We start from the raw sequence: 72,089 nt of genomic DNA on the forward strand, positions 1-72,089 counted from the left end.
TTGGTTGGAAAAATGTTGGTCCCTAGTGGATTGCAAATAGAAAACTGTCAGTTTTATTGCTGAATCAGGCCAAAGGAAGGAACTCCAAGGAATTAAAACCAATACCAAGTTACGTCTTATCAGGCTATCACTACTAGTCAACTAGGAAAATGTATTAGGAAAGGATGTCAAATAAGATGACCTCTTTGGAAAACATTCTTTTCATTTAGGAATTTGTTGATGTATTTCCTAAATCCATTCCAGGATTACCACCAAAGCGTGATATTGATTTCACCATAGAACTAATTCTGGGTGCAGCCCCTATATCCAGGGCCCCTTATCGCATGACTGTACCTGATTTAACAAAACTCAAAATGCAGCTTCACGAGCTTCTAGACAAAAAGTATATCCGCCCCAGTGTGTCCCCTTGGGGAGCCATCGTAATTTTTGTAAGGAAAAAGGATAGGACCCTGAGATTATGCATCAATTATCACCAATTAAATAAAATGACCATCAAGAATAAATATCCTCTACCACGTATCGATGATCTATTTGATTAGGTGCAAGGAGCTAAAGTATTCTCAAAAATCGACTTAAGATCCGGCTACCATCAAATAAGGATAAAGGAGGAGGACATTTACAAGACTGCATTTTGTACTCGTTATGGTCATTACGAGTTTGTGGTGTTGCCATTTGGCCTCACAAATGCCCCAACCACCTTTATGAGTCTAATGCACGGTATTTTCCAGCCCTACCTTGATAAGTTTGTATTGATTTTCATTGATGACATTCTAATATACTCTAAGAATCAGGAGGAGCATAAAGAACATATGAGAATAATATTGCAAACTCTGTGGGAAAATCAGTTATATGCTAAATTCAGTAAGTGTGACTTTTTCAAAGATCAGATTCAATACTTGGGTCACGTTATATCAGCAGATGGAATAGTAGTAGACCCGGAAAAGATCAAAACCATTATGGAATGGAAAGCTCCAAAGAATGTCGTTGATATCATATCATTCCTGGGTTTGGCCAGGTACTACCGTCGGTTTATCGAAGGATTTTCAAAAATCGCCTTCCCAATGACCTCTTTACAAAAAAAGGGACGCACTTTCCAATGGACAGCCAAGTGTCAGCAAAGCTTTGAAAGACTAAAACACCTGCTTACCACTGCACCTATGTTAAAGGTAGCAGATCCAAAAAAGTCTTTCATAGTTTGCACGGATGTGAGTAAAGAAGGTGTTGGCAGAGTGCTGACACATGAAGGAAAGGTCATTGCTTCCAAATCACAGAGGCTGAAGGAATATGAACCACGATAATCTACTTATGACCTTGAATTGACAGCAGTAGTGCACACACTTAAAATGTGGCGACATTACTTGTTGGGGAAGAAATTTCTGTTGTTAACAGATCATAGCAACCTTACAAATTTATTCAACAAGTTTAGCTTAAATGCTCAACAGGCCAAATGGACATCATTTTTAAATGAGTTCAATTTTGAAATGAAGCATCTTAAAGGGAAGGGAAATTAAGTGGCCAACTCATTGAGCAGAAAAGTACATTGTATTTATGAGGTCCAAATGAGCCAAGTATGCTCAAATATTCCTGAAATCATAAAGGGAGCATCTATCAAAGATTCAGAGTACACTTTTCTTTGGCAACAGACAAAGGAAGCTCTGCTGAAAAAGGAAAAATCAGATTTTGAAATAAATTCCGATAACCTCCTTACTTTTAAGGACATAATTTATGTTCCTAACCAAAACTTGGTTAAACAATTGATATTGGATGAGTTTCATAGGAAACCATGTGTTGGTCACCTAGGTTACCAGAAACTGGTTTCAGCCATCAAGAAAGGGTATTTTTGACCTGGGTTAAGGAAGGATGTTACTGAGTACTTGTCAGCTAGTGAAGGCAGAACATTAACATCCCACAGGTTTGTTGCAACCATTGCCCATTTCGGAATGGAAATGGGAGACCATATCTCTAGACTTCATCACCTGCTTACCTTGCACCAGGAAGCAGCATGACTCAATTATGGTGGTAGTAGACAAATTGAGAAAAACTTCTCACTTCATACCTATGAAATCCACTTACAAAACTGTGGAAATCGCAGACATATTTATGAAAGAAATTTTTTGTCTGCACGGAATAACCAAGGTGGTGATTTCCGATAGGGATGTAAAATTTACATCCACATTCTGGAAAACTCTCTTTTCAGGATTGGGTACTGAGATCCAATTTAGTACTACCTACCATCCTCAAATAGACGAACAAACCGAATGGGTAAATCAAGTGTTGGAGGACATGCTACACATGTTTGTGATGCAACAACCACATAAGTGGGAAGACTATCTCCACCTAGTGGAATTTTCATATAATAATGGACATCATGAATCACTGGGCATGAGCCCCTTTGAAGTATTGTATGGAAGAAAGTGCAAGGTACCCATAGATTGGAATAATCCAGTTAATAAGCTAGCATTGGGTCCTGACATGCTAGCAGAAATGGAGGAGACTATTAAGAAAGTTCGACAAAATCTAAGGGCTGCCCAAGATAGGTAGAAAGTGTATGAAGATAAAAAGAGGACATACAGAGAATTTCAGCAAGGAGATCACATATATTTAAGAGTAAAGCCCCGGAAAAGTTCCTTACAATGGAGGGGTTGTGCTAAGTTAGCACCTCGATACTGTGGACCTTTTCAAGTCTTGGAACAGATTGGGCTGGTGGCCTATAAGCTTGCGTTACCAAGCCACATATGGGTCCACAATGTGTTCCATGTATCTTTGCTAAAAAATATGTGTACAATCCTCAGCATATCATTAACTAGGAAAATATTCAGGTAATTGGTGAAGTGAAAGATATGACTTTTGGATAGACTATTTTGAAGAGGATGTAACTATGATTTGTTTTTGTGCAAGTTGAACCAAAAGGAGAGTTTCTGGTAGAACCTCTTCATATTCTCGATCAGAGAGAAACCACCTTGCGGAAGCGAGCCATCACCCAGGTTAAAATGCAGCGGAAGCACTTTGGCCCAGACGAGGCCACCTAGGAAGAGGTGGAATTTATGCATAAATATTTTCCGACATTATTTTCTGAAAGCAAAAAGAAAATCAGGGATGGTGTTCCTCATGTGGGGGGAGATGTAACACCCCAAGATGCATAAAAATTACTGTGGTTACTAAGTTTGATCTTTACCATTTATTACTTTAGTTTTCTTACCTTATGATGTTAAATAATAAATGACTGAGGCTGGAAGGCCAAGAAACATATATTTGGTTACCTAAATTATTGGTAATTAGGAGTCCAAGTATTTTAACAAAAATAGAAATTGTTTACATTAATTAAAAGAAACAATTACCAAAAGACAGTTACCCATCTACCCTGAAGGGAGATTTAGATGGGGGAAAAGAATCCAGGAGATATCCTAGAGCTGGGTGGAATAAACCAGTGGGAGAATTCTCAAAAAACAGTCAGTAAAAAGGTACAAGACTTGAGGCAGGACAAGAGTTCGGAGGCCCAAGGTACTTGACTATGGCTAGAATTATTTTAACTGTGAACACAAGAAAGTGCTTGGGGGAGAGTCTGGACGTAATTGCTAGGCTCGCGGCTGGGAGGAGAGACTTTCCAGAAAAGATTGAATATTACAGTTTGCTAATATTGAACAAATAAGTATCATAGTAAGATCCATTACGAGTTAATGCTAGACTGTGGAAAATTATGTAAATGATAAAATAGAATTGTTCATTACAAATTGATGCTGGAAGAATTTCTTAAATGAAAGAACAACTAGGAAAAGAAATTCTTTGAAAAATGCATTATAACAGAGAATAGAAATTACCAGATTCACAATGCAAACAATAGATAGTATGTTATGGCAAAGCAAAGAAGGTAGCAGGTAATACTAGTAAAGTAAGGAGAAATAACTTCATACAGTAGTTAAATATGCATGCGTTCTTAAATCATTAAGAATATTTTCTTATTATGAGCAGTAGAACAATCTGTATGAAACATTATATGATTACTGAAGAATTTATCTATTTATTGTGCTATAGAGTCGAATATAAACTGAGCAATGTACCACAAACCATTATAGGGTAATTCTATCTTATTCATTGTAAAAATAATAATAAAAGGAAACGTTATGGAAATGTCGAACGGATACAAGAGTCACAATAGAAAATAAACCGCGTGAAATACTACAGGACTACTGTAGAGCTGAAAAGAAAGCCCTCATAGAAGTAATCTAGGTGACTTATTGTATAAACAATCCTTAAAAGAATCATTCTGAAAATGTCAAACGAACTAAGATAAACTCGCTAACTTCTAATACCCTGAGCAATGAATCAGAGGTAATCTCGGCCTACAATTAAATCAAAGATGAAACAACTACATTGTCATTCAAATGAGACACACTGAGTTTGACTAAATACATTCACTGTAATAATAACTTAAAGAAACAGTGCCACATTTCAGAACGGCTCAACAGCCTGAATATAACGACATGAATAAAAACCCCTAAAATGCCATCCAGTGTATAACTTAACTCAACAATGTTTAAATAGAGAAAATATCCACAAAAGCCTCTCAATCGAACAAGTGCTGAATATTAACAAAATTACATGTGCCGTGCACAGTAATTGGCTACTTTGTTATATAATTAATTAAATTAAAAAACAAAATCGTAAGCAACTCTCGGTGGAAAGCTCGACTCGATGTATACCCTCTATCTCAATGTAGTTAATCATTTCTAACTAAATATTCATGCACCTAAGGTAAGATGTTTCAACCTAGAAGTGACCATGGAAGCCGTAAGCTCCTAAACCTTTAAGGGATCATTCCAAGCTTGAGTGAACTGGACAGATATGGGAAAATACCTGCATACAGCCACAAGAAAACGTGGAATCAGTAAGAGTTTAACCCTGCGAGATTTATAACATGCACGATGCCAGAAAAAGGGTCATTCTTACTTGGAATTGGAGGGTTTCCGCATCGAGCAGCCTATCTGCAACATAATACACCTCGTCATTTAGCAACTGAACATAGAGACTATAAATACTCAAAAGAGAACCTGTTGGTTTGTGTGCTTACCTCCCAAAAAGGATTGTCGGAGCAGAGCCTCTTCCGCAGCATTAGCAGACCATCGAGCCACCCTGGACAGCGGTGGCAATCATTCAATTTCGACACGAGGCGGAGGTCCAATGCGGAAGACGAACACAGACAATGCAAATAATCAAAACCGCATAAAGTCAAGCTGTTGGGGTTACCTGCGTTTGCAGGGCTAACCATAACCTCCATGGAAAATAGCAGAAGGACCTTGCACTGGCCGAAAACCTCACCAGACAAATTGGTTGCAGAGCAGCAAGATACTAAGGGCCGAAGACAACAACTAATGCTACCCTCTGCTGGACGCGGAAAAGTGGTTAGGGGGTTAAACCCTAAACCCTCCCCACCGTCGATTTTCTCAGTCATGATCAGATGGCATAGAATGAGACAAGTGTTAACCAGGATCAATACCAACTAGCAGAGGCATGTAGCGAATTCATCTACCCACGTGCCATGGATTCAAAGTACATAGGCCAGATAACCAAGGTTAGGTCGCGAACGACCAGCGCACCATGGGCCATGTGAAATTTAAATGCCATCAACCATATACACAGCACTAACTACGAGGTCAGATGTACATGCATTAAAACATTATATAAGTGTTGTCCGATATATATGAGCTTAATTTAATTGCACTTTAATAATTCATAAATCCTCATTATATCGAGGCTTATATAAGGTTTTTATACACACTTTTGCAAAAGACTAATTATCTCTCATTTCTTTCAATGCTAAGACATTAACCCTGCACCCTGCAGAAATGACAATTTTTTAAAGCGTTCTATGAAAATCGAAGTCTTTAGTAAAAATATATCCATACAATTGTGCCCTCTCAATTATGCTAATGCAATGTAAAAAATTGTTCTAACTCTATGACATATATTCTTACCTAATGCATCTGTCAATATTACCAATGGTTTCAATTCACCAACCGAGCTAGGAATATAGTAGTGAAGTAAATTTTCATTTACACTAGTTAATTGACCAAGATAAGAAGAAAACACATTTCATAAATTTTAGAATTTTCAGAGAGTACTGACGTGTAATTTGGGAGGAAATGCCATGTTTTTTTCATAAAGATAAAGAAATAACCTTTCAAGCATGCTGATATTTCAAAGTGTATTGTTCGATAGTGTCAAATTATGGTAACCTACTTAAGGGATTTTTAAGCAGAATTAAATTTCCAAATTTGTTCCAAAGTATTTTCAATATTTTACATTCATTATAGTTAATATTTTGAAGTTCTGTCATATTTTCAATATTTACATTCATTGTAGTTAATATTTTGAAGTTCTGTCATATTTGTAACAAGGAGCCACTGCCCGTGGTGGTAGTCCCTGCCGGGGTCTGCAGGTACATTGCAAATTACCTAACAGCAAATGGATTGAGCAAGATTGAAAGGGCTATATGTATGCTTTTTTCGCATCATTTGCATCAGCAACAACAATTTCTATGTCTTCCTTCTTTAGCGCAGGCGCATCATTAACACTATCGCCGGTCATTCCACATATGTGCTTTCTAGCATGCAATCGTTTAACAATCTCGTACTTATGCTCTGCAATGACCAGTCAAAATCAGGAAGGATATGGAATCAAACACTAATTAAGGAAATGAAAAAATAAAAGTATCTGAGATAAACATTTCCACCTGCAAAATAATAGTTATAATATAAACCATGCAGTCGCTGGCGGGATTCTTGGATTCATTGTGGCCCATCCACACCTACTTGGATCGAGTAGCGGCAAAGACTCCTGTCATTGGCAACACAGGTGTTTGGCAATGAGGTGTGGTTCTACTGCGCCAGGCAACAAACAACAAGGCTAAGAAAATGGTGGGATTACGCTAGACTTAAAAGAGAATTTGCACAAAATATGGGTATTGGCTACCACAACAGTTTCTCAAAGCTCATGATCTGCTCTTTCCCAGCTGACCTGCATCCGAGGTAAGACAACAAACATTTCTCAGCGTACTCTGTAACACTTCTTCGATAACAAACACTTCTTCGATAACAAAGTAGTTTATCCCATGTGAATCTTTTGCAGGTATACAGGAAATAAAAACTATAAATATATTTTTTTGCTCTATTTTTATTCTAGATCATTAAATTGTTGAAAAGCTTGATTTATTTTTAGCATGACATGATAAAATAAAGATGTACTTTGAGAATATGTATAGGAAACTAAATATTGAGAGTCTGTACAGGAAATTAACAAAAATTCGATGTACACAAATTATTCTGTAAAAATATTGTTTAGTTGATTAAGATTGTTTATTCAATTTTATTGGGAAGGAGCAAAAGACTAGTAAACGAAATTTCTTGCAGTATAAGCAAATAATTATAGAAAGATTCATATTAGACTTGTATGGTATCAGAATTCGTGAAATAGTAAACTAATGTTCTTTCTTTTCAAAATATTACTTTATGAAGTTAAATGAATGTGTTAGAAGGTGTATATATATATATTATGTATATTATATCAAATATATGTACATTTACAAAAATGAAAGAAGGTACATACGTATAAAGAGTGTAGATTACATAGCGATTTTATAACAATTATTACTAAAGAAAACTCGTCAAAGTAATGACCATTACATGCAAATAACAAACATATGAGTTTATAAGAAGAATGCACTAAAAACCAATTATAATTGTAACATGAAAATAATTTCAGTAAAATTTGATCGAGAACTATGAAGTAATATAAATCTTTGAGAAAAAATTGGTTCTTTTCAAAATATTACTTTACGAAATCAAACGAATGTGTTAGAAGGTATATACATAGTATGAATGTTATATAAAATATATGTACATTTACAAAAAAAAACATAAAATAAATGTATATGCGCATAAAGAGTGTAGATTACATAGCGAGTTTAGAAGAATTATTACGAAAGAAAACTCGTTAGAGTAATAACCTTTACATTCAAATTAAAAATATATGAGTTTATAAGAATATTTCACATGAATAACCAACTATAACTATAACATGAAAATGATTTCAGCAAAATCATATCCAGAATTATGATGTAATAGAAATATTTGAAATATTTGAGATAAAACTTACTGTCTAGAGATCGAAATTGTCCAATGCAGGTATAAAAGCAAAGACAAACTATATTGTAACAAGGTAAACCGTAAGAAAGTAAAGACACAACTTTTAAACAAGTTAAAGACAAAGCTTTTAACTAGACACTTGTCACACATGCAAAAATAAGGTATAATACAAAAACATATTTCAAACACGTAGACTGTCGTGGAGCCCACAACTTTACCAGTTGCCTGCCTCTCGTCCTTCATGCATACCCAACGGCTTTACATCTTTACCTCTGTCTCTTTTGAATGTCCAACATTACAAGGCTTAACCCTGAACCCGGGTTAACCTTGAACTCAACTCGCTCTTAGACAGCTGCCTGTTGGAATGATAAATAATGCTGGATCACTACCACACTCAGGATATCCCTGGTACCTAAGAAAGGGTTCGAGTCTAGCTGCTAGAGAAGCAAAATCATTGACAAATAAAAAGTGTCATATCAGTAGTTTCGAAAAAATCCTTACAATTAGTCAATTTGCAGGCATTGAGGAGGGAAACATCTGGGAAATTTGAATACGCTCTCCGTATTATAATCAAATGCATTTGCTACCCAGCCAAATATTTCTCAAAGGTATTTATATTAGCCATTTCAAATAGTTCATATAGATTTATCTCCTTAAATCAAGTTTTTTGTTTTAGTAAAAGAGATCGAAAATTAAGGGGGGCGGGCCCTTCTAGCCTATGTACTCTGTAAACTCGTGTTACCATATCCATGAAAAAAATGAAACCAACACATTAAACAGAAAAGGGAATCCATGTTACTAGATGCAGGGTTCAATAAATTAGGTATTTAGTCTGATTATTATTTATGTATATTAAAATATAGGTCTATATTAACATAGGTCTATCTTAACTGGAGATGATAGTCTATTCTTAATTCTTAATTCTTAATGGAAAATTGGCATTTGAGATACTCAACAAAGGTAAGAAAACACGAAATTAATGAGAGTTTGATTACAAGAACTATCGAAAATAGAGATTCAACAAATTATAACATGACAGCAGGTAATTCAAATTACCAGGGAAATGATTAAAAACAACATGATCAACACATAAAACACATGCAGATAGAGGAAGGAGATACCTTTTGAAAACGAAGTATTTAAACAAATATGACCGAGACCGTAGATAATACAACATATCAAAATGGCTTTGGATTCTACCATCGTTTGAAAGGTAGGATGATTGGTTCTACCTAAAGGTTGTTCAATAACACTGCAAAAACATATATACACAATTACAAGCCCATACGAAACTATCAAAGTTGTTCTTAAAAGGATCTCATAATATTATGCAGTATCTCTTGAGTTCTATGACATCTGTTACTTCTAAAATCCAATTACATTACATTTATAGCGGATATCCAATGCTCTGAAACCCTAGATTCTATCTAGGAACGAACCTATTATTCAAGCAGGGTTTCAAGCGAAGACTCTGAAAGACAACATAGGCGAAAAAAATAATAATAATCGAAGCACCTGGAATAATAGCAGTCGAAAAACTGTTAACCAACACGGTCGTGACGACGGAATAGCTATCTTACCTGCAATTTAAGGAATTACCAAACTATTACCTAGGGTTTTTAAGAAACTGAAGCTATTAAATGAGATACGAGAGCAGAAAAAAATGGTACTTCTATACCTCAAAATTTGAGGAGCTACACAGAAACCCCGTGGAGTTCTGAACAGAAATAGGAAGCGAGGCATTTAGAAAAGGTTAACTCCTGCCAAACTCGGAATTTTTACAAGAAAATTCTGTCAGAGGCTATTATATTACCTGAGCCTTCGAAGTTATTTGGACCAACGCCGTGTGCTCTCAAAGGTAGCCATTCCGTGGAAACTACAAAGTAGACCAGCGCACCAATATAGAAATGATGAGGAAATAATACCGTGTAGAGCAAACCCACAATGGAACTTACAGTTTGTAATCACCCGTACCGAAGGTAAAATACCCCGCGCCAAATGTTCATGCTTCGAGTCTACATAGTGACAGATGGATAACATGCCCGAGCATACGTATAAACCAGAACATCCAGCCTACGTATAAACTAGAACATCCAGCTTAAGAGTCTAAGCACGGGCAAGAAAAAACATAGGATAAAATAACTTGCCCGCAATAAACTCACATCGGGGCAAGAGACGCTTGCAATAAGAGGGTGAAATCGAAAGTTTGGTTAAAACTTTTTGAAGCCAAATCGCCAACGATAAACGTTGGTTAAAATTGTTTAAACACTCGAAATTTATGGTCAACCGAAGAGCTAATACCCAGTCAACGCCTGATCGAATGCTAATAGTCCCAGACAGGGACTAATAAATGCAACACGACACTGTAAGGAAAACCTAAATTGAAAGTATTTTCGAACTTTTTACCTTCATTGTAGTTAATATTTTGAAGTTCTATCAAATTTGTCAGAAATGCAGCATGACACACTGTAAGAAAACCTAAATTGTTGTATAACACAACTGAGGAAAAGTTGTATAACACACGTGTAAAGATACTGAGAAAAGCATATCCTAAATAAAAGTTGTGGGAAGAGTTTCTAAGGTTTTCTAATTTCCCTGCTGGTAACTTCACCACATTTATTTGAAAGCATAAATAATATTCTTATTTTAGTAAATTAATTATTAAATTATAATCAGTTTTTTTTTTTTTAATTTAAATTTTTGTGATTTATACTATGAATATTGAAACAACATTCTATAAAAATCACATTAAAAAAATATTTCTAAATAAATTTTACTAATTAAAAACCATTAATTATATATATATATATATATATATAAACTAATTACGCCGTAAGGCGTTCCCTCTGAGAAAGACATCCCTAAAATGTGACGTGTGCGATTCTGAGCCATTGATTCTTGTGTTAGACGATTGGGGTGTTTTCTGCCGTTGATTTAATCTGTTTTTTTCATAGAATGATTTAATCTGTTTTTTTCCACCAGCTGGAAGACAAAGAAGGAGAATCTGACAATGGGCCATGAAACGCTAGGCCTCCTGGCGATGAGACTCTTCGCAGTGAGTGAACGGAAACTCTTCACAGTCACTGAAGCGAAACGTGTCTACTCATATCTACTCATTTAAAAGCATCTCTGTGGATCAACTTTCAAACGGACGGTTGAGATGGCGTAGACTTTGGCGATCCGTTTCCGAACTAATCAACCAATAAGAAAACAAATATTCCACCTATATAGCAACGCACGCTGGCTTGTTTTCAATACTAAATTATCTTAGTATTTCGTAATTCCGTTTGTTTAGAGCTCTTACAGTCCGTGCCATTTTTCAAAGTATTTTCTTGTGACAGCAGCAATGGCGCCCAAGGCAGCAGAGAAGAAGCCCGCTGAGAAGAAGCCTGTTGCAGAGAAAACTCCTGCAGAAAAGAAGCCTGCTCCCAAGGCTGAGAAGAAGCTCCCCAAGGAGAGCGGAGACAAGAAGGGGAAGAAGAGGCATAAGAAGAGTGTTGAGACCTACAAGATCTATATCTTCAAGGTTCTCAAACAGGTTCACCCTGACATTGGCATTTCCAGCAAGGCCATGGGGATCATGAACAGCTTCATCAATGATATCTTTGAAAAAATGGCGAGCGAGGCATCAAAGCTCGCCCGGTACAACAAGAAGCCCACCATTACTTCCCGGGAGATTCAGACCGCTGTAAGGCTTGCTCTTCCAGGGGAGCTCGCAAAGCACGCTGTATCAGAGGGAACCAAGGCCGTCACCAAGTTCACCAGCGCTTGAGCGGGGTGTTTTCTTTGAATCGATTTCAATGGTGTCTTTTGACGCCACCAGTGCTATGGAGCTTTGAATGTGGCCTTTGAGCTTTTCTCTGCCGTTTTTAGTTTCACTGCGGTGGTAAATCTTTCTATTTTGGAACTCATGATTGCTTCTTGTGTCTGCTTTTTAGATTCATGGAGTCTACCAGCATTTCAGGTTTTATTTTATTTCATTTTATTTTTCTTTGTTTGGTGGATAGCTCGTTATTTTGTAAGGCAGCGAATCGGTAGCTGCAATTGCTGATCTTCTCAACGGCAAGGGTCTGGATTCTGGTGCTCCTATTATACAACCAGCCTTAACCCTGCGTGGAGTTGGTGCTTTGGAGTGATTTAAGGTTTCTCACGATAGTGGAGTCGGCGTCTTCAACTGGTGAACACTCTGCTGGTTTCCTACTGGCCTCTTTTCATTGATTGCTGTGAGCTGCTTTTAAGGGCTGGTCTAACCATGAACGGCCATTTTCTTATGGACTGTGTTTTGCTGCGTTTGGATTGTTTTTTAATGCTGAAAATGGTTTTCAGCACTCTAGAAATTCCTGGAGCATTCAAACTCTGGAGCATTCATTACAGATTAAATGAATGATGGCTGTAACTTAAATGAAAAAAAATTAGATTTAAGGAAAAATAAAAGAAACAGGCAAATTCAAAACTGAAATTTTAATTTTTTTATTATAAAAAATAGCCTTCGTTATTTGTTTGTTTATTATCTTTTTGTTTATAATATGTGAAATTACACAAATAAATATTTTCTAAATATAATTATAGTTGCTTTTTGGTCTGTTTAATTTGGTAATATTGTGTGTCAAATTCTAAATTAGGGTAATTTTGGTTGAATTTTAAAATAGAATTGAATAGAGAAAAAATGTTTGAAATGGTAGAAGATTTTCTCATTTAAAAGAAAAATTGCATCTTACAAAATTTGATTAGTCACAATTTTAGGTAGATTTGAAATAGAGTTGTCTATAGTGTGACTTTTTTTGGTCTTTCTAGTGTTGGTATTTGGTAATTTTTTTGATGTAAAATCTTATTTGTTATTTAAACTAGTTTTTTGAATGTATATATGGTTTTAGAACCATGAAAAACCCTGATGGTACTTCTATTTTGCAGGGTTTATCTATCAATTTTTTGGTTTCAATGAATCCCTGTTGATTTTAGAATTAGATTGGAAAAATACTCCAAAAAAAACTTCCAAAAATCCTGCTGATTTTAGAAAAATCTACCAAAAAAACTTCCAAAAAATTGTAGTAAAGACAACTCCATTTAAAATTATAATGAATTTAAATTTGTTTAATTATTAATAGATTTGTAATTAAAATAAATTTAAATTTATTTAATTATTAATAAATTTGAAATTAAAATGAATTTAAATTTGTTTAATTATTAATTACGCCGTACGGTGTTCCCTCTGAGAAAGACATCCCTAAAATGTGACGTGTGCGATTCTGAGCCATTGATTCTTGTGTTAGACGATTGGGGTGTTTTCTGCCATTGATTTAATCTGTTTTTTTCCACCAGCTGGAAGACAGAGAGGGAGGATCTGGCAATGGGCCATGAAACGCCAGGCCTCCTGGCGATGAGACTCTTCGCAGTCACTGAACCGAAACGTGTCTTCGCAGTGATGAAACGTGTCTTTCTTCTTGGTTTCGTGTCTTTCTTCCTGCCTGAGGGCCGCGTAGCCAGTGCAACCTTGTGTTGTTAGATCACTATTTCTACTTTCTGCTTCACACATGGCATTTTTGCTCTTCTGGTTGCAAAATTCTTAGCGGTCAGTGTTTCTTGCCCTTCTTTCTTTATGCTTTCTGATTTATGTAAGCCATTCTTCCTCTTATGGTTTTTGATTTATTCTTTTAACGCTGTTATGGTTTGATTTGTTCTTTGCTCTGCTTTCAGTAAGCCCTGTACTATGTTTTCTATATGTGCAAATAGCTTGAATCATGAAGACAATATGTACGTTTAACCAGTGGTGTCAGCCTCGCTGCAAACAGTGCTTTAAATCTCAATCATGCAATCGGTGCATTGAATATAGGTCTCAGCACAGATCCATCTGCTGAGGTTGTTGAGCACCCTGTGCTCTACAATCCGGATGCACGTGGAGGATCAATCAACAATTCCTTTGGATATTAGTGCATTGGAATTAAATGACGAATTGGGTGGACGGAATAAAGACCTCAGCGCAGTCCCATCTAAACCCTGATTTGATATGAGATTATTGGGTGCGTTGATTATGGACCTTAACGCAAACCCATCTAAACCCCACTTGGATATAAGTTACTGGATAAATTTAATATAGACGTTGGCACACACCCATCTAAACACTGATCTGATCAGAGGTTGCGAAACTAAATGATGCATACCTCAATTTTCACATAAATGGCCGATGCAACTGTAGATGGGTCGTTGCTTTAGTCTAGAGATTATTGCTGCTACAATCACTCTTTTTACAAATGTAACACAATCACCAATCTGATACTACAATTGAGTGGCCAACAATTGGTTTATCGCCAGTCAATGAATACAACACAGAAGGTCTACTCTCTATGGCTTTCCCCGCCCTTTTCCCGACAGGCGCTGCAATGCCAAATCAGCCAAGAATGAAAGCAGTGCAGTTACATGAATATGCACTTCATCTCATACGTTACTACGATAACAGATTTGGAAGCCACCCACGCTTTCGTTATTACATATATAATCTCATGATGCGGCATCGCAGTCAAGCAACAGCGTCGATTTTTGTGAAAAAAAACATCACAGATAACTTTCCAATATCTATTCAAGATCTGAACATTCGATTAGAACAATTTCCAGATGAGCAATTGGCAGAGCAAGTCATGCGATTCGGTAGCTCTTTACGTGGAACAAGGTCATTTTGGCACAAAGCTAAAAATGAACTAATGGACATGATATCTCAACTCGGTTGCCTGACATTCTTCTTCACATTAAGTGCAGCTGATACAAAATGGCCTGATCTTCATGCAGTCATGCCCGGATGTCTTCCTACTGATATTGGAAAACAACAAAAGTGGAGAAATGATAACATTATCTCTAACCCACATTTAACATCACTATATATGCACCATAGATTCACAGCATTTTGTGAGATTACCTTAGAGAAACACTTGAATACAAAATATTACTGGTACAGGTACGCATTCTACCGCATTTTTTTTCCTCCAATAACTCTAAACAACATTCCTAACCTATTGCAAAATTATCTTACAAAAACGCATACTTGTTAGGTATGAATGGAAACATAGGGGATCTGCGCACATCCATGGTTTCCTTTGGATAGAAAATGCACCTGATATGGAGAATCTCAACTGGGAAGACACAGAAGCAGTTGATATTGCAAGGCAGTTCTTCGACAAATATATTTCCGCTTGGAACCCTCGTGCTCCTTCGACTTCAAACCAACCAAATGCTTGGAAAAATCCCGAAGACCCTTGCCTGTTGTCCACACCGCAAATCTTCAGAACCAATCCTTTCAGTGACTATGAACAGCTCGTCAATTGTGTTGAACGTCACACAAAATTCTCAGAAAGCACGTGCCTAAGAAAAAATGGATCCTCACTCCAATGTCGTTATAAAGCACCGTGCGAATTACATCCAAAATCAGCCTTATTCATTGATTCCAATGGCCAAAAAACATACACCCCTGCTCGAAACGACGATCAACTCAATAGCCATAACTCTACCATCCTATCTATTTGGTGTGCAAATGTTGACTGCCAACCAGTACTCTCCATACACGCTGTACAAAAATATATCGCCAAATATGCATCCAAAGCAGAAAAAAATCTGAAAGCTTCCATGACATGCTACGTAGAATTGTCCTGGCTTCACCCATTGCTGACCCAACAACATCCGCGTTTCGAAAATTTCTTGCAGAAACCCTTGTTGATCGTGACATTGGAGCACAAGAAACCTGCCATATGCTGCAAAAATTACCATTAACATTATGTAGTCGGCCATTCATTTCTTTAAATGTAAACCAAAGAATTCTTATGTGCCTTCCACAAACGGACACCACCTCCACTACATCCCCGCACTTCATAGATAAATATATCCAGCGCCCTTCTACCCTAGAGTCCACATCACTAATAGAGTTGGCAAGATCCTGGTCATATGATCCTCGTCGCAAAACAAACAAATGGAAACAAAGGCCTACAAAAGCAATTGTTCGGGTCATACCACGTTACTCCTCCATACCATCCACAACAAAACCTTGCTACGCTAACTTTTGCAAGGTTGAACTTATGCTATACAAACCTTTAGGAGATTCTGCTGCAGAATTCATCGCAAATTGGCAAACATTTCGCCCATTCTACAATCCTTGGCATCAACACCGCACACTATCTGATATTGAATCTGTCACAAATGATACCTCAACTATGAATGAAACCCAGGGAAAATTTTAAGAACCCCCCCTAAATTTATAAGTTTAATAAATTGGCGAATCTCCATGGTATATAGGAAAAATGGAAGGCGATTTTATCAATAATATAATATGTATATATGATTTTTTGGCGAATCTCTCACCAGGCATGGCGAATATTTTACTTAATTATAAAATCTTGTAAGATCTTGGTATTACCATGGGTTATCATAAACCTGGAGCTTAAAAATTACTATTAGTAATTTATAAAAATTAATATCCAGAGGGATCAAATATTTTTTCACTCTATGCTAGTTTCATATCACGATATTTGATACCTCGGGGGTTAGTAGATCTAGAGTAAAGATGGATCTATGCTAGTTTAATTCCCCCATTTAAATAGGCTACATTCTTTTTTCACTCTATGCTAGTTTTCATATCACGAATTTGATACCTCTGGGGGGTTAGTAGATCCAGAGTAAAGATGGATCTATGCTAGTTTAATTCCCCCATTTAAATAGGCTACATTCCAGGGGAATACCATGGGTCAATACCATGTGCCATTTTGGTGAATACCATGGGTCAATACCATGTGCCATTTTTATTTTTATTAATACTAATATTAGGGTTAATAATGTTTTTTTGCATGGTATTAATAACAATCTAGTCCATGGTATTTGTCCCATAGTATTTTGCCCATAGGTTTCACCTAAATATTTGAGTGTTCGTAAATATAAGGTGACTTATGGAGTAAATATAATTTTTTTTTTATTTGTTTATCATACCTCTCGTTTATTTATATTTTTATTAATTTACCATACCTCTTTTACAAATATAGTATTTGGCCCATGGGATTCACTTAAATAAAACCTCTTTCTTGAGCCTTCATAAATATAACGAGGGTTATGGACTAAATATAAAAAGAGGTTTTATTTATTTACCATACGTCTAGTTTATTTATATTTTTATTTATTTACCATACCTCCACTTTACTTATATTTTTATTTGTTTACACCCTTGCATGTATATAAGGTGACTTATGGAGTAAATATAAAAAATGTTTTATTTATTTACCATACTTCTCATTTATTTATATTTTTATTAATTTACCATACCTCTTTTATAAATATGGTATTTGGCACATAGGATTCACTTAAATAAAACCTATTCTTGAAAATGGGCGAATGGATTAACTTAAATAAAACCTATTCTTGAAAACGGGCGAATGGAAGGTTGTAACTCCTAATTTCAAGGGCTAAATTTACCTTTTTTACCCTCTCCCTTAAAATAAGGTGGACTATTTGAGGTGATTTGTAAAAATGTACTACGATACAAAATATTCGCCCACTAAAAATTTAAAACCCCTTAATTTCGCCAAAGGGCGAACATTCGTCCCTAAAATTTTCTATGATGAAGCCAATCCAACAGACACCATGGAAATAAATGAATGGGAATTATTTTCCCAATTACACCCTACAAATGAGCTTCTCATAAATGACCTTGACATGCTTGGTCTTCGTGGCTTTGATGACACCCATAACTGGAATCATACCACTATCCCATTGGATCTACAAAATAATGCAATACAATTCATTGAGAATAGCCGCTCCATCCACCGCATTCTTCAAACACATCAACATACCCTGCCGACCCTTACTACATTATCTCCAATGCAAAGAAAAGCTCTAAATATTATTTTTAATCATTTTGCTAGGAACGATTATTTACCCGCTCTCAGAATGATAATACAAGGCACTGCTGGTACGGGAAAATCCCTCCTTATTAATTGCATCAAAGATATGCGCATAGGCCTTGCAAGCCTGGAACCTTCACCAATCACGCTCCTCGCCCCTACAGGGGTTGCTGCCTTCAACATACAAGCATCGACAATCCATTCTTCTTTGCACCTTCCTATAAAGGATCTTATGCCGTTAGAAGGTAGTGCTCTTGCAAAATTCCAAGAAGAACTCAAGCATATAAGATACATACTAATCGATGAAATGAGCTTCATTGGGCCAAAGCTTCTCAGCCATATTGATGAACGTATTTGCGAGGCATTTCCCCACCAAAGAAACACTCCTTTCGGTGGTTGTTCCATAATATTGGTTGGTGATCTCGGTCAGCTACCACCTGTCAAAGACATACCTCTATATGCAGGGACGAGCCACGGAAGCGCACTGTGGAACACCTTCAACACAGTGATCACATTAGACACAATATTTCATCAACAAGGCAACGACATCGCACAGGTTACTTTCAGGAACATTCTCCAGAACATTAGAGATGCAAATCCAACAATCGACGACTACAACGTACTCATGTCGCGCACAGATTCCTTTTTATCAGAAGAAGAAATATGTTCATTCCATGATTCCATGCATCTATTTCCAACAAATGCTCAAACAATGGTCCATAATAAGCAAATGATGAAATCTCTAAACACTCCTATCGCACGATCCATTGCTGAATATGACAACACATATTCCAGTCTTTCCTCTGAAGATGAGCAACTTGAGCGAATTGTATTGCTATGCAATGGCGAAAAAGTTATGTTGACTTCTAACCTTTGGGTTTCAGTGGGTCTTGTTAATGGTTCCCTTGGAAAAATTGTAACCATATTTACAAAGAATCAACTGCACCACCACAAATTCCAATGTTTGTTGCCGTAGATTTCCCCAAGTACATTGGGCCTCCTTGGGATGAAAGAAACCCCACTCACTTGCATATTCCAGCAGTAAAAAGAAATGTTCGTGCACAAATTCCACTGAAGATGGCTTGGGCTTTAACCATACATAAATCTCAAGGTATGACACTTCCAAAAGCAACAATTGACATTGGAAAAACAGAACGTCAAGGTCTCACATTCACAACTATTTCAAGAGTGCCTTCTCTACAAGATCTTTGGATTAACCCTGCATTCAGTTTCGATCGTTACAGTAAAATGAAGGACAACAAAAACATTGCTCGCAGAAAACACGCAGAAGAGATTCTTCGTTCAATGCCGCCTCCAGATAATCTGCTCCAACCCGTACTTTGACATCACCAAAAGGTTTCCTCCATTTATTTACCTCATTCTATTTCATAACATACTTTTCATATCTTTCAAAAACAACAAACTTTAATCAATATTAGTAAATAAGCAAATATTAGAATGTCTTTATATTATCTGTACGTCTCATTCTAACCTTTTCTTTCTTTTGCAGCAGGCCACATGGGCTCAGAAATAACATACCTGCACAACTACATGTAGATTGGCAAGCAAAAAAACTGCATCTCCAGCTGTGCATTGACCTCCAATGGTGTTCAATATGTCGTTATTCACCATGCATCTTCCACTAACAATATATGGATCCCCATAGCAAAGGTAACTTCATTACCATTCATTCCAGATTCATTTTAACACAACTCACCTGCAGAGTATTACTAATAAATTTCTGCAACTGATTTACATATTACTAATTCTAACAAAATATAAATTTTGCAGGTCCATTGCTGCTTCTTCAGGCCTTCGCTACCTCCACCATGTTTTCGTACAACTTCAAATATGGAATGACAAGCACAATGTTCTTTAGACTATTATATTCCTTCTCGAACCTCTTTTGTTACAATTCACTATTTGTATTTTCCATTTCAAACTTGAAAAAGGATGTTTCAAGATCAAATACCGTTTTCATTGTTTGTTTCCTCACAACTATTTGTGTTTTCCATTTCAATCTTTAAAAAGGATGTTACAACACACTATTTGTATTTTCCATTTCAAACTTTAAAAAGGATGTTACAATACACTATTTGTATTTTCCATTTCACACTTAAAAAAGGATGTTTCAACATCAAATACCATTTTGATAGTTCATGTCCTCACAACTATTTGTGTTTCCCGTTTCAAACTTAAAAAGGGATGTTTCAAGGTCAATGCCATTTTGATAGTTTATGTCCTCACAACCATTTCATTGTCAATGGGTTTTAACATATTTTGTTTACAAAATCAATTGACTTTAATGATTATAATACATGTTTTCAATATATCTTCATATTAATTTAATTTTCAATTTGAGTAATGGTTTCTTAAATAGCCCTTTCCAAATCAATATGGTTGCCCGGTTGTTTTTCGCATATTAATTTAATTTCCCATTTGAATAATGATTTCTTAAATAGCCCTTTCCAAATCAATATGGTTGCCTGGTTGTTGTTCGCATGGATTCATTCATTTATCTTCACCTTTAACTCCACAATTTTTACCAACTACAAACAAAGGTCTCTAAACAGGTTCAATGCATATTTATGGCTGCTTACATTCCATTTCAACGGTTTTAGGCATCACTCCCTCAAATTAAAACTCGAATTCATCGACCCTTGCTTCCAAAAAAGCCCACAAAAGCCTATTCACGTTTCAATATTCTTCCACACACTATGCCTTACGGAATTTCCTTTGCAACACTACGTGCAAATGCTAGTTAAAAAGTTTACAGGACAACTATAGGCTTGACGAAGGCTAACGCTAACGGAGGGCCCGGGTTGGCGAAAAGGCGAGGCAGGGCGGTGATGGAATTGACAACTGTATTTCAACTTCGACAAACGACGATCGCACGATAAAATACATTTGAAAATAAAATGACATGTGTCGGCGTTCAAATGGGTATGGACAGACGAAACATAGAGGAAGCCTTCGCTTCGAAGAAAGCCTTTGGCCAATAAAAGAAATTCAAGCTACAAATAAATGCGGATATTTATAATTTCATACATATATAAATAAATGTGGATATGTTTTTATTTCATTTATTTTGGTTTTGGATTATAAATAATAAAAATTATTATTATTTTTTATAAAATAAATGTAATAGGTAGCGTTGTTGTTTAGTATTTGTTTTTTTTGCTTAGTATTTGTTTATTATAGTTAATTGATAATAAAATTTATTGTAAGTTGGATAAAAATAATATTATTACTATGCAAAAAGGTTTATATTTATAGTGATTTTTTAATTTACTTTTTTAAAGTATATTTTTATCTTTTTACATCTAACATAAAGTACTAACTAGTATTTTTGCTTAGTATTTGTTTATTATAGTTAATTGATAATAAAATTTATTGTAAGTTGGATAAAAATAATATTATTACTATGCAAAAAAAGTTTATATTTATAGTGTTTTTTAATTTACTTTTTTAAAGTATATTTTTATCTTTTTACATCTAACATAAAGTATTAACTAGTATTTTTAAATGACACTAACTTCTATGGCTGAGAATTGTTTGTGATATACTTGAAAAATAAATTTAAAATATAATTTTTGATGATCACAAAGTGTAATATCCTTATTATAATTACTGTTGGGCTTCAGTTTTGATCTTATTTTGCTTTGAGAAACTTACCTAACTATCCATTTATCCTTCATTTTCACTTCATCCATTTCATTTTAATGAATATTTGATGTCTAATGAGGTATTTAGCTTTAATTTGTCAATTTCTAAAGTTTTTATAAAAGTTTGATTTTAAGTGCAATTTTGGCAATTTCATAAATTCTCGTAATCACTTCATGGTTGATATGGATGCAGGCCACTTCAGCACGAATGGGATGCATGAATAGAAAGCTTGGGAACTAGGACCAAGCCACCTATGCTTGGTTCCAACAGAACGAGCTTTATTATGCCTTTTTGGAGCTAGTCAATCATGACTAGTCATCCAGAAATCCCATCTAAATAGGGCTGTTTTGGGATTCCAAGATATTAGTCATATTTCTTGGGATGAGGGAGGTGGATTCGACTTGGATAGGTGGATTAGAGTAGATATGTTTGTTAGAGTGATTTTAGATCAGTTGGTTTCATGAACTCCTTATTTAAGAGCCACACTTTGATGGCTCAACACAATTGACATATGATACTTTTATGCTGTAATATTTTTGGTTTGAAGACTTAAGTTGGAGACTTGTGTTACTCTCATTTTGCTGATCAATACATGGATGTTTGGCTGATATAAAGCTTCTGATATCATCTTCATAAGTGTGCAAGGCAAGGGTGGAGGGCCCCCACTCCAAGCTAAGTACACTTCCAAGTTAGACTAGATTCATTTCATTGCAAATCTGGTTGATTGTAGCTTTAGTTTTTCAAAGTCTTATTTCAGATTGCTTCATGGTTATGAATAGTGATTGATTTCATTTTTTAATGGTTTATTCATCATCTAATTGAGTTGGGAAACAAGTGTTCAAGTTGGGCATTCTCTCTATGAAATGGTGAATCAGAACTAGTCTCTTTTGTTTACATGCAAATAGTTTGTTTCCATTTAGATTTATATCTTAAGATGAATAAGTTATGATGGAAAACTTTAAGTGTCTCTTAAGTTAAGAGCCTCTTTCATGTATGATTTATGCATCTTGAGTTTTTGGTTATAATCTCTAATTCATTAAGTAATAACTAAGGTGGAAGTAGACTTCTTGAGTTCAAGAACTCTTTCAATGTTTCCTCTTTTAAGCTGATTGAATCGGAGTTTTAAGATATATTTTCTCTTAGTTTTTAATCATTTATCTTTCAAAGTTTGGTTATATTTGATCTTCACAAATAGTGAATTTGCCTCCAAGAATAAACAACCCAGGTTGATAGTAAATAATTGTGTTAGTTTAGGAACATAAATTAGCTCAACATTTTGGCGCCGTTGCCGGGGAGGCAAATATCGGCATAGTCAATAGAGAGATAAAAATCCAAAATAAACAAAAACATTAGTTACATTTCATTTCTTTAATTATGTTTCTTTATGCCTAGAGTTAGAAATCCTCAAGGTAGATTTATCAAAAACCCCCCACAAGTAGAGATAGGATCATCACATACACCTGTTACTGGTAATCCAATCATTGAAGAGCTGATTGAAAAATAAAGAAGTGGCCAAAGATTAACCTTGATTGAAAGGCAAACTTTGTCAGCTTGGGAGGCAAAGAAAAAATTCTCCACTTCCGGAAAACCAAAGGAGAAAGGGAAACAAGTTGTTTTTCCATCCATCGATCCTCCTATCTTCCCACAACTTGAACCTCCACCTGAAATTGAAACAACTCAAACAATGGCAGAAGGACATGGATCCGTTCATCTTAATGATGAAGAACAAAGAGCTGAAAATGAAATAAAAGAAAGAGAATGGAGGAGGAAGAGAGAGGAAGAAAGGAAGCACGAAAATGATAGGAAGGAAGAAAATGACAGGAAAAGACAAGAATATGGACTTGACCAAGAATCAACTTTTGGTTTCCCAATAATAGATACAAGTGCAATACTAGGAGAAGAAGTAAAGATGAAAAACATTCCACCTTCTGTGTTGCCAAACTTCTATGGAATGTCTACAGAAGATCCGGATTCATTCATGTTTGAATTCGATATCTTATGTAGAACATATGGCTATACTGATGATGTCCATAAGCTCCGTCTTTTCCCTGCAACATTAAAAGCAACAGCCTTAAAATGGTTTATGGGTTTAGGAGAACAAACAATAGCCTCCTGGGATGATATGCGAACTGTCTTCCTTAAGAAATATCAGCCTTATTGTAGATCTAGAGATTCAAAGGAAGATGTGTTTAGGATGACACAACAAGAAGATGAAAATCTAGAAGAATATTTAGAACGGTTTGCATATAATCTTCAGAAGTCTAAACAACATTCCCTAAATCAAGAAACTGTTCGCACAATCTTCCTCAAAGGTATAAGAGATGAATTCCTTGACATTTTAAATGTAATGGGTAAAGGAGATATTTCAAATCTTCCATTTGATGAAATTGTCGAGTTATGTCAGAAATATTCTAGAGGAAGATCAAAATCCGGAAGAAGGGAAGTGAGTTCCAAAGCAGCAAAGTCAGCTGCAGGAGGGATAACAAGGGCTGAAATAGGAAGTCTACTGGAAAATTTCAAAACAGATCTTTTGAGTACATTAGGGACACAAGTAGATGTGCTAAAGGCAAACAAAAAGAAAGAAGAACAAGAACAAGCCTTAGCAATATTTTGTTCAAAATGTAAAAAGAACATCCTTTGAGAGACTGTCCTTTAGATAGCATTCAAGTGTGTGGTCTTTGTACAGGCAATCACTCCACAGAAAATTGTGTAACATTAAAAGACTTGCAAACTAATTCAATGGAAGAAATGCAAGGAGCAGAAGGTTTCTATTATGTTGCACCAAGAAGACCATGGCCACCTAGAATGCCTCAACCAAATCAACAACAAATCCCTCAGCAAAATTATGCTTATCCATCTTATAATCCTTGGACCCCTCCAATGCCATGGAAAGCTTGGCCTCCACAACAATATCAACAACAACCTGCACAAGGTTGGAGAGGGTATGGTTATGGAAACCAACAGCCACAACAGTCTCAACAATATCAACAATATTACCAGCAACAGTACCAACAACCATTTTCATACCCACCATATCCTTCATCCATGCCATTTCCGCAACAGAATTCTGCATATCCATTCCAACAGCAGAATCCACCACCATTGTTAACACAACCACAACAGTTACAGTTACCTTCAAATCAACCCAGACCAACACAATTACCATCCCAACCGGTGGCAAATCCGAATAATAGAGCGGACAAATCTGCATATACAGTAGAGGAAACAACATATTATCCTGCATATTCAATTCTTCCTCTTGATGATGTCCATTTAAGGTCTGGAAAAGTACTTAAGAAGGATTCTCCTCCAATTATAGAAGAACCAGCTGAACAAGGGGAATCATCTGAAACAGCACAAACTAAGGTACAAAATCAGAAAGGAGCAAATATTACACAAACACCACCTTATCCTGAAAGGTTGGTAGAACAACAAAATCAAAATCAAATAACCCTTCCTGAATTTGATATCTTAGATGAGTTAAAAAATGCATATGTTAAGATTCATTTATTAAAAGCCATTAAAGAAATATCGATATATGCAAAGACAATAAAGGAACTGTGCATTAGGAAAGAAAGAAAGAAAAAGGATCCTGCAACAATCCAAGTCATTGGTAAATTAGCAAGTCTCATGTCTACTCAAACTGTAATAGAAAAATATATTGATCCTGGTATCCCAATGGTTACCATATCAATAAACAATTTCTCTGTACCTAACACATTAATAGACTTGGGAGTAGCTATCAACGTAATGACAATGGAAACAAGGAAAACTGTGCAATTAAACAACATTAGATCGACCTCAACAGTCTTGGAATTAGCAGATAGATCTAAGGTTGTTCCTGAAGGAATGTTAGAAGATATCATAGTTTCCTTGGATTCATGGGAATATCCTATTGACTTCTTGATCTTGCAACCAAAGACAAACTTGGGAGGACATCCTCTGATATTAGGCAGACCATGGTTAGCCACTGCAGATGCCTTCATAGGATGCAGATCTGGAAGTATGATAATTTCACATGGAGATGAGAGGAAGCATGTCACTCTTTATTCACCTGCACAAACCACTTCTTTAGAATCAATACTTGAAACCCAGGAAAAGCAACAAACAAAAGCAGTTTTAAGTATCAATCAATTCTTTGATTTTAGAGAAGAAGAGGAGAATGAAGATCTGATGGGCCTTTTTATCTCAGAACCAAGTATTTCAGAGCAGCTTAGGAAAGTTCAATATGAAGCTGCAAATGAACTTTTGAATCAATGTTTTCAGGAAACATGTACTATTCGAACTTTGCAGAATTCTTTGGGAGACATCTTTCCTGTAAACACAATTAGCAACCCAATAATCAAAACAATTGAGGTACATCCTGGAAAACATTTAAATATTGGAAACCAGCTGCAATCAAAACAAGAACAACAGGTAATTGCATTATTACAAAATTACTCAAAAGCATTTGCCTGGGATTACACTGATATGCAAGGAATCCATCCTAACACATGTATCCACCACATCTATACAGATGATAAACTTAAACCTGTTAGACAACCACAAAGAAGAATGAATCCAATGATGAAAGAAATAGTGAAAGAAGAACTGCAAAAACTGTTAAATGTGGGATTCATCTATCCAATTTCAGATAGTCAATGGGTTTCACCACTGGTTGTTGTACCAAAGAAAAATGGAAAATGGAGGGTATGTATAGATTACCGAGAATTAAACAAGGCTACATTGAAAGACCATTTTCCTCTACCATTCATTGACCAGGTGCTAGATTCTTTGGCTGGAAAGAAATACTTCTCTTTCTTGGATGGGTTTAGTGGGTACAATCAGATTAGAATAGCAACAGAAGACCAAGACAAAACTACATTTACTTGCCCATGGGGAACCTATGCATATAATGTTTTGCCTTTTGGTTTATGCAATGCACCTGCAACTTTTCAAAGAGCAGTGCTTGCCATATTTGCTGATCTAGTCCATGAATGTGTAGAAGTTTATATGGATGACTTCACAGTGTATGGAAATACATATGATGATTGTCTTAACAATCTTGAGAAAGTCTTGAAGAGATGTATCGAAACAAATCTATCATTAAGTAATGAAAAATGCTATATGATGTTAACAGAGGGTATAGTTCTGGGACACCATATTTCCGGCTCCGGAATTAAGGTGGATCCAGCCAAAATTCAAGTCCTAGTTAACTTAATGCCACCTACAACTCAAAAGGAGGTTAGAAGTTTCTTGGGCTATGCGGGCTATTACAGACGATTCATAGAAAACTTCAGCAAAATAGCACAACCCCTGTTTAAACTATTAGCAAAAGATGTCGAATTCCAATGGACGAATAACTGTCAGAATGCTTTTCAAATTTTAAAAGATAAACTGTCAGTGGCACCCATACTTCGAGGGCCAGATTGGTCTTTGCCTTTTCATATTTCCACTGACACATCAGACACTAAAATAGGTGCCTCTTTGGGGCAGAAAGAAAATTTGTTCAACTATGCAATATACTTTATCAGTAAGAATTTGACACCTGCAGAAACAAACTATACAGTCACTGAAAAGGAAATGTTAGCCGTCATACATGCAGTAAACAAATTCAGGCATTACATTACAGGATATCAAGTTTTTATTCACACAGATCACTCAGCAATAAAATACTTGATGAACAAACCCATCACTAATGGACGAATTACTAGATGGCTCCTGTTATTGCAAGAATTTAACATTACAATCCAAGACCGGCCATGTAAAGAAAACCAGGTGGCTGACTTTCTGTCCCGCATCCAATCACCTGAAGACCTAAATCCAGTTATAGACAACTTCTCTGATGAACATCTGTTTGCCATAGCAGTTAAAACACCTTGGTTTGCAGATATTGCCAATTACTTGTCATCTGGAAAATTTCCAACTCAGTTCACTAGCAAGCAAAGAAAGAAAATTGTTAGAGAAAGTTCTAGGTATAGCTGGGTGAATGGTGATTTGTTTTATACAGGTTCAGATCTAATGATTAGAAAGTGTGTGCGTGAAGATGAAATACTAGATATTCTCAGGGCATGTCATGACAAACGATGTGGTGGTGATTTTGCAGACAAGCGAACAGCATATAAAGTGCTGCAACTGGGCTATTACTGGCCATCAGTCTTCAAGGATTCTAAGGCATATGTCAAACAGTGTGACAGTTGCCAAAGAATAGGGAGACCCATCATGTCAGATGAAATGCCGCTCAAGCCACAAGTCCTCATTGAGCCATTTGAACAGTGGGCACTTGATTTTGTTGGACCCATTAATCCACCATCAAGTGGAAAAAGGTACATACTAGTGTGCACAGATTATGTAACAAAATGGGTGGAAGCCAAAGCAGTGAGCAGAGCGACAGAGGACACAGTGGTTACCTTCCTCTTTGAAGAAATTTTTGTGAGATATGGAGTCCCAAGACAAATAGTGACAGATCAAGGAACGCAGTTTACCTCAAAGTTAGTGCGGGATTTGACAGAGAAATATAAGATAAAGCATAGGAAGTCTACTCCATATCATCCTCAGGCAAATGGTCAGGTAGAATCCACAAACAAAGTCTTAGAAAATATCATGACTAAGACAGTGCAGCAGAATAGGAAAGATTGGTCTGAAAAGTTGAAGGATGCATTATGGACCTACAGAATCACATGGAAAAACACAACTGGTTTTAGTCCATACCAGTTGGTCTATGGGAAAGAAGCCTTGTTGCCTATTGAATTTCAGATACAAACCTATAGACTAGCAGCAGAATTGGGCATGGACCTGACTGAAGCACAGCAACAAAGGATCATGGAACTCAACCAATTGGATGAACATCGTCAACAAGCAATTGAACAGACAACATTAGTACAGCAACAGAGAATCAAATGGCATGATAGATACATAAAGACAAAGACATTTCATAAGGGAGACTGGGCCTTATTATTTCACTCCAAATTCAAGGATTTCAAAGCGAAATTTACAACACACTGGCTAGGGCCATATGAAATCGAGGAGATCTTTGATAACGAAGCAGTGAAGATAAAGACCATTGACCAGGCCCCCACCTCATTTGTTGTAAATGGTCATAGGCTGAAAGTTTATCATCAGCCTATTAGTAAAGAGACATTCATGAAACAACTGGTAGAAGAATCAAGACTGGAAATTATGGCTCTGCCATCTTCCAGTTCAGAAAAAGAATAAAAAAATAGTAAAAAAATATATATATAAAAAAAAACATAAAAAAAAAAGAGAAAAAGATATATGAAAAAAAACAAAACAAAAAATAAATTGTTTGCTGGTGAAAACCAGGCAACTGGCACTAAGCAAACACGAATTCATAGGGGAAAACCAGGGAAAACTGGACTCTATGAATTATGTATTCTTGTTTTACTACTCTCACACAATTTCAATGCAGGACCTTTCCACAATTGACTTGAGGACAAGTCAAACATTCAACAAGGGAGAGTCTTGTAGCAAGCTTTTAGCTGCCACAGCTAAGGGATTGTGTTGTCCACTTTGGACCTGAAGAAAATTTGTTGCAGCAGAACCTGAAGGGACCTGAGATGAAACATTATTCAGTGGGACCTGAAGCAAACTTAGTTGCAGCAGATCAAATCATTCCAGAAGCATTGCAGAGGGACCTGAGATGAAACATTATTCAGTGGGACCTGAAGCAAACTTAGTTGCAGCAGAACCAGATCAGAGCCGACACAATATACCAGAAGCATTGCAGAGGGACCTGAAAAGAGAAACATTATTGAAAGGGACCTGAACAATTCAAGAAATGGAGCATGGTAAACAAGGAGCAGTAATAAAAATCTATTTTTCATCTATCCACAACATTTTGGATTCCATTCCACCTGAACAAATAGCATTCAGCATTCCACCTGTACAAACAGCATTCAACATTCCGCCTATACAAACAACAGCAAGGGAGTATATTCATAGCCATTTTGTGCTTGAAATTCAAATTTTTTTTAGAAACTTCTAGTTTTGATCTAATTGAAGTTAGTATCTGCAAATATTCATTGATATTCATTCCCAATATATACCCCACATTCCCTATTCATATTCCATTTCATTCACATAAATTTCCCTAGGTATTTTCCTTAAACGCAAAAGGATCAAACTGGGACCACTCTTTTCACCTGCACATGAACTCAGAGCATTAGAATGATTATAATTGTAAACATGACCCCAATGGTCATTTTAAAATTATAAAGCTATGTTATAAAGGTATGCGCTAAAGTTATCAAAGCATTGAACATATACATCATAGGTTATATGAGCGCTAAGGCTATTTTTCAAATGTGCATAAACTAATAATGTTGCAAAAAGAATATAGTATGCGCATATATCAAAGGTATTGGGTATAAAGTATTGCGCATACAATATGGAGATATAAGGAATATATATAACCAAATGCGCATATCCAAACAACCAAAAAGCATATAACATAGTGATAAAAGGCCACGGGCAATGTAATGATACAAGTGGAGGATGTAATGATACAAGTGGAGGCCGTAAGCATTCAAACACGATGGTGAGAGAAACTATGGTATGGCATATATATTTCAAAAGCATATATATTTGAACGCGTTATGGCATATATATTTCAAAAGCACCAAACTATGGTATAACGTTAAAAGTGCAAAGGTTATAAAATTCAACCATAAGCTTTGGGCGCATATCATATGGAGCATAAGGTATATATTGGCATAGTTGTGCACAAGCCATATGATAATGATCAGACAGCAGTGCGGCAGCCAAGTAATGAAACACCATATGCAAAGGTCGTTGTAATGAAGATGCACGACGGTGGCCGTAATCAACAAACATTGCAGCAAAGAATAAAATGATAGACCATAAGTGCCACGCAGGCCAACACACAGGTACGGTGGTGACACGGTGTTCTGACCGTTTGTGGGTATTAGATGATGGAGCGGCGGAAGGTATGCGTTTGAAACAACCATACGGCCATCCTCATGACTCAGTCGGGCGACTGAGTCAATGAGGACGGCCATGTAACCACGTATACCAAACAAATGAACGCAGGGTACAGCGAGGAAACGGTCATAAGAAACCTTCCCTGCGCTGTTCAAACCACCATTCCTCATTGCCAGAGCTCAGAAAGTCGAGTTTGAAGCCGAAACATAGCAAAAGGAGAAAGGAGTGTGTTGAGGGAGATTTTAAAGGCAAAATCTGAGTCGTATGAGTAGAAGAAGCCGAGTTTTGCAAGCAAACAAGGTAAGAACTCGAGTTTATTTCGCTCGGCGACTGTAGATAGGGATGAGTTCGCCATTAACTCACAAGATTTCGTTGCTTTGACACCAGTTCGACTGACCGAGGAAGGAGGGATTTGAAGTGTTTGTTTGCATCCCACGCGGCCAGTGACAGTCAGGTAACACTAAAACCGGGATAACTCCAAGTCTGCAGCACGTATGGATAGATTGAACAGATATTTATGCGTAGATTATGGTGTAGAAACAATGGTCAATCCCCCAGCATTTAAAGTTATATGTTGCATGCATAACACGATAAGAGGAGTTTGAGTTAAATGTGGAACCTAATGCATCAAACGCGGAGAGTTAGTTTGAATGCTGAGCGCTAAGGGTTGTTATATGTATGAGCGTTGCTTGTTAAACCATTGTTGCATTTAACCTTCATTTGTTTGCTGCGAGCTAAGTCTCTGTCATATGCATGATTAATACGATTTTGTTGTGCGCAATTGTCATTGGCTGCCAACAGAGGAACGCATAAATCATGGAATGTTTGTCATATGCATATGGATACATGTTTGCTCAGAACAGAGGACGCATTAAATTGCCGAGTGTAGTCATATGCGTTGTGAAATGCATTAAATCAGATTGTTGAAGTGCTGTTATATGTGTATGGGCTGTAAACCGAGTGCGCATTGGTATATGCCGAGAGGATTATCAAATAAAAACAGAGGAATGTTGTAGGGTGCATATTCAAAACAAGTCAAATGCATTCATGCTTCACTGTGCACCTATGTATTAAAATTTTAATATATTTGTGCCATTGAAATGCGTGGGATTGCCTGCATATATGCTATATTGACTGCAAATCTTAGTTGAATGTCGAATTTGCATTGTTTGTGCCTTGAGGCCGAGAGTTGCATAGTCTGCGTTTTAAAAAAAAAATAAAAAATTGTTTGACATTTGTTATAAGCAGTAGGGAATATGAGGCCGAGCGCCTGTGATTAGTCCTCTAGGCTTATAACTCTGTGTGCAGTATTTACACAGTCATATTTTTATAAAAAAATGAATGATGAAAAGGATTGAGGCCGAGAGCAATTTGCTAGTTTATACAGTCATTTTTTTGAGAATTTGTTGAAAGGCCAGAGCAATTTGTTGCATTACAGTTAAATTTTGTTGAGATTTCTTGAGAGGCCGAGAGCAATTTGTGCATTACACAGTCATTCTTTTCTCTTTGTGAATCGGCAGAGAATGTTTTGGAAGAGCTGTTGAGAGGCCGAGAGCAAAATTTTTCAAGTTTTTGTTTAAATACACAGTAACACATGTTATTTTGAGATTGAGAAAACATGGTTATTACTGCATGTGTATTTACTTTTCAAAAACAAACAGAAAACAATGTATTGATAGAAGATATTCAGGTGTTGTGTGCCTTAAACAGGGAATTGAAACAGAGTTTGTGCAGAGGAAAGACAGCAGAGGTTAAAGAGGACAGAGTCAAACAGATTAAAGTTGAGTCAGAGGGGGAAGGTAAGCCTCGTTGCTTCTACAATTTCATTTAAAAACAATAGTCATAATTTTTGTTAAAATGAAGTTAGTAACAGCAGAGGATTATATTGATTGGTTCACAGAAATCATGACAAACCGGGTGGAACCAAAATTTCAAATAGAGAGTTGGAGCAAAGAAACTGTAGAGAAACTGTATCAGTCAGGGATGATAGGATTCCTACAGAAATTTAATGGCTATTCTGATCAGATAACTAAAGATTTCATCAATAATTTCAGTCAAGACCAAACTCAAGTAGGAGAAATCAGTGTCCCAGTAACTCAAGAGTACTTGTCCAAAGCCTTAGAGTTGCCGATGATAGGGGAAAAGTATCACAAAGGTTTACATTTCAAGGAGAAAGGGTGGACTTTCTTCCTTGAAAAGAACCGAAAGGGGACATTTGATAGAACTAAGGGGATACCCAGGGAGTGGTTCAATGAACCATGGAAGGAACTAGTCTTGATTGTTCAGAAGTTTTTGACATGTGATCGTGGATACAGCATTGCTCATTTATATCATGTTAGATTACTACAGCATATCAAAGGAGATGATAGAATTAACTTACCATATTTCCTGTACAAAAGTCTTGTAAAAATGATTGAAACAGTGAAACAAGAAAATAGGCCAAGGTCAGCACAGATCTATCATCAGGGGTTAATTAAAATCTTAGTGGAATACCAGGTGAAATCAATAGAATGGAAAGAATTCATGCATAAAAATCATTTTACTGAACAGCTTATTGATATACAGGACAAGGTAGAACAGGAAAGTAGAAGCATGATGAATTCTCCCCTATATCCAAGAACAAGAGCTAGAAATATGGCCATGCATGAGACTGAAACATCTTTTATGTCTGTTCATAGGAATAGAAATTCTATTGATCTTGAGAAAGAAGTAGAAGCTTATTCTCCTAGGAAACCAGAAGAACATGATATAGCACAAGAACCCCTTGAAAGGGATTCCATATATAATGATGCAGGAGAATCATTAATGAAAACCACCCAGGATTTTGAAAAGGAAATTCATTTGGCCAAAATCCAAGACTTAACAGATCAGATAGAAATAAGCAAAATTGTGGAAAAGGAATTAAAATCAGAGAATAAGGCACAGAAAAAGGACAATGCAAAACTAATGAAAACAAATGAAAAGTTACAAGAAGAAATAAGCAGGTTGAAAAGGAGAAATGAATTGCTTTCCAAACAAGCATTCCAGTGGTTAAAAGATAAAAACATGTGGAAAGCTAAATATGGAAAACAAAAGGTTAAAGCAACAATGTTAAAGGCAAAACAGGAATCAGAATCTGATTGTGTGAACAGGGAAACAGCTACAAGTACAGCATCCACTTCAGAGGGCAGAAGGTCCAAGAGGAGCAAGCAAGCATGGGGACATGCTTGATCATAAGCATGGGAGAGATGTTGGGCTTCAGTTTTGATCTTATTTTGCTTTGAGAAACTTACCTAACTATCCATTTATCCTTCATTTTCACTTCATCCATTTCATTTTAATGAATATTTGATGTCTAATCAGGTATTTAGCTTTAATTTGTCAATTTCTAAAGTTTTTATAAAAGTTTGATTTTAAGTGCAATTTTGGCAATTTCAGAAATTCCCGTAATCACTTCATGGTTGATATGGATGCAGGCCACTTCAGCACGAATGGGATGCATGAATAGAAATCTTGGGAACTAGGACCAAGCCACCTATGCTTGGTTCCAACAGAACGAGCTTTATTATGCCTTTTTGGAGCTAGTCAATCATGACTAGTCATCCAGAAATCCCATCTAAATAGGGCTGTTTTGGGATTCCAAGATATTAGTAATATTTCTTGGGATGAGGGAGGTGGATTCGACTTGGATAGGTGGATTAGAGTAGATATGTTTGTTATAGTGATTTTAGATCAGTTGGTTTCATGAACTCCTTATTTAAGAGCCACACTTTGATGGCTCAACACAATTGACATATGATACTTTTATGCTGTAATATTTTTGGTTTGAAGACTTAAGTTGGAGACTTGTGTTACTCTCATTTTGCTGATAAATACATGGATGTTTGGCTGATATAAAGCTTCTGATATCATCTTCATAAGTGTGCAAGGCAAGGGTGGAGGGCCCCCACTCCAAGCTAAGTACACTTCCAAGTTAGACTAGATTCATTTCATTGCAAATCTGGTTGATTGTAGCTTTAGTTTTGCAAAGTCTTATTTCAGATTGCTTCATGGTTATGAATAGTGATTGATTTCATTTTTTAATGGTTTATTCATCATCTAATTGAGTTGGGAAACAAGTGTTCAAGTTGGGCATTCTCTCTATGAAATGGTGAATCAGAACTAGTCTCTTTTGTTTACATGCAAATAGTTTGTTTTCATTTAGATTTATATCTTAAGATGAATAAGTTATGATGGAAAACTTTAAGTGTCTCTTAAGTTAAGAGCCTCTTTCATGTATGATTTATGCATCTTGAGTTTTTGGTTATAATCTCTAATTCATTAAGTAATAACTGAGGTGGAAGTAGACTTCTTGAGTTCAAGAACTCTTTCAATGTTTCCTCTTTTAAGCTGATTGAATCGAAGTTTTAAGATATATTTTCTCTTAGTTTTTAATCATTTATCTTTCAAAGTTTGGTTATATTTGATCTTCACAAATAGTGAATTTGCCTCCAAGAATAAACAACCCGGATTGATAGTAAATAATTGTGTTAGTTTAGGAACATAAATTAGCTCAACAATTACCCCTTGCATAAAAGTAATTTTAACTTACGAATCAGTTATTCACTGATTCTTGGTAGTTGTGAACTGAATGAGGGGGAAACATTCCTTTTTGGCGGAAGAAGCTCATTCTTGCAACCTCCGTTTAGCGAAACTGGCTCTTCGTCTGTGGCATGCTATGGCCCGAAAGTCCAGTGTTTACCTTGCTTTCCTTCAAGACAGGGGCTTATGGTCTTGGCACAACAACCAGAGTATGGCTTGCTCCACAGTATCGTCAACCCGCCATGGTGAGGTCTATTTTTCTCCGGCAGACCGCTCCTCACTGCATAAGGGTTTCAGTTTGCCTTTATAAAGATTCAAGTGGAAATGGGTTTCGAACCCGGTCCAAGAGTGCAGGGTTTTGTAATTTCCGGTGGCAACTAAAGTCAAACGTTTTTGTAATAGTTTCTATCTGATAAACCGATCCTTTGGAAGGAAATGTGCAGCATTTGGAGGTCTTAGATAAAATGAAGAAGGAAATTACGGTGAAAAGATTTATGACTTTCTTGACATTCGTTGGGAAAACTGGAATGTTAAACCTGGGAAGTGAGCACCTACAATAGAGATTTCATCAACCACCAACCTACCAGAACGTTTTCCAATGGGAGACTACAACAGAGTTGTCGAAGGAAAGAGATAAGTTGATCTCTTGAAACCTTCTTTGTTTATATGTAGTAAAAGAAGATTAAATTATATGTTTTCTTGGTATGAAAATATGTTGATGCATGCAGTAAAAGAATGATTAAATTATATGTTTTCTTGGTAGGAAAATATGTTGATGCATGCAGTAAAAGAATGATTAAATTATATGTTTTCTTGGTAGGAAAATATGTTGATGCATGGAGTAAAAGAATGATTAAATTATATGTTTTCTTGGTAGGAAAATATGTTAATGCATGTGGTAAAAGAATGATTACTTTATACATTTTCTTGGTAAATAAAATGTGTTAATGCATGCAGTAAAAGATTGAATATTTGATATGTTTTCTTGGTAAAGAAAATATGTTAAAGATTGATTATTGTGTATGTTTTCTTGGTAAAGAAAATAGGTATTTCCTCTTAGAAAGACTACATGTGAGTCTTGTGTGTAAAATGCTTGTCTCTCGTCATTTTCTTGGAATAAAATCCTTGCTAAATATAGCCAAAATATCTTCTTGAGAAAAGAAGAGGAAGCATATAAACATCCTGAGGACATAGCGTGAAAAGTGGCCAAGTTTTCTTGAATTAAAATAAGTATTTTTATAAAAGTTTCTTGAAAAAGGATATATGCTAATGGCATTGCGATACGAGCTAATTTCTAAGTTCATGTGAAATATTTATGCATTACATGCATGATCGAATTAGCTAGTGAAGTGCTTCTAGGCTCATAGATATTTATTTCTATAGTTTTCCTTTTTGGAAAGTGTGCATACTTCATGTATGAAGATGATGGCTTTTATGAGTAGATTTCTTGAAACAAAAATAGAGTTTCCTATTTTTGAAAGACACATGAATAGTGTTCATGCAAGAACCATAATCCATACTTGTTCATGAAAAGACTATGTGCATTGAAGTAAAAATAATTGTGTTAGGAAAAAACACATGTTGCATGCATATAAGGGTAGCTATTGTGAATTTGGAAATATGAGTCTGTGTGTACTTAGAGAAAGTGATCATGTTAACTTTCTTGAAAATAATAATCTCTTGAAGAGATTGTCTTGTTAGATGAGTTGTGTTGATTTCTTGATTTTGATGCATAAAAGGTAAGTAAACCTTGTTTTTGTATCTTGATTTTTATGCGTAAAGATGCATATCTTTAATAATTTCTTGAAAGGGAATCTAGAGAAACCCTCATATAGGAAGATAGAGAAATGAGGATTATATTGACTTTCTTTAGGAAAGAAGAATGTGGTTTGTTGCATGAAGTGATGGTAATATTCTAGTGAAGGGAATATGTGTTGCATACATTAAAGAATGGCTAATATGATAAGCTATGGTATGCACAAAGAATAGTCATTGTGATATGGAGTTATGTTCTTTGTATGTTAGAGAGACTATGTTGAGTTCTCGAAAAATAACTATGTGAAAAGAACATATGTGCTTAAGCATAGAAATAATAGTTTATTACATGTATGTTGTAACGATTATGTTATACATGTTAGTAGAACTAAAGAGTTAGATCTCTTAAAGAGAATTATGCATTAAAGTGAATAAACATTGTGGAGGTCAAACAATATTTACTTGAGTGTATGTACTAGTTAAATAGTATGTCATGCTTCCTCATGCATATGAGTAGATGTTAAAAGATCTCTTTTAGAGGTTGATTATTGATTGATTAATATGGTATCTAATCTTGTTGCCAAAGCTGCTTGATGATAAACATTGACAGGAAGCGATGGCGGTTGGATCCAAAGAAAAGTGATGTTTAATGTTGTGGCAGGAAGAGGATTAACAGTCCACGCAGATGAGTACAAGTTGCAGGATCGTACATTGCTAGAACAATCAAGCCACAAGGAATGTTTCATGTGGCGGTATGTAAGTAAAAGATTACATGGAAACTGTATTAGCTTTCAGCTAGTTATGTGTCAACTTAATGATAAATCATTGTAATAATTTTATAACAATGGTTAAGGGATGGAATCCCTTATAAGCCATTGAGTGAGGGGTGAAATCCCTCACGAGCGTTTAATAACAAGATTAAATGTTTGTTGGTTTTCACCCTACGGGGTTTCCAAGGTAAATTGGTGTTCAAATGGTGTGATTTCCTTTTGTGTCAGTTTGATGATGATGAGTCCTTGATGTTGATGGTTCTTTATTTGATGGCATAACCAAAATTTCCAAGTATGAGATTAACTAATATGGTTAAGGAAATCATGAAATGGATGCAAGGAATCATGAGACAGTTTATGTTATTACACTACCACAGTGGTGGTTAATGGTTAAGCAACTTACTGTCTTTTATTGCAATTCACTTCATGTGCTAATGTACATTATATCTAATGGTTAATGATGAATTGTGGAGTTGTGAATTGGATAATTACTTGTGGGTAATTTGTATAAAAAAATTCTAACTCCCTACTTTTACATGCGAGGTTACCGGGGTATGTGACAAGTGGTATCAGAGCTAAAGGTTGTAGCACTAGCGTCTTTGGGAATTGGTAAGCGGAAAGGAAATTGAGGTACGTCGTCAGTGGTCATTAACTCAGGTATGAGTTTAACCATTCACATATTGATTTACGCAGTACACTATTTTTGGCATGATAAGTGTGATTCGTGTTTAAACTGTTTTGAGTAGTAAGTAATAAAGTGCTGCATAACTATGTTTCATGACATTGGATTCCTGATGAGGATAAAAGACCATGAAAACTTTTGTCGCACTTAAGAACAATAATGAACCCTCATTACACTTATGAACAATATTGAACACTTATTGAGGAAAGTGACAATGAACGAAATTTAATGAGGCAATGCATGAATATAAATTATGGGGAACATCCTTGAATAGGATGACAAATTGTTCTAAAAGGATATTAGAAGAACCCCTTAGATATTGAAAACATGCAATGAGTCAAGTAGCGGGACTTGATTGTCATAACTAATTTGGATTAAGTTTTTCCATGGTTTCATTAAGACGATTGGTAGTTGTGATTGGTTAGTGCTGTTTGACTAACTAATAGCACTTATGTGCGTAAATTGAATTTGATTTAAGCTTATCACAATTCGCAAATGAGTGATTGTGGTAGTTACTTCCTGTATTGGTCGTGGGAGATTGGAAATGTTTAGATTGTTACCTCAACTATCAGCACAGTAATGAATATTTGCATATACTTTTATGCATGATAGTATTGTGCTGCAAACTAAAAAGATTAGGGAAGTGAATACTTGTTAAAGGATGCATATGTATAACTAATGTTGCTAATGGGATTAAGCAGTGGTAGCTTAATGGCAACAATAAAACTCGTCATGTAAAATGTTGCAATAAGAATTGCAATCATAAATGAGAAAGAATCATGTTATATGGTATGCATGATTGTGTTATTGTAAATCAGAATGCATACAACATGTATGTCAGTTGTGTTTCCTAACAATCTAGATGTTGTGGACCCATGTTGAGGGTTAAGTGTAGATGCATGGTGTACATGCATGTTTGTTTTGTTAATGATAATGATTATATGGTTCATTATCTAAATTACTTTGGGAAAGAGTGATAACAGAGAAATTTAACATGCCAGACAGTTGCAGATAGATGTGAAAGGCTAGAATGCCTTGGGTTGATGGCAGTTACCTACCCGGAGGGGTTGATGGTACTTGTCTGCCCGGATTGTGAAAGGCTAGAATGCCTTGGGTTGATGGCAGTTACCTGCCTGGAGGGGTTGATGGTACTTGTCTGCCCAGATTTCCTCTCCCTGGAATTCTTGAGCTAGTTGGCCAGTGGAATTCCATGTTAGACCTGGTAAGGTCTCTATCAAAGAAACTGTCTGGATGTGAAAATGACTCAATCTGGTTGAGGAAACTAGTTCATATGGGTTGGGAATTCTTTAGCCTATTGTGGTCTTATAGCTAAAGGAATTAACTAATCAGCTACATGTTATGTTAAAAATGAATTTTACATATAGTTGTGTAAAATATGTTATGCACATTTAACAGGAAACGAGCTTAGTGCTCAATAAGGAGTTATTGGAAATTTTAATTCCTTTATTGTATTACTAATCTTGTGGAAGTCTTAGTAGGGGCTAAGACAATTTTCACTGGATGTAGTGATTGATTGTTTTAATGATTAGGAGAGCTAGGTGCTCTTTTGGTACTTTGTGAATGTCTTTAGTGAGAATTAATTCAGCGTGCTTGTGGAGCAGTGATGAGCTCTTTAATGTACTTGTAAAAGTATTGTGATTTAGAAATCATCTAACATTGCACAATTGGTTGATAGTTAAAATTAGTTCATTTGGCTCAGAATATTGTGACTAATGTGAATGAATTTGTTTGTCATATATTACAGGATTACTTACCATGGAGGGTTGATGGTATTGACCAACCACTATTAAAATGCTTACATGAAAGTGCTCATGATTTTCAAGAGTAGATGGTAAGTAATGGTAAGTTGATATAGAGTTTGGTTTTTGAATTTGAATAAGGGCCAAGTGGTAGCAATTAGAACTTGCATAATTTTGCAGTTATGGATGCTTGTGACTATTGATCTTTCCTATGATTATATCATTACTATTTCGGTTATTGTCATTTATTGGAATGAAATCCTTGATTTTAAAAGAGGAAGGATCACATTTTGTGTGGTTTGGTTATACCATGAGTACAATCTAAAGTTCCGATGAGAGATGAACACCGGGGACGGTGTTCTTGTTAAGGGGGGGAGTATGTAATATCCCTATTATAATTACCCCCTGCATAAAAGTAATTTCAACTTATGAATCAGTTATTAACTGATTCTTGGTAGTTGTGAACTGAATGAGGGGGCAACATTCCTTTTTGGCGGAAGAATCTCATTCTTGCAACCTCTGTTCGGCGAAACTGGCTCTTCATCTGTGGCATGCTATGGCCCGAAAGTTTAGCGTTTACCTTGCTTTCCTTCAAGACAGGGGCTTATGGTCTTGGCACAGCAACCAGAGTATGGCTTGCTCCACAGTATTGTCAACCCGCCATGGTGAGGTCTATTTTTCTCCGGCAGACCGCTCCTCACTGCATAAGGGTTTCAGTTCGCCTTTATAAAGATTCACGTGGAAATGGGTTTCGAACCCGGTCCAAGAGTGCAGGGTTTTGTAATTTCCGGTGGCAACTAAAGTCAAACGTTTTTGTAATAGTTTCTATCTGATAAACCGATCCTTTGGAAGGAAAGCGATGCGTGCAGCGGTTGGAGGTCTTAGATAAAATCAAGAAGGAAATTACGGTGAAAAGATTTATGACTTTCTTGACATTCGTTGGGAAAACTGGAATGTTAAACCTGGGAAGCGAGCGCCTACGGCAGAGATTTCATCAACCACCAACCTACCAGAAGGTTTTCCAATGGGAGACTACAACAGAGTTGTCGAAGGAAAGAGATAAGTTGATCTCTTGAAACATTCTTTGTTTATGTGTAGTAAAAAAAGATTAAATTATATGTTTTCTTGGTAGGAAAATATGTTGATGCATGCAGTAAAAGAATGATTAAATTATATGTTTTCTTGGTAGGAAAATATGTTGATGCATGCAATAAAAGAGTGATTAAATTATATGTTTTCTTGGTAGGAAAATATTTTGATGCATGCAGTAAAAGAATGATTAAATTATATGTTTTCTTGGTAGGAAAATATGTTGATGCATGCAGTAAAAGAATGATTAAATTATATGTTTTCTTGGTAGGAAAATATGTTGATGCATGCAGTAAAAGAATGATTAAATTATATGTTTTCTTGGTAGGAAAATATGTTAATGCATGCGGTAAAAGAATGATTATTTTATATGTTTTCTTGGTAAAGAAAATATGTTAGTGCATGCAGTAAAAGATTGAATATTTGATATGTTTTCTTGGTAAAGAAAATATGTTAAAGATTGATTATTTTGTATGTTTTCTTGGTAAAGAAAATAGGTATTTCCTCTTAGAAAGACTACATGTGAGTCTTGTGTGTAAAATGCTTGTCTCTCATCATTTTCTTGGAATAAAATCCTTGCTAAATATAACCAAAATATCTTCTTGAGAAAAGAAGAGGAAGCATATAAACATCCTGAGGACATAGTGTGAAAAGTGGCCAAGTCTTCTTGAATTAAAATAAGTATTTTTATAAAAGTTTCTTGAAAAAGGATATATGCTAATGGCATTGCGATACGAGCTAATTTCTAAGTTCATGTGAAATAATTATGCATTACATGCATGATCGAATTAGCTAGTGAAGTGCTTCTAGGCTCATAGATATTTATTTCTATAGTTTTCTTTTTAGGAAAGTGTGCATACTTCATGTATGAAGATGATGGCTTTTATGAGTAGATCTCTTGAAACAAAAATAGAGTTTCCTATTTTTGAAAGACACATGAATAGTGTTCATGCAAGAACCATAGTCCATACTTGTTCATGAAAAGACTATGTGCATTGAAGTAAAAATAATTGTGTTAGGAAAAAACACATGTTGCATGCATATAAGAGTAGCTATTGTGACTTTGGAAATATGAGTTTGTGTGTACTTAGAGAAAGTGATCATGTTAACTTTCTTGAAAATAATAATCTCTTGAAGAGATTGTCTTGTTAGATGAGTTGTGTTGATTTCTTGATTTTGATGCATAAAGGGTAAGCAAACCTTGTTTTTGTATCTTGATTTTTATGTGTAAAGATGCATATCTTTAATAATTTCTTGAAATGGAATATTGAGAAACCCTCATATAGGAAGATAGATAAATGAGGATTATAATGACTTTTTTAGGAAAGAAGAATGTGGTTTGTTGCATGAAGTGATGGTAGTATTCTAGTGAAGGGAATATGTGTTGCATATATTAAAGAATGGCTAATATGATAAGCTATGGTATGCACAAAGAATAGTCATTGTGATATGGAGTTATGTTCTTTGTATGTTAGAGAGACTATGTTGAGTTCTCGAAAAATAACTATGTGAAAAGAACATATGTGCTTAAGCATAGAAATAATAGTTTATTACATGTATGAAGATGTAACGATTATGTTATACATGTTAGTAGAACTAAAGAGTTAGATCTCTTAAAGAGAATTATGCATTAAAGTGAATAAACATTGTGGAGGTCAAACAATATTTACTTGAGTGTATGTACTAGTTAAATAGTATGTCATGCTTGCTCATGCATATGAGTAGATGTTAAAAGATCTCTTTTAGAGGTTGATTATTGATTGATTAATATGGTATCTAATCTTGTTGCCAAAGCTGCTTGATGATAAACATTGACAGGAAGCGATGGCGGTTGGAGCTAAAGAAAAGTGATGTTTAATGTTGTGGCAGGAAGAGGATTAACGGTCCACGTAGATGAGTACAAGTTGCACGATCGTAGATTGCTAGAACAATCAAGCCACAAGGAATGTTGCATGTGGCGGTATGTAAGTAAAAGATTACATGGAAACTGTATTAGCTTTCAGCTAGTTATGTGTCAACTTAATGATAAATCATTGTAATGATTTTATAAAAATGGTTAAGGGATGGAATCCCTTATAAGCCATTGAGTGAGAAGTGAAATACCTCACGAGCATTTAATAACAAGATTAAACGTTTGCTGGTTTTCACCCTACGGGGTTTCCAAGGTAAATTGGTGTTCAAATGGTGTGATTGCCTTTTGTGTCAGTTTGATGATGATGAGTTATTGATGTTGATGGTTCTTTATTTGATGGCACAACCAAAATGTCTAAGTATGAGATTAACTAATATGGTTAAGGAAATGAGATTAAACGTTTGTTGGTTTTCACCCTACGAGGTTTCCAGGGTAAATTGGTGTTCAAATGGTGTGATTTCCTTTTGTGTCAGTTTGATGATGATGAGTTATTGATGTTGATGGTTCTTTATTTGATGGCACAACCAAAATGTCCAAGTATGAGATTAACTAATATGGTTAAGGAAATGATGAAATGGATGTAAGGAATCATGAGACAGTTTATGTTATTACACTACCACAATGGTGGTTAATGGTTAAGCAACTTACTGTCTTTTATTGCAATTCACTTGATGTGCTAATGTAGATTATATCTAATGGTTAATGATGAATTGTGGAGTTGTAAATTGGATAATTAATTGTGGGTAATTTGTATAAAAAAATTCTAACTCCCTACTTTTACATGTGAGGTTACCGGGGTATGTGACACAAAGATACATAGAACAAATTCTATGTCATATGACAACTAACATACTATAGGAATTAAGAGTTATAATGACGCTAACTTCCATGAGGAAGCATGTTTTATGATATGTTTGTGATACAAATCCAAGTTATAGTTCTGGTGACTATATTTTTTTATTTTTTTTTATACAGTGGAATCGGCAACAGGGGCAGCCTCGCGACTCGCGTTACACGGGGTCGATTCTGACCGCTACCTATATAACCACTGGGAGCATGCGCCCGCCCCTCTCCACAGCTCCGGGTTAGTCCGGGGGATTTGAACTCGTGACCTTCAGTGCGGAGCCGCCTTTCTAACGACTTCACCGCGATGTGATTACCAACTCGCCTACCCCCGTGGGGCTAGTTCTGGTGACTATATGAACGCATAGAAATAATCATTTATTATAGCTATTTGAAAACACCAAAATAATAAAATAAAATACAACTTAAATGCTAAAAATAAATTAATTAAAGACAAAAAAAATTACTTTTAATATAAACAATAAAAGAAATAAAATATTTTTATAAAAAATATTTTTACTAATATTACAATAATACTATAAGGATATAGTATTCTATTTAATCTATATAATTTTCAATTTAAGTATTAATAATAAATTAGTTAGCAGACAAAAAATAATAATAAAATATATATTCAAATAAAAGAGATAAATGACAAAGCAATAGCTATTAATAAGTTATTCTATATTTGTTTCTTAATCTATATAATTTTCAATTTAAATATTAAAAATAAATTATTTAGAAGACAAAAAAAAAATTAAGATGCATATTTTTTCAATAAAATATTATGTTGTTATTAATATCATCACCAAATATGCATTGTGAATAATTTCATATATAATGATCACACTATGATTTATATAATTTAAATTACACCATATTGATTTTATTAATTAATGTAATAATAATAATAATTATAACCTAAATGTTAATTATAATATAATAAATATATTTATTTCTATTAATTAATATATTAACTTTCTGGTACAAATCTCTATAATATATCTTATTATCAATTTTATTAATTAATATATTAATTTTAGAGTACAAATATTTTTTATAATAAATATTATTTGTAAAATATAGATAAATGGTGAACATTTTCCTAAATGAATTGTTTTTAGTTGATTTTTAGATTTTCTGGTGCCGAAATTTGATGGAAAAAATTGAGGTGAAATATTGATTTGTGCTATTTAAATTGGATTTTTGAGTGTATATATGGATTCAGTGCCTTGAAAAATTTATAGAGCACTTCAATTGTACAAGAATTATCCATCAAATTTGTGATTTCAATAAATTACTACCAAATTTTAGAGAAATTAAACCAAAAAACTCACTAAAAAACTTAAAAAAAATATCACTAAATACAGTTTCTTTTCCTAACTAGTGCATCAGCTAATGAAAGGTGTGTTTTGGCGGTCTTCCTTGACGATGCTGCTTTGCACAAACGACGCACAAAAAGTACAACTAACTCCAGTTAAAAACATGATGTTGCAGCATAAATTATTAAGTGCGTCGTAGACATGTACAATATTCAACATTGATATGCAATCCGGTCGCCAAGTACCAATGTGATCTAAACTCACCCCTGAACTTATTGACTACCCTATGATTACTCTCGGTGTAGTTCTATAATCGATGACAACAATTTTTTAATTAGAGATCTGTGGAGAATAAATTTCGGATATAAATAGAATGTTATAAACTATAAATAAATTATGTCTCTTCACAGTTTGTTCATATGACAAGACTTACTCTTTACAGCAGGAACACAAGACTAACTTCTATTTTGTTTGCAATTCATCTTTCAATTTGTATTTTTTCATTACTAATATTTTTTGGTTTGTGCTGATATTTTTTTGAGTTATTGAAAAACATTTTTATTAAATTTATATTTGTCGAAATTTATTTATCAATCTTTAATTGTCAGCAACACTTTTATCGACATTATTTTTATTTAACATGGACAACTTGCTTGTTAATAACTTGGTTTTCGATAATTTGCTTGCCATAATTTGTTTGGTCAATGGTTTACACGTTGATGACTTGCTTTTTTGTCGTTAATTTTTTTGTTGTTAACTTGTTTGTTGATAACTTTCTTATCAATACTTTGTAGCTTTATTGATAACTAACTTGTTAACCATGCCTATATAAGTTCCACTTTAGCACTAATTATTCATTTATTTCCTTCTAGATCTCTTGTTTTAATTCCAATCTAAATTTCATAGCATCCCATTTTAGGAGGATTTTGTCCTCAAAAACTTATCAAGTTTGAAGAAGGCGAATAAAATTATCCTTTGTTTCTTCTAGATGTTATTGGTTTCTTTTATAACAGTCATCCCTTTTTTAACCCAATTCTTAGGGACTCTATATTAGCCTCTTCTAAATGTCATTGGTTTCTTTGTTAAGAGTCATCCCTTTTTTAACCCAACTCTTAGGGACTCTAACTTTCATATATTAGCCTCTTGAAGCTTCCACTGTACTATGGTATCTATTCCAACTCGAAAAAAGAATCTAGAATTGAGTCTTCAACAATATGCAACACTATTAAACTCTCATTTCCCTCTTCAAGATAAAAAGTAAAAATAAATAAAAATCAAATTCCATGTATTGGTAATCAAGTATATGTCCATATATGTGGGGATGTCTAGTCAAAGAATTTCCACCTAATTGTTGTAGAATCTCAAATGGACCATGATGAATATGTTTAAACTTTTTTCTAGGCCTTATAGCTAGTTCTTGTTATTGTTCTTATTGATGTATTGAATCCTATCCACAAAATTGATAACATTTTCTTGTCCATCACCATGGTTCATAAATTTGTCTTCAACATCTTTGGAAAGTGAAATATCAAAGTGTTGCATGAGGTTAAAAAAACAAACATATCATTAACGGGGATTTACAATTGGAGCTAGGAATGACATGATTATAACAATGTTAGATGTGGGGAAAAATCTCATCCTAGCTTTAGGATTGTTCGTGTTACACCTAATTTCTAAATGAACTAAATTTCTATTGATTACTTATTTTTCTCCATCTACCTATGGGTGAAAGGTCATTCTCCTCTTTCACTAGATCTCCAAAAGGCCATTCTCTTCTCCAACAAGATATCCATATACCCCTAAATACCTTCTCAAAACACACCACAAATATGTTATCCAAGTGTGAAATGATGGAGATAGGTAGTCTAAAATGCATGACATATTCCTGAAAAATTGTTTGGTTACTTGTAAGGAACCTGTTGTACCTCTGAGATAATAATGGTCATCTATTATGCCGGAGCAACTAAGAAAAATGTTTTGGGGGTTTTGTTTTAATTTAGGAGACCAATGGATGAAACAGATATAGAACTGATGTGCCTAACCTCTTGAATAATATCAATATCTCAACAAAGGGCTGCTATAAATATTTACACAGTGAAATAGCTTTTATGATGATGAGAAGAAACCAAAAAAGTAATATGATTGCCATAGTTTTCAAATTGAAAGCTAGATAATCATAAGTATGAAAACCTTTAAACTATGTTTACAGGTTTGAGAAAATACACATGAGCTTACAAAAGATGCTAATGATTTATTAATTTTGAGGGAATTAATTAAACAAACAGTCCATTAATTCATTCTCTTTATAGATTATCACTTCAAAAATCTTATAGGAATAGATTGAAATACAATTACTCCTACCTAGTTATCTCTACAAGACACAAGTATATGAAGAAAAACATAATGAATGACACTAGAAACACTTACAGGAAACACAAACTGTGCAATACGGAATTCAGAATCCTTTGCTTCGTATTAATGATCCAGAAAGATTACTTACATCAAATGTCTAGAAATGCTTCTTCAAGGGTGCAACATTTAATAACTCGTGTAGAGAGTTATTTATTAAACAGTAGGATGAAAAATATCCTAAACCGTTTTTACAAAAATAGATTATTTACACAATCAAAAATAAAATTGTCTTATGATTTGGCACTACTTTGGTGTTGCGTTGTTTGATTACTATCATTAAAAAGTTGAAAAGTAGTTGAAGTTGGCTGACTATTCCCTCAAAAGCTGAATGTTGTTCAATAGTCCTTAATCGAGTAAATCTGTTAATTCTTCCCAGCGTTTCTTATCTGGGATAGAAATCTTTATTACCCTCCTATATATTTCATCCATCTTAGTGTATTTGGTAAAAGTGGGCTTTACCAAAAATATATGCTTGATTTCATCCAAGATGAAGAAAGAATCCCTGAGTGTTTTTACTATGAGAGCTGGTGTTGTTGATCCTTTGATATTGGCTACTGAAACTGCATGGGTGCCCACCTCTGTTAACTTCTTGACATAATCCTTAATTGGCATCAATTTATCATTAATAATCATCATAGAAGGTAAACCTTTGTTGATCAAAGGTTCAATTTTGTTGAAGAATCTCTGAACCATGTTGTTAACATTGCTGCACTTTTCTTGTAGCTGAAGGTTGAGATTTCCTTTAGTGATAATATTCTTTACTTCTAATATTGTTGTAGTTCTGTCACTTATCATTAACTCCTCAAGCTCATATTCATCCTTGGAATTCAGAAATTTGATTATATCAAAGGCAGTCTCTGGCATATCCTCCAACAGCCTAGTTATGGATTCCACTACTTCTTGAGCTTTCTCCAATAGATATTTTTGGTTTAATATTACCTTAATGGAGGGCCAAATCTCCTTGGTTGCCTCTATTATTTCTTCCCACAAAATTTATTTTGCTAAACCCAACTTGTTTTCTATGAAGGAATCTGTGAGTTCTTTCTTCAACACTCCCACTTGGCCTTTAAGTCTGTTTGTTTCAGTTGTGTATGTACTATCTAATATAGACTTCAATATTTGAGTTCATCCTTTAATTTATTGATTTCTCTTGTCTAGATAGATAGGTTCTGAACATCTTCAGTAAGCTGTTCAGCTCCTTCTGTTGTACCTTTTGTTGATGCAGTGGCTGTAGTAGAAACTCTGGTGATGGGAATTGCCGCAAGAGTAACTACATCTGTTGAAGTTTGAATGTTCTTAATAGCTTCCTCCTTCTCCTTAACCAATTTCTCCATCTACTCCCCCATTTGTTCTATTTGCAAATTCTGTTCTATGATGAGTTTCATCATCTCTAACTTTTGGGTCTCTGTCTCCTCGATTTCTTTGGCCATTGGATCCTCAGATGCTGGTAGTTTCAGTTGTTTCTTTAGTGTTGCAACCTCAGTGTTCTTTTTCTTAATGAGCTCCTCTGTAGCACTTATGTTTGATGGATCATATCCTATCCTTAGCACTAGATTTTCCAAGGACTGAATCTTGGTATCCTTTGCTAACGAGGAGACCTTCTCCAACTTTAATTGTGACTAAATGTCGGCCAATGTAACCTACAATTTTGACAAACTCATAGCAGTGTTTGTCAAGGTTGAAGTAAGCATCTATCCAGTTTGTTTGAGCATCTCAATTTGATCAATTGGATGCACATCGTGAACATTGAACTCAAAAGAGGTGTGTTTCTGATATTGTACTGTAGTCCTGGGCTTGGGAATCTTCATTCTTTTGTAATAGAACAGCAGCAAGGGTTGTTTCTGAGGCAAAAGAAAAGACACTGAATGGTTTAGTATAATCAGGGCTAGCCAAGGTGGGAGCTTCAGAGATAGCTTTCTTCATCTGATCAAATGCATGCCTAGAAGAGACAATCCATTTAACTTCATGATCCTTTCAGAGCATGTCAGTTATATCTTTTACAATCTCTACATAATTTGGGATGGATCTCCTTAAAAAATTAATCTTACCCAGAAAAGCTTGAATTTCTTTCTTGTTTCTAGGTAAGGTCAATGTTTCAATGGCAGACACATGCTTGGGATCAATTACCACTCCTTCGCTTGAGATTATATGGCCCAATATTTTTCCTTCTTTGATAACAAACAAAGACTTTTTAGGGTTCAATGATATCCCAAACTCTCTACACCTATCAAAAACCTTGATCAAGTGCTTTAGATGTTTCTGATCAGACTTAGAAAAACAGTAATGTCATCAAGATAAATAACCATGAACTTGTTTACCTGACCCATCAAAGCTACATCCATAGCTCTCTGAAATGTTGCTCCACCATTTGATAAGCCAAATGGAATTCTAGCGTACATAAATGTACCCCAGGGTGTAGTGAAGGCTATCTTTTCCCTGTCTGCTGGATCAACATTCACCTGATTATAACCTCAAAAACCATCAAGCATAGAAAGTCTTTGTGGTCCTGAAACCATTTGAAGTAACTGATCCATTTTGGGCAAAGGGTAATTATCCTTTATTGATACTTTGTTCAGATTTCTAAAGTCCACACAAAGTCTGATTTCTCCATTCTTTTTCCTAACAAGAAATAAATTTACAACCCAATTAGAATATCTAAGAGGGAGAATGATCTGAGCATCTAGCATTTTCTTAATTTCCTTTTTGGCAGTTGGTAGAAGGGTTGGATTAATCCTCCTAATTTTTTTTTATAAGGTGTTGCTTCTAGCTTCAAAGGGATCTTATGTTGTATTAATGAAGTATCATAAGTTTTTAGATCAACATAGGACCAAGCAAAAACATCGTTATAATTTTTAAGTAACTTAAGATATTGAGTTTTAATCTCAGGGTCTAGAGGTGCACAGATTTTGATTCTTTTGACATCATCATTTGTTCCATTGTTAATTTCTTCTATGTCCTCTTCCAAAGAAATGGACTGAGGATTTCGAAGGACATCATTTTGATCAAACAACTTTTCTAAAGGTATCAAGCCTTTTGGAATAAAATTGTTAGACAATTGAATAATATCATGATCAACAATTTTTGAACTGAAATTTGAAGTATCATTCTCATTGTATTTTCATTTATTTCAGATCTGTCTTCATCAATATGTAGAATAGAAAATTGATCTACAACTTGCAGAAAAGATTTCAAGCGTCCATCATCTTCAAATATCTGCCAGTGTTTTAGATTGTCTGGGATAGATGGTCTATACTTGACTTGTATTTGGTAGAGTAAATTAGTCTGATCAGGAATTTTAAATGAACTAGCAGAAACAGCTAAGGCATCTGCATGAATATTCTGATCTCTTGGAATATAAGTCAAATTAAAAGCATCAAAGAAGTTTTCAACTAAATCCCATACTTCATTTTGGTAAGACCTAAGTCTAGGGTGTTTAGTCTGGAAAATATTTCTCACTTGTTTGACAATAAGTTCTGAATCAGTAAAAACACTTAAGTTTTGAACCTTTAAGCTTTTGGCTAATTGCAATCCCAAAAGGAAAGCTTCATATTCAGCCACATTATTTGTAACTTCAAAGTTGAGCTTACATGATTGGGTAATGTTTTCTTTTTCTGGTGATATTAAAACTACTCCAACTCTTGATCCATCTTTTGTACAGGAGCCATCAAAGAATAGTTTCCATATATCAGTTTGATTTGGGACTGCACTTTCAATTACATCTTCACTTTTAACTTGGGTTTCATGCACTTGGTTTGAAGAGAGTTGAAAGCAACCAAAATCTTGGTCAATTGCATAAATGAGATGGTTCCTTGGCTGGTCTTTTTTGCAAACAGTGTGGACAAACCTCGCCTCTCTATATAATCTTAGTTGTTCTCCCCCCTAAACTGGAATAATAGCATAAGACATATCCATCTGAAGAGTTCCCCCTAATTTGGCACAGCATGACCTATGCTATTACTAGGTCTCTAAAGAATTTGTAATTGTGGATTTCTTTTATAATGACCTTGATTTTGATGTTGGGGTCTAGAAACTGTTTGTTGAATTGTCCTACATTGAGTCTCAATCTTGGAAATTCTATTAGATAGATTTCTAATAAGAGAAGTTATTTCATCTATTTTAGAATCTTCAGTTTTAGTCTTAGAGGAACTAGAAGCCTCTGGTGTTGATTTGAGTTTTCTTTGGGCCTTTTCCTCTTTAGCTTTCAACGAAGTTGAAGCAGTCCTATTTGCTTCTACCTCAATAGCATTTGTTTGCATATCTTCAAGAGTTCTTGAAGTTCTCTTTCTCTTAGCATAACAGAAAAATCATCATCAAAGGCTTTAGAAAATATAGACTTTGTTGTTGCTACAAGGGGTTTACAATCAGGGGGCATTTTATGATAAAGATTATTGAATCTTTTGATAAAATCTAATACAGGTTCACCAAAATTTCTTTTAAGTTCATCAAACTCAGTGAGAAAGTAAAGAGGATCTTTTTTAACACCCCACTAGTTTTTAAATATATTTGTAAGTTCTTCCCAATTTCTAATGGAATTTGCAGGTAACTGCCTAAACCAAATTCTTACATTTCCTTCAAGTGATTGTACAAACAATATCATGTAAACATTTTCTTGTTCAATATTCATGTTATTTGCAAAGTCGAAAAAGGCTTGAAGATGGTCTTCAGCAGAAGGACCGGTTTCTCCATTATACCTGGGAGGGTATTTCAAGTATCCAGCTGGGAATGCATTGAGATTAGGAGGTAAAACTAAAGCTGCATATCTAGCATGTATAATAGGTCGGAAAGCCATAGTGGGAGGTGGTGTATGAGGTGTTTGTGTGGATGAAGAAGTTGAAGAAGATGAAGAAGAGGTTGAAGAAGGTGATTGAGGGGGTGAAGAACTAGTTGAAGGTGAAGGAGGGGATCTCCTGAATGATTTCAAAGGAGTCTTAAGAACTAACTTCTGGACCTATGGATGACTACGCTCCTTTATTTCAAAGAGTGGATTTGAATACACAAAGAAGGTCTCTTCGGGTTGTTCAGAAGTAGAAGCTTCAGGTTGTCCAAAAGTGGGAGGAAATGAATAAGTGGTAGGAGATATGAAATCTGTTGGTTTATATTCTAGTAAATTAACACCCAAGTCAGACTTAGTTTTAGGTGATCCTGGTGGTAGTGAGGGTTCTAGATGAGATTCAAATGAATGAATGAGGAATGCTGATTTAAAATCAACTCCCCTGTTTAAGAGTTCAACAACCCTAGGTGATAGGTGGGAGTAATATGGATTGGATGGAATGTTACTATAAGGATCAAATGATGCTAAATCTTCAGACTTCAAGATTGCTATGAAACCAGCTCAAGAAAAATATAGAAAATATAGATCAATGCCTTAGAATTCAGGCTCTTCGAGGGGGCAACCTCCTTTACATTACATAGATGAACAATTCTTGGATGATACAAATGAAAAGACCTCCTTTCTATATATAGGAGTCTAAGGGGTCATAACATAATCAAAGCTGACATAACAATAATAATGTAAGGGCACAATAATAACAATAGTGGGCTTCTATGGGGCACAATAGTAACAATATGGGCACTACATGGGTACATCAATATAATAAGTGGGTTGTACTAATAACAATAAGGGGTTACACTAGTAGTATAGGGGCCTAACATGCCCTTCTCCTTCAAAAAGCGTTGTCCTCAACGCTTGAGTAGTTCTTGATGCTTCTGTATAAAATTCTTGTCTTCCCATGTGGAATCTTTAGTGGGTAAGTTCTTCCACTTGATGAGATACTCTGAAATTGATCGATTTCGTAGCCGTCGGGTTCTTGTTTTTGTGACTGCTCTAGGTTCCAATATGATTTTTCCTTCCTCTTCAATTTCTGGCAATATTGTTTGAATTAGGATCTTTTGCAACTTTTGAATAAGTGGACATACTTCTTCGTCCTTCTTCCATTCATCCCTTGCTTTGTTTATCCAATCTAGTTGGATAATAGAAATAGCACAAAACAATGCTTCCACATCGTCATCCTTGAAGAGTCTTCCCATTCGGTAAGGTCGCCATTTTTTAAGTGCGTGTAGTATTGCCAACATTTCCTTCTCATAAATAGCTTGATTGAGATGTAGCAGTAAAAATACCCAATCACCTACATCAAAACATTTTTCACTACGATGTTGATCTACCTGTTGTTTCGTTTGATTTTGCACCAAAGTGGCGTTATCCTTTAAAAGTTGGAGAACTTGTTGTTGATGATCAATGTGATATTTTACTGCTTGAACCTTTTTCTTCTTGATATGTCCTTCTATCTCTAGAGTTTGAGAAGTGGTAATTTCTTCCAATCCTTTACAAGATATGGTCGAATTCATTTCTTGATGCTCGATATGATCTTTCACTTCTTGAACATTTTTCTTCTTTATATGCCCTTCTATCTTGATAGTTTGAGGAGTGGTAATTCCAACCAATGAATTACAAGATATGGTTGGATTCATTTCTTCTTTCTCAATGTGATCTTTCACTTCTTGCACATTTTTCTTCTTGATATGTCCTTCTATCTTGAGAGTTTGAGGAGTGGTAATTCTTGCCAATGCTTTACAAGATATGGTTTGATTCATTTCTTCTTTATCTGGGGTGGGGTCCTGGCGTATATCCTCTTCTTTTGATGTTTCTTGATCCTTTTCTTCCTCCTCTTAATATTCTATGTAAAATAATTTCTTATCAGCACACTTATGACCTTTAGTGCATTTGCTATCACAATTGTAACAAAGCCCTTTTTCTCTTTTTTCTTCCAATTGTTGTGGTGTAACCCTTGTAGGTTGTGGAAGGCTAGGAGAAACAACACTTCCATCTTTATAGTTGTGAGGGGTATGCTTCCTGGTTTCCATAATTTTGCTTTCTAATATGTCACAAAGCCCTTTTACTCTTTCCAATTGCTGTGGTGTTGCTCTAAAGAAGGTGTTGCTCTTTGTATCATCATAATGTGCTATCATTTCCTCCGTGAAAATTAACCATGCAACAAGTTTTTTACGAGAGCAAAGCCCTTCATACCATAAAAATTGATCCGGTTCTAAATATGAATATGCAATACATACCTTTTGTAACAGTGGTACACCATGTAGATCAAAATATTGCTCCATCTGACGTATCCAATTTACCGGATCCTTGCCATCAAACTTCATCATCTTTCTTTTTCTTGATTTTAGGAGCTCGATCTTGAAACGACTGTAACTCTATACTTTCGAATCTTTAAGTTCTGAAATTGCAACCTATAGTATCCCTTTGTGTCCTCTTTCCAATGCCACCAGTCTGATCCAAATTGGATTTTCCAAGGAAGAGTTATGCGAAATCTCCCATAGTGACTTGATTATAGACTAGTTCAGTAAAGCGAACTTGTACGACGTGCCACGAGTCACTGTTTCGACATTTGGATCTAAAAATGCATACAAGAAACTACAATCCGTCCTCTTTTTGTACCTTCTTACGAAATTTCAATCTGATCCCCAGAGAGAAAGTTATGATGATTTTCCGCAGGTCGCCTGTTTGGAATGTAATTCAGGAGTATGCAAAAAGACCAAATTCCTCAAATCATATCTCCGCAAATATAGCGTGAAAATCTCTGAAATTTGGACCCAAGGTTCAGCACGATTTCTTCTCAAATGGGTTTTTTTTGCAACTTCTGAAACATCACAAAAAAAAAAATTATAGCGAAAATGCCACGATGACCTGTTTGGAGTAGCGAAAACCTAGAATCTAAATCTCTGATACCAAATGTTATGAAACCAGCTCAAGAAAAAGATAGAAAAGATAGATCAACGCCTTAGAATTCAGCCTCTTCGAGGGGGCAACCTCCTTTACATTACATAGATCAACAATTCTTGGATGATACAAATGAAAAGACATCCTTTCTATATACAGGAGTCTAAGGGGTCATAACATAATCAGAGCCGACATAACGATAATAATGTAAGGGCACAATAATAACAATAGTGGGCTTCTATGGGGCACAATAGTAACAATATGGGCACTACATGGGTACATCAATATAATAAGTGGGTTGTACTAATAACAATAAGGGGGTTACACTAGTAGTATAGGGGCCTAACAAAGACTGAAGAAGAAGAAGAAGAGGGTTGATGTCCCCTTTTAGAACTGGATTTTCTCATAACTTTTTTAGGTCCTGCCAAAGGATCAACTAATTCAGCCTCTGAACGAGATGTGGTGTGCTTAAAAGGTGCCAGTTTGGGAGTGGAGTTACCAGGTCAAGGATTTTAACCTTTCTAGACCTTTAATCACCTTAAACGAATAGAATACATATTATTGCCCTAGGAAAACTTAATGAAATTCAAGTCCCCAGTAGCGGCACCAGTTTGATGTTGGCGCTTTGAGATAATAATGGTTAGCTATTATTCCAGAGCATCTAAGATAAATGTTTTGGGGGTTTTGTTTTAATTTGGGAGACCAATGGATGAAGTAGATATAGAATTGATGTGCCTAACCTCTTGAATAATATCAATATCTCAGCAGAGGGCTGCTATAAATATTTATACAATGAAATAGCTTTTATGATGATGAGCAAAAACAAAAAAGTAATATGATTGCCACAATTTTCAAATTGAAAGCTAGATAATCATAAGTATGAAAACCTTTAAACTATGTTTACAGGTTTGAGAAAATACACATGAGCTTACAAAAGACATTGATGATTTATTAATTTTGAGGGAATTAATTAAACAAATGGTCCATTAATTCATTCTCTTTATAGATTATCACATCAGAAAGATTATAGGAATAAATTGAAATACAATTACTCCTACCTAGTTATCTCTGCAAGACACAAGTATATGAAGAAAAACATAATGAATGACACTGGAAACACTTACAGGAAACACAAACTGCGCAAAACAGAATTCAGAATCCTTTGCTTCGTATTAATGGTCCAGAAAGATTAATTACATTAGATGTCTATAAATGCTTCTTCAAGGGTGAAACCCTTAATAACTCATGAAGAGAGTTATTTATACAACAGTAGGACAAAAAATATCCTAAACTGTTTTTACAAAAATAAATTATTCATACAATCAAAAAATAAATCTGTCTAATGATCTGGCACTACTTTGGTGCTACAATGTTTGATGACTATCATTGAAAAAGTTGAAAAGTGGTTGAAGCTGGCTGAATGTTCCCTCAAAAGATGAATGTTGTTCAATAATCCTTAATTGAGTAAATCTATTAATTATTCCCGACATTTCTTATCTGGGATAGAAATCTTTGTTACCCTCCTGTAGATTCCATCCATCTCGGTGTATTTGGTAAAAGTGGGCTTTACCAAAAATATATGCTTGATTTCATCCAGGATGAAGAAATGATCAGGAGCTCAGGACCAAGTGTCGTAAAATGGTCAAAAATAAAAGTGCTCAGAACTGATTGGAACCTAAACGACTAGAAAGTGCTCGTCTTCCTGATTCTGGCGCCGCAAACGGTTCGAAAAACGGTCGCCGTATGAGAAAGTTATGCCAAAAATAAGAATTGCTCAATAACTTTAGAAATTTGAATTTAAAAAAAAAAAAAAAAAAAAAAAAATCCACAGAATATTCTGAGAATATTCTTTGGAATATTCTAGAAATATTCCTTTTTGGCAGCCAATCAGAAAGTGCCACGTGGCAGGCCCGGAGGGCGCCACGTGGCCTGGGTGACGTCAGCAGAGGCATTTGGACGGATGTGTTAAAAGGGTTTTTGGTCGGATGGGGAATCGAACCCCCGACCTCTAGTTCTTAAGCCCAGCGCCTTATTTTGGACGGATGTGTTAAAAGGGTTTTTGGTCGGATGGGGAATCGAACCCCCGACCTCCAGTTCTTAAGCCCAGCGCCTTACCGTTAGGCCATGGGAGCGTGATGTGAACGATTTTGGAGGAAAAATATATTTGAATTTAAAACTGCGGATGGGCGGGAAACCAAGGGGGCCAGCCCCGCCTTCCATATGACCACGACCCGGGAACCAGGGGCTTAAGCCCTAACCGCCAGCCCGCAAACAGCCAGCACGAAATCCGAGGAAAACATTAAATGTAACTGCAGTCTTGGCGGAGTTTTTGGCGGAGCGCCAAATTTGGCGGACCCGCCATAATTGGCGGAGCTAACTGGCCATAACTAAAGTTAACTGGAGTTTTTTTAGGCCAAGCTGGCAGTTGGGAGTAAATGGCCATAACTTTGGCTAGGAAAGTTCGTTTTGGACGAATTTTTTTATTTATTTTGGGTCTCTTCGACCTTCTGAAGCCATTGGCACAGGTTTCACAGCCATCTGAGGTCATTTGCAGGTGTTTTAGCTTCATGGAAGTTCCAGGAGCCACTAGGGCAAAATCAATTTGGGAGCTGCATTGGGAATTTTGCAGCTAGTGAATGTGGAACGAAGGTCATTCCTAAAGTTTTCCAACCTTCTGAATCCATTTCTACAGCTCGTTTTTCCTTCTGAGGCATTCTTCTCACTGTTTAGCTTCAGGGAATCTTTCAGGGCCATTTCAGGGATTGAGCTATTTGGGGGCTATGTTCATCCGTTTTTGGTGATTCAAAAGCCTATGTCTGCTATTTTCGACCTTCTGAGTCTAATGGCAGAGGTTTTAGAACCAATTGAGGTCATATTCACCTCGAAATTCTCCATTCAAGTGTAAAGGGCCACAAGGGCCAATTGGGGAAAGTACTGTATAAGGTACAAAATTCACTGTTTACTGTTTGGAAAAGAGCATGTTTCGCTAATTCCTATATTCTGATTTTGTATTTACAGTCAGATCTGTCCTTTGAGACACCCATATTCTTGTATTAGCCTTTGTAGCAATTTTAATACAAGAGGACAAGCCTAGTTGGAGAGGCTTGGTCCAGCAGATGTAGCCCAAGAGGGGGTGAACTGCTTTATCATTTTGATGTCTTTATTTGCTGAAGATGGTATGCTAAACAAAACTGATATAAATTATTAAACAACAAATAAATATAACTTGCATACACACATAATCACCTGTTTAGCTACAGAAAGTTACTTGTCTCATTCCGCAAGACCTTAAACTTCAAGTATGTGTATGTCAAAGACTTCTAAGTGTTTACTTTGTTATTTCTTTAGGCAGAGCCTGTAGAGGACCAGGTAGCCTCTGGAATTAATCCTCTTTTTAGAGGTGACATGTCCGGTGAATGCCCCTACAGTCTATCTCTGTATAAGAAATAAGAAGTTTATACATTTTTAGAGGTCATTTGGAGTGTCTAGGTCACAGTTGAAATTATTGAGAATGGATACCTTGCACCCTTAAACAAGTACAATCCATTTTCAGATCAAGAAATAATCCCTGAGTTTTTTTACTATGAGAGCTAGTGTTTCTGATCCTTTGATATTGGCTACTGAAAATGCATGGGTGCCCACCTCTATTAACTTCTTGAAATAATCCTCAATTGGCATCAATTTATCATTAATAACCATCATAGAAGGTAAACCTTTGTTGATCAAAGGTTCAATTTTGTTGAAGAATCTCTGAACCATGTTGTTAACATTGCTGCACTTTTCTTGTAACTGAAGGTTGAGATTTCTTTTAGTGATAATCTTCTTTACTTGTAATATTGTTGCAGTTCTGTCACTTATCCTTAACTCCTCAAGCTCATAGTCATCCTTGGAATTCATAACTTTGATTATATCAGAGGAAGTCTCTGGCATATCCTCTAGCAGCCTAGTTAAGGATTCCATTACTTCCTAAGTTTTCTCCAATAGATCTTTTTGGTTGAATATTATCTTAATGGAGGGCCAAATCTCCTTGATTGCCTCTATGGTTTCTTCGCACAAAATTTCTTTTTCTAAACCCAATTTGTTTCCTATGAAGGAATCTGTGAGCTTTTTCTTCAACACTTCCACTTGGCCTTTAAGTCTGTTTGTTTCAATTGTGTGTGTACTATATGATATAGACTTCAAAATCCGTAATTCTTTGAGTTCATCCTTTAATTTATTGGTTTCTCCTGTCTATATAGACAAGTTCTGAACAACTTCAGTAAGTTATTTAGCTCCTTCTACTATACTTGTTGCTGATACAGTGGTTGTAGTAGAAACTCTGGTGATGGGAATTGCTGCAAGAGAAACTACAAGTGTTGAAGTTTGAATGTTCTTGATAGCTTCCTCCTTCTCCTTAACCAATTTCATCTACTCCTCCATTTGTTTTATTTCCAAATTTTGTTCTATGATGAGTTTCATCATATCTGACTTTAATTTGGGTCTCTGTCTCCTCGATTTCTTTGGCCATTGGATCCTCGGATGCTGGTAGTTTCAGTTGTTTCTTAGTGCTACAATCTCAGTGTTCTTTTTCTTAATGAGCTCCTTTGCAACATTTATGTTTGATGGATCATATCCCATCCTTAGCACTAGATTTTCTGGGGACTGAATCTTGGTATCCTTTTCTAACGAGGAGACCTTCTCCAACTTTAATTGTGACTGAATGTTGGCCAATGTAACATGCAATTTTGACAATCTCATAGTAGTGTTTTTCAAGGTTGAAGCAATCATCCGTCTAGTTTGTTTGTGCATCTCAATTTTATCAATTAGATGCACATCCTGAACATTGAACTCAAAAGAAGTGTGTTTTTTATATTGTGCTGCAGTCCTAGGCTAGGGAACTTGGGCTTGCAAGAAATCCATTTGCATCTTCCCCTTCTCAGAGTCAAAGACTGAAAGAATCCTTACTTGAGAGCTGGAAGAATGCTTCCAGAACTGGGTGTAAGTATTCAACTTCAATTCCTCATTCTTTCTTTTTATTTCACTAAAGACATGGAAGATGTCTTCTTATTTATTCTCTAGAATGACTCCAATAGTTTGAACTATCTGTTATTCATGAGAAGTGGTAGAGTGAGTTGGAGATTGTATAGATTGTTCACCAGACTGTGAATCAACATTCATATAGACTCTTTGTTTCTTTTTCCTGTGAAAAACCTTAAAGCCTTGGCTTGTTGCCTCTGTTACAGGTGAATATTTTTCTTCCCTCCCTCTCTTGGTTGTATTTTCCTGTGCAAATTTAGTTTGCATATTAGATGTAGAGACTACCTGCTCCTCATCCTCCTAGAGGGTATTCTTTGTCCATTCCAACTAATTCTTGAACCATTCTATCTCAGGCCTAGCTGTATGATGATATGGTGTGAACTTATTTTCCACCCTGAGTTTGGAGATGACTCCCAATGGGTCATATGACCAAGAGAAATTGAAAGAAAATTTCATTTCCTTCAGCATCTTATCAGCTTCCTCCCCTGCTGCCCTGGTATTACAAATGAAGGGACCAACTTGAGCTTTGAGCTTAAATTACGATTTCTTTTTGGCAACTAAAAAATGTACTTCATCTGCATTCAATCTTTGCCTCAAGTACACCAGTGCAAAGATTCTAACAAGGAGGTACTTTGGCAGTTTGTAGGGTGGAATCTCACAGCCAAAAACCTTGATTTCTGTGTAGTTCTGGTAGCAATACCAATCTCCTGTTGCAGCTTGATCTACGAAATGAAGTTCTTTAACAACCTCTTCATTGATCCTTGGTAATGGAGTGTTGCTCATAAGGCTAAGGGTTGGATGAATAAACAGCTCTATTAACTGCTTATATGTGAATTCTTCTTTGTCCTTCATCCCCATTAAAGTCCATAAAATCACTGACTGTGGTGATCCTTCTTCATCAATTTTCTGCAAAGAAACTGGGAATTTGTCCCCCTGAAAATATATAAACAGATACACAAGTACTGAAGCATACTTGAATACTTCTTCAGTGTTAAATTTGACAAACTACTCATGTATGGTTTTAGCTATGAAATGACTGAAATCATAAATAACAGTAGGATTAGAATTAGAAGAAAACATGGATAAGAAACCAAGGATGGCTTCATTGACAGATTAATCAGAGTGATAACCAAGCAAATAGGATAGGATAGTAGTAATATGTCTGGTTCTATCAGGAAACATAGATGAATCATAAGGGGGATTTCTCTTTGGTAGAGGACTACCAATTGCTAAAAATAGTTCTAGGGTCTGGGATCTCTTGGTAAAGTCCAATTTGTTATAAGCTTCTATCAGGTTTTCATGAGAAAAAGGATGAGTTGGTGTAGTGGCAGGGGCCTGCAACATTTTCTCAATTGAATCAACGTTAATAGGACAGAGGATTTCTCTAGTAGGTGAGATAATGGCTCTCTGGCTGGGATCATAGGATTCATGGCATTTTCTCACGAACTCTAGAGCTCTGTGTATTTGTGGAAAAATATAGTGAGGTAATTAGGATTCCCAGAGCCCAATTTCATCACTCTGGTCAATTAGGTGTTCTTACCACCAACAATAAATTTCAAATAAAACAAATTGAGAAGAAGTCTCAATGATTTTGCAATCCTTGTCAACTAATGGAGTATGGTGGAAATCAATATGTGGTTGAATTAGACGATTTGAAACTTTTGCAATTGCTTTTCCTTTGGGAGTCATTTTGTCAAATGAAACTGCGAAAAGTAAATTAAAAAATGGTAAAAGGAGTTAACAGAGTGGAGACAAGTAACTAACAAGTGGACCTGGAAGGTGTGCTTGCAAACAGGACAAGTGGCTGCTAGAATGTCAGACAGTGGTTGAGTTGTTGAGAAGGCAGGCTTGAAGAATACTCTTGGTTGCAGAGGTTAACTGTGTAACCTTTGAAATGCATGACACAATGTTTTTAAAGAGAAAAATGGAGTGGGAAGATGGCGCCGAACTTTTGAAAGTTCATTAATTATCCAATGGGTTAACTAACGTACATTTGGTTATAAATGCACGGGAGTGGAAATGGATGGGCAACGGATAGGCGACAGATGATTGGACGGGAAATATGAAGTGAACGTGACGTGGAGGTGACATGGGGTGGCGATAACTGCTATGAAGGATGACTCTAATTATAACTACATCTGATGCTCAACTAGCTACTTGAGAGGCAACCCTTTTCGGCTTTGCCAAGACCACCTCATATTTACCTAGTAGTTGTTTTAATTCTTTATTTCTCTCTATTGCAATATCATCTTCATCAAGTTTGTCTTCTTCAAGGATGTCCTCTTCGAGCATCACAATCAATATAAAAAACTTGTTGCCAATTTTAATTAACCTCTTGGCTCGATTAGAAACATTCAAAGAGATATTTTTGTTATCCTCGTAATTGTTGATGATGTAAAGTGTACCTTCATCAATCTCCATTTATCATCTCTTATGAGGAAAATGAAACCTTTCTCCCATAAATATGCGTTACCAAGAACAACTTCATAGACATCCAAAGAAACAACATCACATTCCAATTCCCTAATGATCTAACTCAAAATGTAGATCTTGAAATTTGATTCAACAAGTCATCAACATTTGATAAAGGATATTGGTTCTTTATTATAATCTTGTTGAAATTGTGAAACTCAACACACATTTTGATCTGTAAACTTCCATGGATATTCCTCTGGATAATTCATCACAATATATCTAATAAATTATACTTGAAAATCCAAACTCTACACTATGAGGGTTTATATATCTTTATATTTATGGATCATTGTTTATTGTGTATGCATGCAAATTATAATAATGCAGAAAATAGAAAATAGCAAAATAAAAACTTACAAACCACAATTGACATAAGATATGTCGTAGGAAACTCTTTCAGGAGAAAACCTAGTTGGAAGGTGAGGTCACTTTCCTCTCTTTCTCTGAATAGAAAATGGTTGCAAGTATAAAGAAGTAAGGCTTCTGGCCTGTGGGCTACTACAGTGAAAAATTCCTCTTGGTGTGTTCTCTCTTCGATGGCTTCATGATATATGTATCTGTGTTCTTCAAATCATAGCAAATTATTGCAAGGATGACAACAATTTGTGGTGGAATGAGTTGCCTTATTGAAATTCATTGCCACTACAAACAACAACTTCATCGGTTGGCACGAAATGTATGGTTGAAATCCTTTACCACTACTGCATCCATGTATCGTGAGTTATTAATTGTTGGGCGCTTGCTGGCTGTAAAATTCTAGGCTGGAGTGATTTCTTTATTTTAGAGTTATTGGTAGTGATATGAATAGTATTGCTTGAGTGTGTAAAAGACCCATTAATGAACAAAGGAATATAACTAGATTAGTGGCTATTAGGTTCTTCGTTGTTGAGAGCATATGACTAGTTTGATTATGTGAGTCTCTTATACGTTGATGGGTCCTTTTGTGCTTTGGGCCTCAAGAGCATTCCTTATAGGTCAATTTATGAGATTCTTGTATGTAGAAAGGTCAATTGCATAATTGACTGTTGGATATAGTCCAATATCGAGATTGTCCTTTGGTAGATCGAGAAGCGTCAATTATACAAAGTTCATTAAAGACAGTCATAGGCGTTTATGTTTTAAATAGAGTTGAAGTGATAACTCGAAGATGAGGTGGTGAATAAAGAGCAGTGTTTGCAAGATTTTTGAGTGGATATGAGTGTTGATGAAGACCAGCCAAACACATATCAATTTTGATTGTTGTAATATGTATTCTCTATATTGTAATTTGTGTTATTTTTTAATTTTGACATGTAAACATTAAGGGAAGGAATTGGAGATAATGCTTGCATGATAAGTTTAGAATTGGTTTGAGTTTTTTTGTTGAAAGAATATCTCAACCTCCTTGTCCATGGTTAACATATGTTAAATCTCAATCTAAGTGTATAGTTGTATCATATTTGTGAATGATTAGTGAAATAAAAAATAATTTTTTGGTGTACATTCTGATTTCTTTATTTTTAGTTAAATTATTTTATATTTGTTTCTTATGGCTTTTTATAAAATTCATTCTGGGTAAAAGACTTGAATAAACTATATATATATTTTTTTAATGTAATCTCTTGTTTTGAAATAATAAAATTTACTCAATTAAAAAACTTTATCATAATATGTCTATTAAATAAATAATTAGAAAATAACCACTAATTATTACTATTATTCGAAAAAAAACTAAATTATTTCCATTAAAAACTATGAACCATTTAGGAACTTATTGATAATCCATAAAAAAAGTAAATGCCAAATCCATCTAACCCAACCATAGATTTACACAATATCAAAAACTAACTCTCACTACAAATAAAAAATAATTAACCTAGTTTACTTTGACTTTGTTCCTTTTTTGTCTCGCAACATGTTTCTTAATAGCATGCAATATATCTTCTTCTATTCACACTGTGGAGTGGAAGGTGGCCTTCAGTTAGTTGAAACTGACTTTGCTTCTTTCTTTTCCACAACCATGTTTCTTAAAGCCATCAGATATATCGTGACAGCGTGGACGAGAAGGTGGTCTTTCTTTAATTAGTTGACGGTAAGTGAAAGGATGAGATGGTCATGAAAATAATGCGATGACGACGGGACGCGAAGAAGACAAGGTGTTTAACCAAAAACAAAAGTTATAAGCTTATTGAATCATTTTTTATTTTTTTGTAGACATGTGGTGAAATGGTAATTGCTAGATTTAATTTAACGAAGATCCTGGATCAATGTTCGTAGTTGTCACTATAATACCAAGAATACATCTAACAACTTACAAGTAGATATACTAATTTCTTATGATTTTGGCAAGAACCAAAACTCACTTATTATTATGGGATCGTTCATTTGAAACAAACTAGACAAACCAGTCATGACAAAACCTATTATGTATGCATTCATTTAAAGTGTACTGATTTTTTAAAAGTATTACTTTGTGATGAAAGTAAAGATAACAAAAAAAGAAGTTGGTAATTTATTTTTATATTTCTATTTCTATTATATTAGATAAAAAAAATTAATGTTTGAAATAAATAAATAAAATATATTATAATTTTCTTATTATAAAAAATTATAAAATTTATATATGAAACACCCTAAATACATTAGCGTCATTGTTTTTTTAAATGACTAAAAATTAAAATATCATTATTTGTTTAAATAATTACATCACAAAAAATGGTTTTGTAAAAAGTTAATTTTTTTTTCAATTATTTTGGGCCAATATTTTTAAGTTATTATTTAGTTTAATGTTTCTCTTAACTTCTTCACAGATAAACATTTTTTCCATCAAATCCACAAATAAGTTTTCCAAAAGAATAATTACTTTTTATTTCTTCAAATGGTGCCCTCATTTTTGTATAGAGATATTGATGTAATTGGAAATGCTCTAACATAACCAATTCATGACAAAAGATGATGAGGCATTAACATATTCATGACAAAAGATGATGTTGAGGTATTGATCTAAAAAAAGACAATTTTTTAAAACGTTTTTCGATGAAAATCAAATTCTTTAATAAAAATGTATCCATACAATTATCATGATAAGTATTCAACATTGTGTGCCCTCTCAATAATGCTAATGCCATGTAAAATTAACAAATATTATTTTATGTTAAAAATTTAAAAAATATTCTAACTCTATGACATTTAATCATACATAATGCATTTAGTAGTATTATTAATTATTTCATTCTTATGGGGTAGCTATGACATTTAATCATACATAATGCATTTAGTAGTATTATTAATTATTTCATTCTTATGGGGTAGCATGAATGGTAGTAGCTGTGGAAATGAAGTCTCACTGAACGGGAAGTCTTGGGTTCAAATCTTGGACTACCCTTCCCCGTAGCGAGGTATGTAACAGACAACCAAAGACTAATGAAATAAATTTCCATTTACACAAGTTAATTGGCGAAGCGAAGTAGAATAAGTTGAGAGTATTTCCAAAAAGTATGTTCTCACTTTTTAGATTCATTGTAGTTAATATTTTGAAGTTCTATTAAAGTTCTAAGAAATGCAGGGTAACACAGTGTAAGGAAAACCTAAATTGTCAAATAACACACTGAGGAAAAGTTGTATAACACACTTGTAAAGCTACCGATAAAAAGCATATAGTAAATAAATGTTGTGGAAAGAGTTTCGGAGGTTTTCTAATATGCCTGCTTGTAACTTCACCCCATTTACTTGGAAACATAAACCATATTTGTATTTTAGTAAATTAATAATTAAACTAAAATAAAGTTTTATTCTTTGAATTCAAATTTTTGTAATTTATATTATTAATAAATATTTAAAAAATTCAATAAAAATGACATAAAAACTTATTTTTAAATAATTTTTTTATTTAAAAAATATCATTTTTAATAATTAATAACAATTATATATATATATATATATATATATATATATAATTAAAAAATTTACCGGACAGTTATAGGCTTGACGAAGGCTAACGCCAAGGGAGGGACCGGGTTGGCGAAAAGGCAATGCAAGGCGGTCATGGAATTGACAACTGTATTTCAACTTCGACACACGACGCATCGCATGATGAAATCCATGCGAAAATAAAATTACACGTGTCGGTGTTCAAATGGGTATGGGCAGACGAAACATGGAGGAAGTCTTCCTTTCGAAGAAACCCTTTGGCCAATAAAAACAATTCACATTACAAATAAATGTGGATATTTTTAATTTCATAGATATACATAAATGTGGATATGATTTTATTTTTCTCGGATTATATATAATAAAAATGAAAGAGGAAATAATATTATTAATGTTATAAAATAAGTGTAATATGCAGTGTTGTTATCTAGTACTTGTCTATTATATATAATTAATAATAAAATTTACTGTAATTAGAATAAAAATAATACTATTACTATGCAAAAAAAAGTCTATATTTATAGTGATTTTTTAACTTATTTTTTTTAAGTATATTTCTATATTTTTACATCTAACATAAAGTACTAATGGGATTTTTAAATGACACTAACTTCTATGGTTGAGCATGGTTTTTGATATACTTGAGACACAAATTTAAGATATAGTTTTTGGTGATCACAAAGATACATAGAACAAATTCTATGTTATATGACAACTAACATGCTATAGTAATTAAGAGTTATAATGACCCTAACTTCCATGAGGAAGCATGGTTTATGACATGTTTGAGATACAAATCCAAGTTATAGTTCTGGTGACCATATGAACAAATAGAAATAATAATTTCTTATACTTTTTTGAAAACGCAAAAATAAGAAAATAAAATACAACTTAAATGCAAAAGTAAATTAATTAAAAAGACAAAAAAAAATTATTAAAAATTATATTGCTTTTAATATAAACAATAGAAAATTTTATAAAAATATTGTTATTAATATTACAATAATACTATAAGGATATAGTATTCTATTTAAATAAAAAAGAAAAATGACAAAACAATACCCATTAATAAGTTATTCTAAATTTGATTCTTAATCTATATAATTTTCAATTTAAATATTAAAAATAAATTAGTTAGAAGACAAAAAAAATAATAATAAGATACATATGTTTTCAATAAAATATTATGTTGTTAATATCATCACTAAATATGCATTGTGAATAATTTCATATATATATAATAATCACACTATGATTTATATCATTTAAATTACACCCTATTGATTTTATTAACTAATGTAATAATAATAATAATTCTAACCTAGATTTTCTTTTTTTCTTAAGCAAGAGATGAACCTTCTATTAACTTAGGTAAAAAAGTATTTTACACATGTTACAACAGACAGGCGCAAACTTCCCCATGGGGAGAATGAAAACCCAAAGTACCCATAAAACCCTCCATAAATCAAACCGAAACAAGGCCTACACTGCCCTGGAACCAAAAGCGGGCAAGTGGATCCAAAGTCCACTCCCCAAAACCCACCGGTGATCTATCTTCTAACAACCCGGCAATCAAAATTCAACCCGCGCTGAGGCAAAGCCCGCAGAAAAGCCCTTAAGTTGCATGATCAACGTTGACCGTTGATCTTTTCCTTCTGATCCAACAGCTGGTGTCCGTATCGTGCGGCTTACAAGCCCGCTGAATATCATGCTATGAAGGCGGTTTTCCTTTTTGGTCCTCCACCACATGTTACTTCCTGAGTAGAATCGCTAGCTTTTCATTAAAATCATCTTTGGTTTGGATGGCGCCCGATGAAGGTGGTAAACCATTAGTGGTTTTATCCTTTCGGGCCCACCAACTTGCACATCAAAAGGTGGCCGTTGATCTTCCCTCTCTGGATCTGACGGCCACAAACCAAATCGGATCACCCATCTGCTCGTGGCTTACCTAGCAATGAAGGCAGTAATCACTGTTCATCCACCTCCACGCGTTGCTTGCTGAATGACATCGCTTGTCCTCCGAGAAAACCTCTCCCAGGTCAGAGGGTGCCCGAAGCCGGTGGTATATCTCGAGTAGTTTTTGACCCCAGTAATCTCTTCCTTTGACCTCCCACGCATTGCCCGAGGAGGACATAGCCGGAAGGGTGGCCTCTGTGGCATTCGTCTCCCATGGAATCACTTCTCCTGTGATCAGATATCTTCTGTCTCGATTACTGCCTTTGTTTCTAGAAGCGCCCTTAGAAAACCGACAGTGCATATCCTCTGATAAGCCGTCTGAAGTGAACTTATTCATCGTTGTCATGAAGTAAAATTATTTCTCTTGATTTTTCCTGATACTGTTGTCTGTCGCTGAGGGCCTAGGATGAGCATTCCTCCTTCAGCCTATCATCCATTACCTCCTCCCACCAGCAGCACAAGTCGATATGCTTGTTTCGAACCCCCTCATTGGCAAGCCAGTCTGCAACTTTGTTGGCTTCCCTGCGGACATGCACCAACCTAAGAGTTCTCAGCATTCTTAGGTGTGATTGGAATCTTTGGTAGACTTGCAGAAGCCGCCAATGTACTAAGATTTTCTTTGGTGCAGCACCAACATTTATCCACTTTACTGAATTTATGACTAATTCCGAGTCAGCCTCAATGATGACATTGTGAATGTTGTACTTGAGTAGTATTTCCAAGCATAATTCCATCGCCATGAGCTCAGCCATATTGTTGGATGCTTTTCCTAGATAATTGTGGAAGATGACTTGTATGTTTCCATCCTCATCCCTCATGACACCTCCATAACTTGCTTCTCTTGGATTCCCTTTTGAGGCCCCATCTATGTTAAATTTTAAAAAACCATGAGAAAGGGGTTACCAGGAAGCCTTTTCTGCTGAGGTATTCTTGTTGATCTGCATAGAACACTGAGGGAGATTAACCTTGAGCTCTAACTTCTCTAGGATTCTGGCCTCTCTTTGTCCTATGGGTTTACCAGTAGTGACACCTCCCAAGATATGAACAGTCTCTTTGAGTTGTTTGAGGATTAGCTTTAGGATGTTGCTCACCGGGCTTGCCTTATCCTTGAAAATCCTATTGTTGCACTCCTTCCAAACATTCCAAATTATGAACCCTGGGGTCAGCGCCCAGGCGGAGTTAATGATCTCATTACCTAAAAAAAAATTCCGCCATTTTTTCAAAGTGGCAATGATATCATTTACATGTCTGTCTATCTGCTCGAAGACTTTTCCAACCCAATTCCAAAGTATTGTAGTGAATGTGCATCTATTCAGGAGATGATTAGTAGTTTCTTCTTGTTGTCCACATAGGTGACATCTTGAGGGGCCAACAAAGCCTCTTTTCCTTAGGTTATCTGTAATGACTCTACCTTAATTATTTACCGGAACTTAAAAAGCTCATAAAAAAAAATTGTTACAACTATATATTTCCCTCCACCATACTGTGCACATATTTACACGCAGCTCTAGATTTGATATAACACCTATGTACTAGTATTATTAAAGCATTTAATATCAAAGATTTGGTTTTTATGCATGACAGTCCATGCGGCTAACAAATAGACTCTAATTCTATTTCTTATGCTACTGCCATCATGTGGCTTGCCTTATCCGCTACGAGTGATATTAACTCTGCCAGCTCCATCCTGTACGTGGCCCGGGCAGGCGGTCCGATCGCACCAACCATTAGAAAACCTCGCCTCATTGATGGTGGTTCCTTCATGGGTTTTGACCTCTTCTCCGGGATGCATTGTGATTGTTCTCATTTGCTGGGCAGCTCCTTGCAGAGCCTGCTCTGGTTCGGCCCTTGCGTTAGCAGCTCCAGTGAACCGGCATACCAGATCTTCACTCAAATTGCTGGTATTGAACAGTGTTCGGGTCCTTCAGGTAAATGGCGTTTTAGCAGAGCTAATCTTACTCATCATCTTAACTCACTTAGCTGGAGCGCTGCTCGCTCACTATTGCTCGATTCATGATTTCATTTATGAGGGTTTCATGTTGCTTGCAGGATAAACCGGGTATTGCAAAGGCTCCCAGCTGCTCCAGAAAGAGTTGCTCCTTCAATAGGGTCTCAACGTTCCCCGGGTAAGGCATATTCAAATTGGAAAATAGTTTCCTAATTTTTCTATTGTTGTCTCAGTTATTGTTAACAGTCGCACTAACCATGTTTCTTATGGCTATGACTCCATGCAGGTTGTCTGATGACCCCCATGAAATCTCTCGGCCACATATGGTGGAATAGCTCTCCTACAGCATTGGCTTTAAGGGTTTCCAGGTATGAAATTTGTTCCGGCCTGATGCCCTCAGCTGAAGAGTTAAGGTTAAGGGTTTTAGAAGACTTTCCCAAGTTCATCAAAGGGTCTTTCCTTCCGGGGTTTCATTCTACATAAAGTTGTTTTTAAGGGCGATGTGTCCCCTTACGAGCTCAGTGCTTACAGCTACTTAGGCATATATAGACTCCAGCTCGTTTATTATTTTGTAATTGTATTGGTATTCAAGTTGTGGAACTGTATATAACTCTTCTCGGTTGTAATGTGATTAACTTTGGTGCATGGCTATGATTATTATGCCACGGCATTGAACCCTCTTTGTTGTTGTGAAAAACAATACCTTGTTGGTTTTTCTTTTAAGCTGGCGTGAATATATATGTGTAGACTGTTCGCATTTCATGTACATAGACTGTTCACATTTCATGGTCTTGTCTGCGTTGAAACTATGTATAATTTTTTTTAAGTTGAAAAGTGGCCTCGGCCAGCGTAGAGCTCTGTTCTTTACAATTAATAATGAGTTTCAGTTACAAAGTCCCTTGTTAATCCACATCTAGATTTTGGTCGTAATCCTACTGTGTGCAAATTTCTGGTTTGAAAATGTCAGTGCCCATTCACTCAAGGTCACTGCATTAATATTTCCTCTTGAACATCCATTTTCTATTAGTTGCCTTCCATTCTTAACCCTTGAGGGTTTTATTCCTAGAATGGTTCCGCTACGACCCAAAAAAAGGTCCACTGTTATGCTCTGGTTCAGGGTTTCTTGGGTTCATCCGTGGCTCATAACCCTGACCACGGGGCAGAGCGACCCATCTTCGCACACCCCAGAATCGTTGTTTGCTTCAGAACATGTTATTATGCTCTAACATTTTCTTTAGGTAACTTCAAATGAGGCATCTATTACAGTTCTTTATTGTCTTTATGTTACTTGCATCAAGCAACTGTTATGAGTGTAGTTATGGTCTTTAAGCT

The 72,089-nt window shown here is 35.4% G+C and overlaps 1 protein-coding gene and 1 long non-coding RNA gene across 2 annotated transcripts; one reads left to right on the forward strand and one right to left on the reverse strand.

Moving 5' to 3' along the window:
* Positions 1 to 6,584: 6,584 nt before the first annotated feature.
* On the reverse strand, positions 6,585 to 7,013 carry LOC149199921 (uncharacterized). Its single transcript, XR_016253324.1, has 2 exons — positions 6,731 to 7,013; positions 6,585 to 6,638 (listed from the first exon to the last, which is right to left on the reverse strand). It is a non-coding gene; the product is annotated as an uncharacterized LOC149199921 (long non-coding RNA).
* A 4,414-nt stretch (positions 7,014 to 11,427) lies between these two features.
* Positions 11,428 to 12,302, forward strand: LOC149199922 (putative histone H2B.3). Its single transcript, XM_089399483.1, has one exon. It carries the CDS (start codon positions 11,488 to 11,490, stop codon positions 11,911 to 11,913), a length of 426 nt encoding a protein of 141 aa, XP_089255609.1. The 5' UTR covers positions 11,428 to 11,487; the 3' UTR covers positions 11,914 to 12,302.
* The last annotated feature ends 59,787 nt before the right edge of the window (positions 12,303 to 72,089 follow it).

The sequence above is a fragment of the Pinus tabuliformis genome, chromosome 2_1 (assembly GCF_031772625.1).
Source record: "Pinus tabuliformis cultivar Carrire ecotype Pingquan chromosome 2_1, CPIR1, whole genome shotgun sequence".
NCBI lineage: Eukaryota > Viridiplantae > Streptophyta > Pinopsida > Pinales > Pinaceae > Pinus > Pinus tabuliformis.

Bases quoted from the DNA above. Each gene is read 5' to 3' on its own strand.
- LOC149199922 (XM_089399483.1), top strand. From the start codon at position 11,488: ATGGCGCCCAAGGCAGCAGAGAAGAAGCCCGCTGAGAAGAAGCCTGTT.